At 37.5% G+C, this 72,089-nt stretch overlaps 4 protein-coding genes across 4 annotated transcripts; 3 read left to right on the plus strand and 1 right to left on the minus strand.

Moving 5' to 3' along the window:
- Positions 1–2,711: 2,711 nt before the first annotated feature.
- Positions 2,712–8,031, plus strand: LOC308427765 (serpin B4-like; the record flags this gene model as incomplete). Its single annotated transcript, XM_080925971.1, has 7 exons — positions 2,712–2,873; positions 3,414–3,470; positions 4,698–4,820; positions 5,698–5,815; positions 6,413–6,555; positions 6,871–7,026; positions 7,627–8,031. 7 exons carry the CDS (start codon positions 2,712–2,714, stop codon positions 8,029–8,031), a joined length of 1,164 nt encoding a protein of 387 aa, XP_080782097.1.
- Positions 8,032–25,904: 17,873 nt separating this feature from the next.
- On the plus strand, positions 25,905–31,130 carry LOC308427766 (serpin B4-like; the record flags this gene model as incomplete). The annotated part of the gene is made up of 7 exons (XM_080925972.1): positions 25,905–26,066; positions 26,609–26,665; positions 27,807–27,929; positions 28,632–28,749; positions 29,553–29,695; positions 29,968–30,123; positions 30,726–31,130. 7 exons carry the CDS (start codon positions 25,905–25,907, stop codon positions 31,128–31,130), a joined length of 1,164 nt encoding a protein of 387 aa, XP_080782098.1.
- An 18,353-nt stretch (positions 31,131–49,483) lies between these two features.
- Positions 49,484–54,654, plus strand: LOC308427767 (serpin B4-like; the record flags this gene model as incomplete). The annotated part of the gene is made up of 7 exons (XM_080925973.1): positions 49,484–49,645; positions 50,187–50,243; positions 51,292–51,414; positions 52,116–52,233; positions 53,077–53,219; positions 53,491–53,646; positions 54,256–54,654. 7 exons carry the CDS (start codon positions 49,484–49,486, stop codon positions 54,652–54,654), a joined length of 1,158 nt encoding a protein of 385 aa, XP_080782099.1.
- A 6,708-nt stretch (positions 54,655–61,362) lies between these two features.
- LOC308428333 (arginine/serine-rich coiled-coil protein 2-like) lies at positions 61,363–68,725 on the minus strand (the record flags this gene model as incomplete). Its single annotated transcript, XM_080926744.1, is given in 4 exon segments — positions 61,363–62,133; positions 62,135–62,492; positions 62,544–62,737; positions 68,609–68,725. Coding segments are annotated over 4 exon segments (1,440 nt in total).
- Positions 68,726–72,089: the final 3,364 nt, after the last annotated feature.

Raw genomic sequence — 72,089 nt, forward strand, 5'->3', positions numbered from 1 at the left:
TATTAAAAATGGGGTACAGAGCTAGAAAATTATTCTCAACTGAGGAATATGGAATGGCTGAGAAGCACCTAAACGAGTGTTCATCATCCCTAGTCATCCGGGAAATGCAAATCAAAATAAACCTTAGATTCCACCTCATACCACTCAGAATGGCTAAGGTCAAAGATTCAGATGACAGCAGATGATGGTGAGGATGTGGAGAAAGATGAGCACTCATTCTTAGTTGGTGGAATTGCAAGCTGATACAACCAGTCTGAATATTAGTCTCATAGTTCCTCAGAAAATTGGACATAGTACTACCTAAGGATCCAGTTATACCACTCCTGGCCATATAACCAAAAGATGCTCCTACACACAACAAGGACATATGCCCCACTATGTTCATAGCAGCCTTATTTATACTAGTCAGAAGCTGGAAACAACCCAGATGTCCTTCAACAAAAGAATGGATGCAGAAAATGTGGTACATTTACACATAGGAGTACTAATCAGCTACTAAAAACAATGATTTTATGAAATTCTTAAGCAAACCGATGGAACTAGAAAATATCCTGAGTGAAGGAACCCAATCACCAAATATACTCATGGTATGCACTCACTGATAAGGAATACCCAAGATATAATTCACAGACAAGATAAAGCTCAAGAAGAACAACGAACAAAGTTGAAGATGCTTCAATCCTTCTTAGATTGGGGAACAAAAAAATATTCTCTGGAGTAAATATGGAGATGAAGTTTGGAGCAGAAACTAAAGGAAAGCATATATATATATAGACTGCCCCACCTGGGGATCCAGCCCATATTCAGCCACCAAACCCAAACAATATTAATAATGCCAAGGCATATATGCTAACAAGACCCTGATATAGCTGTTTCCTGAGAAGCTCTGCAAGAGCCTGACAAGTACAGAGGCAGATGCCCACAGCCAACCAATAGAACTGAGAACAGGGTCCTGAATGGAACAGTTGGAGAACAAATTGAAGAAGTTGAAAGGGTTTTACAATACAATAATAACAATAATACCAACCAACCTGAACTCCCAGAGATTAAACCACTATCCAAAAAATACACATGGATGGACCCAAGGCTTCAGCAACACATGTAGTAGAGGATGGCTTTGTTGGGCTTCACTGGGGAAAGAATCCCTCTGTCCTGTCAAGGCTTGATGCCAACTTGTAGGGAAATGTCAGGGTAGGGAGGTGGAAGAGGGGGGTGGGTGTGTGAACCTCCTCATAGAAGTAGGTGAAGAAGTAATGAGATAGAGAATATGGAGGGGAATCCAGGAAAGGAGATAATATTCAAAATGCAAATAAAATATATCCAATAATATCATAAAAGGAAAAAAAAGGAAGATGATACATTTAAAGCCAGTTTCCATTACACACCAATTTGGAGGATGGCCAGAGCCATGTGTCCTATCTCAAAGGGAAAAAACTTTAATTATTTTTCTTTTTTCTTTTTTATTTAAAACAAAATGGCAGTTTGGCTGATGGTTTACCTATTTATCTTGCAAGAATTTAATTTGAGAAAAGGTTTGGAGTAAAGAAAATTTCATAGTTGCAAGGATAGCTCTTGTATTAATGACATTTTTAATAAAAGTAGCTCAATTGTTTAAAAAAGGAAGTAACTGTGGCAAGAGAATATCATGAAGAGGCAAAAACAAAACAAAACAAAAAATTTAAAAAAAAACAACAAGAAATACAAATGCTTTGCAGAATTTTGGTTATCATTTTGAAATATATTTAGAACAATTTTTTTAATTTGCATGACATAACTGATAGAGACATAGGAGGACTAATTAAATCCTTCATAAAGAGAAAGTACCTAATGTAAGTTTTTATTGTTTGGTATCTTAGGTGTTCCTTAAAAGCAATTCAACAGTGGAAAATAAGGCAATCAGAGATGTCATACACAACAATAGAGTTGTCAGGAGTGTAACAAGGTTAGAAGTTTAAAGTAGTATCATTGCTACCGGGAAAGTGCCTGTGCTCATTTCAGATGAGTCAGATGCTGACAAGGGTTAGAAAACCATCAATTATGTGACCTATGGACAAAGGAAGTAGACTGTAGGATGTGAAGCCAGACTTTTCTCCCAAATTTGCAAGGCTAAAAAGACTAACCTGGTTATGCAATCTGAAGTTGATTTACTTGAAATACAACTGAAATGACGAGGCAGTAGTGGTGAGAGGAAAGGTATAAATTCGATTCTCAGAGTCAGACATGCACAGGCTCCTATCATTCCTGCCCTCTTCTGCCTTCAGAAACACAAGTAAGTGCTTCCAGCTGTTATCAATGAGCAGAATGAGCTAAGTTTGAGGATAGCAATGGTGTTTTTATCATATCGTGTGTATGTAACATTTTGCCTGATTGTACTTCTCTTGATCTGATAAAGAAAAGTTAAATGCCTCCTTTACTTTGTTATTTATTGAAGTAATTGGTTTTTGGTTAAATGTTTGTATCTTCTGATGCATGTAGAATTGTATTTGCAAGTCTTAAAGGCATTGGACTTCTTACCTTCCAGTTAGGACATGTACATTGCAAAAGCTCTCAAAAGTAATAGTAACAAATTTATTTGCCAGAATTGGGCAGCATGGGTATATCATTTTCTCTAGGAAATGTTCATTACAGAGTGATGCTTTACTGAGTGAAGTCATTCTAACCTTTCTGCTGAATTTATATTCATCTAGGACTTTGTGTCACACTAAGCCACCATGCATCTGTTTGCTAAAGCAACTACAAACTTCACACTTGAGCTGTACAGGCTGCTCAGAGAATCAGAGGACAACATCTTCTTTTCTCCAGTCAGCATCATGACAGCATTAGCAATGCTCCAGCTTGGAGCCAAAGGAAACACTGAACAACAAATTAAGAAGGTGGGTCTAAGCTTCATTTGGTTGACCAGTTTGAACTTGTCTCTCCAGCACTCTGTCAATGTACAGGTAAAGGACAATAAATCTTGATGCCTGGGATGAAGCACAAGATGCTGAGTAGGCAATACCATGACTGTGAACATGGAGCTATGGAGGGACATGCCCTTCCCAAACATAGGTGCTTCCTGAAACCACTTGGGTGCTAGGTTAGGATAATTGCCTTCTAGTGTCAAACAACAAGAAATTATCTTAAATGGTAAAGATTACTGACACAAGAAATGGATTGTCTCATAACCGAAGGATGTGAACTGAGGTGTTCCCTGAGCACTGACTGGCTGGGCATATAGTTATGTGTCTGGTGATGGATCAACTTTATGGTGTTTCTTACAAACTATTGTACAAATGTTTAGAGTATATTTTTCCAAGTTTTGGGAGCTTTTACATTTTTCAGTAGTTTGTTCTAGTCTTGTTTCCTTGACCAAACACTTAAAGTTAGACAAATTTTAAGTGTACTTTTCTTGTTATATTTAATGTCTCCTCCAGGTTCTTCAATTCCATGAAAGCACAAAGAAGACAACTGAAAAATCTGCAGAGTTTCATGTAAGTGCAGGGTATCTCATGCCTAGAAGAGCTTCAGATTTTTGACAGCATTTTAATTGAAAGTGAACATTCTACATTTAAAAGAATCTCTCTGTAGGGGGATTTCCAAAATATAGAGATTTGGATGTGGGTTAGTGTCATGATTCCTTCTCATAGCCATTATGGTCATTAACAACAGAAGTTTAGTACTGGATGGAGAGGAGGATGGTCTAGATTCAGCTGTCACTCACAGATAAGGAACATGAGCAAAGCTCTTCCCTGAAGCACTGAGACATTCTACTAAAGTAGAAGTAAAAAGGAATACTATTCAACATATCAACACTTACACAAATCTATGGCTTGCTAAACGTAAGAAGCCATATGAATGTAGAAAATTTTCACTATCATAATAAAGTTACTCAAACAATTTTATCTTAATTCAATAATTGGATAAACGAAAAATAAGTACATATTCACGTGTTAAAAGAATAAGCACATGTGAAAATAATAGTTATCACTCCTATATATGCTTAGTGCCTTAAACACGCTGTCTTCTAGCAGAAAAAGAAAAGTGTTCTGATTCAGAAATACATTGATTCAAAATGTGGCTCTGTAGCATTTCTTAGGAGAGATTATTAAATTCTCTGAATCTATTTTTGTTGTTATCTAGAAAGTATTCAGATGGATATTTTTGGCATGTAGTCCATTCCTTAGAGAAACCATGGGCATATACTATATTATAGGCAAAGAATATCTACCATGATAGAAGAACCATAAATCACACATTCAACTTCTTTTAGACAATACCATTAAATATGTATATATGTATATATATATATATATATGTGTATATATATATATATATATATATATATATATATATATATATATATACACACCAGGGCTGCATATAATAATATATTTTAAATAGGCAAACATACCATAACCATATCATATATTGGTCATTGTTGCAAATAACATATAATATATACCTTTGAAGAACTTAAGCCAAAACAAATCAAAGTACTGTATATTTAGTTCAAAAGACAGCAAACCAGATTATGTGAAAGAAAAACTCATTTCTGAAAAATGTTGAATGTAAACTAGAAATATTTCAAATAAAATATAGCAGATATCATAAAATGTTGGAAAATTTGTCTTTGAGGTTACAAGTGTTTAGGGGTTTATTTTGTGAGTTTAGTATTTACATTAGAGAGTAATTCAATGAACACCCTTTTGACAATAAAGGATGAAGAAAATGTTCATGAACAATTTCAAAAGCTTATGACTCAGTTAAACAAACCCAATGATGCTTATGACCTGAAGGCTTCCAACAGTATGTATGGAGCAAAGAATTTCCCATTTCTCAAGGTAAGGGGCACTGGGCTCTACATTCTTTTAATTCACATCCTAGGTCCTCCATATCTGAATGGCTGTAAGTGGAAGTAAAGCTGGATAGATTCAGATTGGCAGCGCTTGCTCAGGGAGCACAAGCTTTATACTCAAAATTCTAAACCGCTGGATTGTCCAAGAGTCTAGTGATTTATGTGTGAAGCATAGGCTGGAAAACTGTCCCATGAGAAAATGTAGGTCACCAGAACTCATCATACAATATTACTAATGAACCATCACTGACTTGATCACAGAAATTACTGCAAGAGATGTAATGCAAGTGGGATGATTCTGAAATGGGCAGACTCAGGAAATTCCTGAAGAGAACTAGTGCAGGAGCAGATAATATACCATTTTCTACACCGAACACATGATAAAAGGAGATTTTCAGTGATTGGACTTATTAGTAGGACAGCTCAGGTGCCAATCAGCTTTCTCAGCAAATTTACTATAGGCAAACATACCATAACCATATATTGGTGATTGTTGTAAATGACATATAATGTATACCTTTGAAGAACATAAGCCAAAACAAACCAAAGTAATGTATATTTAGTTCAAAAGACAGCAAACCAGAGAGCAAAATTTACTATAAAATTTGCAAGTCAGGCCCTCTTTTCCACATGCCTTCTGCCAGATGCAGTGCTGGTAGGAATTTCCCTTATACCAACTTTCACTGTGCTCTCATATTGCCTACATAATCTCTGAGTAAAACCTCTGCATGTTCTTAGATTGGCAGTAGCCATCAAGATCAGCAGTCAGATTATAGTATCATCACATCTAAGGAAATTCGTGTAATGTCTGAATTGTCCTTAATATATATATATATATTTTTTGGTTCCCTCACATCTCAAAGACATTTGTGGAAGACATTAAGAAATTTTACCAAGCTAACGTGGAAACACTTGATTTTGCACATGCTGCAGAAGAAAGCCAAAAGAAGATTAATTCCTGGGTGGAAAGACAAACAAATGGTATTGTATGGGAAGGTCCCTAAAGGAAGCACCAGAGATTAAAGAGTAAATGTTAGAAAAAGACCCCTTCTTTTTTGCCAGTCAGAAAATTAAGGCAGTTCTTGTCACCACTGCTGTATCTCAGGCCATTCCTCATCATGAAAATTGGAAAGAATTTGATCACATATTTTGCCACCAAGAGCAGAGATCTCTGTAGACACCTATCCCTTATCTCGCCTATATTTAAATGTTTAGCCTGCAGGAATCCTATGTGAAAGCTAGCAGGTAGAAACAGAAGGAGTGGTGTCTGACATTTCCAGGAATGTGCTTCAGACTATAGAATTCATGTCATGTCTGTTAAAGAACTAATCAAGCCTTGGGTATAAGGCTAAAAGAGGAAGGAAAAGAGCTAAGTTTACAGCACAGATCCAAACAGTGTATCAATATTCACCATGTGTTGTCCACAATCACCCAGAAAGAAAGCCTGACAGCATTTCCTATGACAAGAACGGATGTGTCCAGGTGAACAGTAATCAGTGATCAATGGGGACTCTTGTAAAGCATCTTCCAGAAAAGCTTCCTGTACTGATGATAGTTACTTTGTACTTTCCCTTGAAGGAAAAATCAAAGACTTATTTCCCAGTGGGAGCCTGAGTAGTTCCACTATACTAATTCTGGTGAATGCAGTGTATTTCAAAGGACAATGGAATCACAAATTTGATGAAGAGCATACCAACAAAGAAAAGTTTTGGCTGAACAAGGTACTGTTGGCAGTTTATTTACATAAGGCCATTTGGTGATGTGGGGATGATATAATTTAAATATAAAATATTTTTTAAAAAGTCCAAAATAAAATGTATCATGCTTTTATTTTGTAACAAAACTAGGAATAGTATATTTTAAAAAGAAAAAAAACATAAAACAACAACAACAACAAAAAAATTCTTTTGTCTAGACTCCACAAAATACCAGGGTTTTCTCTACAATGAATGCTGATACCTTTGGTATTCTGACATTATTGTCTGTGCTGTCCTATGTCTCCCTTGGTATGTGTTTGACATGCAGATTTCTTGCAGAATTCAAGTAAACTGGTCCAGATGATGAAACAAAAAAATAAATTTAACTTCATTTTTCTGGAAGATATGAAGGCTAAGATTGTGGAAATACCATACAAAGGCAAAGAACTAAGTATGTATATCCTGCTTCCAAAGGAAATTGATGGTCTGAAAGAGGTAAGGCTTCTGTCTTCTTTTCTTCTATTACCAGATTTCTTCTTAACATATCAAATTTAATTACTAATGAAAATAATTAAACATGACAATAATGAAAAATTTAAAGGAAGATATTGTGTTTTCTCCTGTCCTATAAGTATGTATTTTACACACAGAGTGAATCATGCTGCTGGCTTGCCTAATCAGGAATTAAGCAGAATCATGAATATTATATATTAACATGATGCCACAGTATGAAACAAGTCAAACTTGTTTGAAATAAATATATAGGTATTTTTAATGAAAAAGACAAACCTAAGGCAATAATGATAACTAGAAAATGTGATATTATGAAGAGAAATATACAAATAAATATGTTTTATAAATAAGATAGGTTGCTGGGAGCATAAACAATAATATATACAGTTTATTCTGTACAATCAATGATTTTGGTTTGTGGATATCTGAAATAAAATCTAACTTTAAATTATCTAAATAAATAATACCTAAACTAAAACATCAATATTCATTAATTACTAAAGGTTCCACTTCAATTTATATTTCATGTATGTTGCAGACTTTCAGTGAATTATGGTAATTTCTTTTCTTCTACGTTTATAGCTTGAAGAACAACTCACTGCTGACAAGTTACTAGAGTGGACAAACCCAGAGAACATGCACATGATGGAGTTGTATTTATCCTTACCTCGGTTCAAAGTAGAAGAGAAGTATGACCTCCCAGGTCCTTTGCAACACATGGGGATGGTCGACCCCTTCAGTGCACAGAAGGCTGACTTCTCAGGCATGAGCAGCACTCGAGGTCTCATGGTGTCTAGAGTTATACACAAGTCCTTTGTGGAGGTCAATGAAGAGGGGACAGAAGCTGCTGCTGCCACAGCAGTGGAAATCCGTAAATTATCTGCAAGAATGGCCCAAGATTTCAATTGTGATCACCCTTTCCTATTCCTCATCAAGCACAAGATCACCAATAGCATCCTCTTCTATGGCAAAATGTGTTCCCCTTAAGTGCAGTGACTCTGCCTTGTGCTCAGAAAGTTAACAAAGTTGCTGAAGCCAATTGAGACCTGCAACAGTTCCTTTCTTCATTTTCTTCCCATCTCAGAGTCCCTGCTAAAAAATGCATTAGTTGGAGCAGGATAGCGCTATTGTTTCTAATTTTCTTTCTTTTCTACACATCCATGCAAACTTGGTTTCTCTGTATAAACATTCTCTTGTGGAAAATGTTCAACAAAAAGACATAGGAATATTTTAATATAGTTTGTTCTAATCTAACATCCATCTGTGACCTGTCTTTAGTGAGCTAGAGAAAAATCATATCTTCTTCTTAAACTGATTAATATAAACATCCACATTGCTTTAGAAGATATCTGGACACTTCATATTTTAATTTTACAAAATACATTTTCACTAAAATAGTTATCTTTTGAATTTAACCATTACTCTATCATCTTTTCACTGCAAGATTTTAATCATTCATAAGGAATTTGGAGGGAACATTAAAAGTAAATTCACATACGCTAAATCTGGAGTTCTGTGGTAATTTATTTCTACACATGCCTTTTTTATTTTTAAGAGCAAGAAAATTGTGTGCATTTATGCTTAGGTCGTTTTGTAGTTCCAGTGATTTAACTCAAGGCCCCTTGCATACCAGATAAATTCTCTATCACTAAGCCAAGTCTCAAGCCCAAGTAAAAATTTGAATACAACAATGTAAAAGAACAATTTCATCAAGGATGAACAGATTAGAAACATTAACATCAATGTAATTTCCTTCATCAGTAGCCCTACTAAGAGTTCTTTAGATATCTATGTTGTCCAATGTAATAATCATTAGAAAGCTGCCATTATGTATAAGTTAAATGAAGATGCCTTAAGCTACTAATCCACTTTCTTCAGCGCTAGCTCCCTGTGGCTATCATGTGGTACCCTACATCATAAAATTTTCAATACTTTTATCATTCTGATTCCATCACCACAGAACACATAACCACATAACATTTCAGATTAAGAATCTAAATAATTTTATGACAAAAATTACCATCAATACCTTAAGAGGGGTCTTAGTAAATAAAAATAAAAGAGGTTGACTCTTTACAAGTGAAAATAGAGCTATTCAAATTTTAAATCTAATCTTGTGTTGAATAAGAATCACTGGAAAGATTGAACCCAAAATCTATAAGAGAAAAAACATGGTTTTCACTCTTAATAGCAGCAGACAAGGTGGTTACAAGAGTCAGTTCTCTATAGAGTGTGACATGTTTTGTGTTTTTACAAAGAACAAATAATAATCAGTACATGAGTCACACACTCTGTAGATAGACAGACTCTTTGAGCTACCTGCTGGCCTTCTCTAATCTTGCTCATCTTTTAACCACCCCACTGTGTTCTAAACTTGAAAGAGGAGTATACCTTCCCTCAGCTCATACTCACTGATTTGCAGAAAATAGTTAGGCCTATCTAAAAGTATGCAAATATAAATATTCTGACCCCCAGATGGTCCCAGGGCAGGTAAACTTTGACTTTCAAAAGCAGTGGAGATAAAGTTCCTGTTCATTGCCCTGAAAACTCTCATGTGTACTAGGAATGTGCAGAGCCTGGGACACATTTGCTTAGAAGAGAATAAAATCTTACATTACCTGCTCAGTCTCGGGAAGAGTCACAGCTATCAGGCACAACTTGATAAACATCACATCTTTTGTTTTATTTTGATTTTGGAAATAAAAGTTATTTGTAGCTATTTCAATAAAGCATGTTTAATGTTAGGTATATTTATTGTAGTAATCTTTCAAGTAGCAAATTTGACTCAATGTCAGAACACGTTTATAAAATTGATTCTATATGTTCATGAATAATGCAAGGCACTCATGGGATTTCAGCTTAGAAATGCTGGTTGTTTGAAGTCATGGGTAGACAAAGGCCAGTTTCACTGGGGGTACACTCCATGTTCTAAGATGGAACATAAAGAGCATCTACCCTGATTTTGTTTAAAAACAGAGAACATATCATCTCTAAAGACCACTGACCTCAAGACCACATGAAAGCTACCACTTTCTAAAATACAAATTCTCTCAAACATGTAAAATGATGTGATGTTGCCCATCTTATTTAATAAAACATCATTCTTCGAAGAAATGGTTGATTACAAGCAATTTGTTGTGTAGCTTAGAATTTATGAATATTCTCTGACATTTTAAGACTTCATCTGGAAGAAGTTAAATATACAGTAACTCTAGGTGGACTCCTTATTTTTTTTAAAGAATCTTTTAGTATCACATGAAAAATACTAAAATGCAAACAAACCATTATCCTTCAAATAGCTGCCTGCTGTGGGTTGAAGATGGCAGTTCACAGAACAACGAAATGGATTACACATGTTATAATCTCTGCAATATCCAAGATTCCTTTCCTAATGTTTCTGTTGCCAAGCAACTTCTCAAACTTTAATTTGTTGGTGAGCACACCTGCCTAGCCAGAGGATGTTCCAAGATGACTTAGCACAGCTTACAACTTAGCTCTTCTCTCTTAAGTCAATAAATGCATCTGTTTGTAGTTCATACACCAGACACATGCCTTTGAGGAACGTGAAAAAAACCCTATTCCAGAAAGTGTTTATGTTCCAACCCCAGTTTATGCTATCTCACCCCTTAACAACTACCTAAACCGACTAGAAGTCTTTTGACATCAGCAGCCTTATTGATATTAACCTTCTTCCCCGTCTCTTTCTAATAGCAAACTGGCATCCCTCATAGCAAAAAAAAGTCCTGAATTCATATTGTATTCTGTGCTGAAAGTGTTTCAAAGATATGTGTTGAATGTCATTAAGCTAGATCCTTAGTATCTGGTTATCTACGCAAGCAGGAAGAAAAATCCATTTGAACCTATAAATTTGAAAGTATGTCTTTAAACATCATAATTCATCACTGGAAAAAATGTCAGTCTATAGGGGAAAGATGTTAGAATTCCTGAATTCTGCAAAACATACTCCCAGGTAGTGAGACTAATACAACTAAGTGGAAAATGAGATGCATGAATATTGAGTACCTGTTAGTGAAATATATTCCAGATCAACTATAGAATCACTGAATTGATCTGAGATTAGATTTCTCAAAACCTGTGTGTTCTGAGACCTATGGATTAGGCATTAGTCTTGTAGGGTGTAGGCAGATATTCTGATTCAAAGAAAATGGTAATAACATCGTCCATTTCCCCAGCTCCAGCACTGGATACCTGTGTGTCCTGTCAAAAATTCATCAAAGGTTCACCATTCTTACCTGCCATGCAAGAGACTGAAACAGTAAAAAATCACTTCTTAGTTGGTGTTATTTGCATATGAAGTAAATGTACACACACATACAGACACACAAACATGCAGGAATCATACACTAAAGGTTCATAATTTCGTGACATTATTAGGAGGTGACAGCATTAGGAAGTGCTGTCAGAATGGAGTAAATGGCCATAAAGTATTAAAGGGCATATCCTGTGCTTGCTCTGTTTAATAGCTATCATTAGATAAACAGCTTTCTTTTGCCATAACCCTTCTTCACAGGTTAAAAGCAATGATCCAGGGACAATCGACCGAAAGCTCAAGCCAAGATGAGCCTTTACTTCTCCTCAGTGGTATCTATCAGATACTTCATCTCAGTGATAGAAGACTGAGTAATACGTGGATAGAAAATGCCAGGAGTTCTGATCTGAGGGCTACAAATACCAGGTATATAGACACTGATAGAAGATGAGTAACCTGAACATGAATTTAAAGCTGATGTGATTGTAATATTTTTTGCCTTTGAACTCTCTAGGCTTTTGTGTCTCACTTGAACAAAAGGGTTGCAACACTGGGTTCCCATTTTGTTTGTTCATTTGGCTTCCTTGTCCTTCTGTGTTTGATTTGTGTAACATTTACACCTGCAAATTGTGTGGTGCTTTCCTGTGGGAACTGCTGCCATCCTGTTGTGGATGGCCTTGGTGCTGTTTGTTTCTTTGTTTGTTTGGTTGGGTTTTTGTTTGTTTGTTTGTTTTGATGCTAATGCTGCCCCTGATGAGTATGGGATCACATATTCAGGTGATTCCATTTGAATGATTCCATTGAATCCAGATGATCACCATTTTAACTGGGCAAATAAAGACTAGAGCCCATTATTGGGTAGTGGAAGTAAAAGGTAGTGCTGGAAGTTTTATAGAGGGAAAAAGGGACATGAGACAGAAAGACAGAGAAAGAGGAAAATGAAGCAAGGAGAGGTTCATGATGGAACAGAACCATGTGGTCTGGAGAAGCCCCATCTAGCAATGGATCTCATAGTTGGGTAATAGTGTAGTGTAGTGGTATATCTGCCCAATCTAGGCGTGCTACTTATAAATATTATAACTGAGTTGTATGTTTTTGAACAGGCATATTGGGTTTGGATATTTACTGGTACATATTTGGCTGGTATTAAATATTAATGCTGCATTCTATTTTCCATTTTTGATGATTTAGGTGGGCAAGAGAGAGGGGGGAACTGCAGAATGGTCATTGGTGCTCAGTGTAGCCAAGCAAAAAATAGTTAGTCTGTGGAACTTGAGTGATAGGTCCAAGTAGTCACAGGAAATACAGGTTTGGGTAGATTAGCAAGCCAGCCATGGGAACTAGGGCTGAATGGCCATTTTCAGTATCAGGCAAAGAGAAGCAGGTGGCTACCAATGCTAGAGTCTAGCTGAAGCTACTGTGGAGTTATTAACATTACACACAATAGGTAACGTCCGACATGGTAGAAAATAATCAATTATGTAGGATTCTTGGATTGATTCAGACACACTAATACAAGTTTGAAAGGAGGGAAAAAGAGGTTTCTCATTTAGAGGAGGAGTCACATGGTGACTCAGTGTGAGAACCATAAACAAAAAAAAAAAAAAAAAACAGGGATAGACTCAGATAGGCTCGTTCAGCATTTGTTTAGTTTACATCATTTGCTTTGAATGGTGTTAATTATCAAACTGGAAAAGATTTTCAGTTTTCTGCTTATCTTAGTATTCCTCTGGGAGAGAAGTAAAAAAAGTTTTTTCTAGTCACTAACTAAAGGACTTGCTAATTTGGGAAAAACACTTTGTGTGTGTTTATAGAAAAGGTGATTGGTCTCTGAACTCCTTATATGGATTAGGTATGACAGAGGGAAAACCTCTGAAGAATCAGAAAAGATCAAGAGAATCAAGTAGAAAAATTCGAATTTTTTGTACTACCCTTCACATGGCACAAATGAAGACTTATGATTGGTTATTATTAAAACTGGCTCATAGAAAAGACTGTCTTTCACATGCTCAAACAAGGAGCAGAATTTCACTCTTAACTAATCTGTGCACCCTATACAGACTAATACAACCCAAGCAAATATCTTGATGCTATTCAAAGTCTGTTTTGAGATTTGTGTAACTCGGAGTGTATGATTTGGTGAGATTCATCCTCAGACATGCTGAACTGACCTGCTCAACTCCGGTGTCATGGATTCCAGGTCGTCTTGTCTCATTCAACCCTTCAGACAGATCCAGTTAGAACTTTAGGCATCAGTGACTGGATGTCAGTTGCTGGCATGGCCTTCCTAAGACCTAACACAGCATTCTATTTTCCCTTTCTCTCCCCTTCCCTTTAAAAATATCTCAATGCCCATATTCAGCAGGAAGTTGTGGAGAGTCATCATTCTGATTCCCTGGGTTTGGGGATTTGGAAGTGATTATTATAAAGGTTTTCCTTCTAGGGAATTTGGAAATGTTCTTAACTTGAACATGGAGAAAATGGTTAAAATTGGTTGAGAAGCTGTAATCTTAATTGGTAGAAATCATTATAATTGATTCAGAGTTGAAGTTATAACTTCTTACATTAGTACAGAAGTTATTTTGATATAGATTTAGGTTTCGTTGGTATCCATTTCTTCTATTAATAAAAAAGTTAACAACACAAAGCTTAGACCCAGTCCTTTTATAACTGCTATTACAAACTAGTTTTAGAAAATTAAGCAGTATGAGTTAAGGGTCAGATAGAAAACTCATGGTACTCAGTCAATGATAAAAGGGTATTTTAGAGATATTTCAATTAGAAATAGCTGAGAGAGTGGGGGGCCCCCGCAGGCAGAGCACACTGGGGTGCCAGAATGATTCTGGTCTCCAAAATGGCTTCTTGGACACCTCTGGCCTGAGCCTGGCTCGTGAGCAGTGACCAGGAGCTTCCGCTGGTAAAGGGGCGGCTTGCCCGGGGGGTCAGGCTAGCCCCACGGTGGGGCTCAGGGTCTGGTCCCCCGCCCTTGCTCTCAGAGCCCATGCGGTGAGAGCTCAAGCAGAGGCTCCTTGGCACCCAGCACAAACCTCTCCGGGCCTATGGAAGCACTGGGCGCCCGCAGCGAAGCCGGCCGAGGAAGGCCCTCAGAGCACGGCCTGCACACTCAAACCGGATGCCCCGGGCTGAGAGGAGACCCAAAGGACCAGCTGCTGCATCCCCTGGGCCTGTGCTAAGACTTTAGCGGGGTGCTCTGAGGGGCCGGGAGGCCATTTTGAGAGTGAACAAGTAGCGGCAAGATGGCTGTGTGGGCACAAGGGAGGTCAGTGGCTCCTGTTGTCTGAGAGTGTGATGCTGGAGGTGGAACAAAGCCATGTTATGTCTCCGAAGAAAAAGCTTCTAGCCTCAAGACAGACCCAGGATTTTGGAGACTCCTGCCTCTCCTGGACAGGTGCATCTTGACAGTAATGGCTTCTAATTGTCCTGTGAAGGGAAATGATGGGACAGACTCTGATCAGCTTTTCTGGGAACAGAGAAATGGAAACTCCAGCCAAAGTCCCAGGATGAATACAAAGCCAAGAACCTGAACCAGAAAAATCTAGGAGGAAAGGAAACCACAATAGCCACCATCATGAGGCTGCTGTTCAAGGAGCAATCCTGCTGCCAGGAACTTGGCCAGAGACTAGGGAAGCGCTCCACAACCCTTCTTGAGAACCATTGTCACTGACCTGTGTGCCTAGGATCTCCTTCATTTCTGCTTGTGCCACACCTTTCAGGCCTGTTCTGGGTCTGATGTGCTGTGGGACAAACACTCTGTTCAGGCACTTGGGGAATGAAAACTTCATCTCCAGAATTTCCACCCCCAAAGAGCTGGGCAGCGTTGCCAAAGGAAGGAACTTCAGCCTCCCAGGAGTTAACAACATTTCTCCCCAGCTGTCCTCCCCTCGGTCTGGAACCAGGAGTCATGCTGCTGTGCTGTTGCCAGGGGAGCTAGGAAGCAGATAAGAGCTATGCAGGGAAAAGACTCAGCCTGTCAAAGTGTCTGAGATGAGCCATCGCCATCCCTGTCCAGCTGGGCTCGATGTGTCTCAAGGTTCTTGTTCTGTGCCTGAGAACAGTGAAACCCAGTGAGGTTCAAGGGCCCACTTGCTATTCATCAATCAGGGATTCTTGAAGGTCCTGCCTCTCCCAAGGATGGGTTTTCCCCTTCCACTTTCTCTTTTTCCTATGACACATTCCTGGGTGCCTGTAGTGAGAATTGCATACACCCTCCACCACACCCCCTTTCCCCCCTCAACTATTAAGGGGGCCAGGCGGGACAGAGACAATGGCTTCAAGAAATCATTCAGGCAGGACCCCAACCACATTTGTCTGCCCTTAACTCCCAGTGCCCCTAAAGATCCCACTCAGCTGTGACCCAAGGCACCCTTGGGCCCCTGGCTTGCAGATGCTCAGACAGAAGCAGGCCACTAGGTGCTGCCCTACACAGCAGTGCAGTGCTATTCTCAGCCGGCCCCTTGGTGCCTCTGTCCCAAGATATTTTTGTGCAGTTGGTTAGAAAGTAAAAATTGCACAATATTTTCTGAAATGTGATATCAAAATATCAAAGGCACATATACTCGATGACTAATTTCGCTTCAGATATACTGGAAAGTTTGCAAAGAAGCACAGACAAAGCCTGTGGTTGAAGTAATAAGTCATTTCATTTTATGGAATACTACACAGCTATAAGACTGGTAGATCCGTGATGTGGGCTGACAGGGAAGGTTCCAATATACTTAAGTGAATAGAATAAAGTACAAAACAGTCAAAAAATAGCTGAGAGTATTTCAAGGGCAACAGTTTACATATACTTTACATAGATAGATTGTTTTCAAAAACTTCAGAAATCCACAGTATGTGACCTTCAATGTTATAGAATCATTTGATATTGAGGCATATCTGCTGACAGCACCCCTTTTTTGGTTCAAAGAAGATATTGGGCATTTCGTCATGGCAAGGTAGCCACTGAGTAGAAATTACCTGTTTAATCTACAGACAAATACTGTCCATGAAAAGACACAATATTCAAGATAGTCAACAGCTTAGTTCTGCCAAGACAGAATAAGCTAGTTCTTCATATTTCATGTTTCACTTAAGGTCTGTTGAATGTTTAGGCCAGAAGGCTGAACAACAATTGCTCTAACATTTTGAGTAATAGGGGGAAATCCAAGTAGACAACCATCTCTACAATTTGTTTTAGTTTTGGGAGATATGCTAGTGTTTCCTATGTTTTGTGGTAATATATAAATCACTCTCAGATTTCAGGCTCCATATTCAGTCTGGTCCTATTCTCATAGCCAATTCAAGCTGTTCAGATTGAAAGGATGATTTTCATGTATACCAGGTAAAACCACGACATAACTCGGGTATAAATTGTGAGCCTTTTACTTAGGAAAGATGGTAGGGTGGCTTTTCTAAATTTACAAATTTGATGGACTGGGTACTAAGTGTACTTTATACTTTATAAATTATATAATGGTAAGAGTTGTGATCAAATTATATCTGAGAGAAAAGAGCCTTTTAATTGAACAATTAGGGGAAAATGTTGTTCATTGTCTTGGCACTGTTTTTATTTTGATGTTCTTGTTATAAGTAAAGGGGGTCTAGCCATCCAGAGCATGACAAACATGGCTATGGCAGGCCTTCTTGCCCTTCCCCTGATTCCCTCTGCCTCACTAGAAACCATTAGATTACATTTCTAAAGCTAGACACCAAGGTCTGTATACTTATTTGGCTATTTCTTCCTCCTGAGGCTGACTACTAAAACTGTGCTTTCAAAGTATTGAAGTCCAGAAATCAAAAGACCCCTTTGTTCACTTAATTTACAGGCCAAATTGAAATTAGTCACCTCATCCTAACACATAAATTTTCCTTTTACCTCTATAAATTACCATTTTTCTGAGTCACATAATCTGAATCTGACTCCTCCCTGTTCAGAGACAATCCTTTATCCTTCCAGATCAAATACCCATCTCCCATTTTACCTTGACCCTTTTGTTCCTCTTCTATTGTTTCCATTCCCTTCTCCTTTCTTTATCTCTTGTCTGTCCATTTTTCCTGCCCTTGGTCCTTCAGGGGCAAACAAAAACACTTTATGCTGAGAACATGGTCTTGAAATATCTTTAAACAACTTTATGTACCCTAAAATAACCCATGAATATCACTCACTGCCCACAGTAAGTGCAGTGATGAGAATAAAATTGAATACTAAAAATAAGGAAAATATCCACAGAAAGTAGAAAAGTAAAAACAGACATACAAGAAATGATGATAGCAAACACCCCCACACACCCAGCATGCATCCATGATTGCATCATTTCAAAGAAAAGAACTGACACACTGCAGTACTGTCAAAAACTCAAATGTGACAGCTCTAGCTCCTTATGATCTATTCTTCTCTCATTCAACATTCCTCTCCCTTTCCTTCTCCCAGTTCCTCTGACCTCCACGATCCCCCAGATCTACTCTTCCATTTTCCTTTTCAAAAAACAGACCTCTCAGTGCTATCAACTGAGCATGGCATAACAGGTGCAGACTCTCTTGTCAAAGTTGTATGTGCCAAGTCAGTAAGAGTAAAAGGTTCCCAAGAAGATAAAAGAGTCAGAGACAAATACACTCCCTCTTTTAGAAGTGACCACAAGAACATCCAGCTACATAACTATAACGTATATGCAAAGGACCTAGCTTAAACCATATGGGATTCATGACCAACTGCCTCTTTAGTCTCTAATCTCCTATGAGTGCAACTTAATTGGATTTGTGGGCTATTTTCTCCTGATGTCTTCTACCCTAATGGCTCCTACAATCTTTCCTCCTCTTCTGTGGTATAACCCTGGCACCACTCCTGATTTTGAGCTGTATTACAGAGCAATAGTAATAAAAACTACATGGGATTGGAGGAAAAATTATATTGATAATGAATCAAACCAAGACCCAGACATAAATCTATACACTTATGGACACAAAATGGTTGAAAAAGATGCCAGAAATATACAATGGGAAAAAGCATCCTTATCAAATGATGTGACTCTAACAGAATGTCTGCATATAGGAAACAGAAAATACATCTATATATATCGCTCTGCACAAAACTCAATTCCAAATGTATCAAAGACCTAAACATAAAACCAGATACAATTAACCTGTTAGAAGAGAAAGTAGGTAGAGTCCTTGAATACATTGTACAGGAGAGAAAAAAGGGACATGAAGAACAGCTGAGACTCGGTATTAGGAGGTACTATGGGTGAAGGTACAGCCTCAGTTGCCATAGAATGGCAGAGCTGAAAGCTTCATGAGGAGAAGTTGAGGCTCAGTGCCATGTGTCAGGATCAAAGTAACTGAAGTCCAAGAGAGCTTATTGGAGCAATTGCAGTGCAGTTTGCATCAGGAGCCCCAAAATTTTTGGAGATGCCAATTGCATGGGATAACCACCTAGAAGAGGAGAAGCTGTGACTTTGAGCAGCCTAAGCCTAGAAGCAAAACAGGAAACACCACTCCCTCAAACAGCACTCCTCTGCACCAGTTCCTGGTTTCCAGCTCCTGACCTGCTTGCATCCCTGACAAAATCCCATTCAATGACAAACTGTGATGTTGTCCTATAGGCAAATAAACCCTTCCTTCCTGTGTTGCATACAGTCATGGTGTTTCATCACACCAATAAAAATTCTAAGACAGTAAGCTTTTAAAACATTCTCTAATGACTGTCTGGACTTCACAAGTATTTGTTTAATACATCCTCTTTGTTTGTAATTATACTGAGCCATCTCTTTTCTTTGACTAGTTTAGGAAAGAGCTTGTTAAACTTGTTTAAGATTTCAAAGAACCAAGTTTTGTTTAGTCATTAATCCTTTTTATTTTACTTTTGTATTCCATTTCACTAATTTAAGCTCTGGAATATATTATTTCTTTATTCTACTAGTTTTAGAACTGGATCATGAAATTTAAAATATAGCTACAGTAGCAGTATCAGAATCTATCTGGTTCATCCCATTCAATTTTATTCATAAGAAGACATAAGCAAGTGTTAATAATATGAACATATTTTAATAACTCCTTGTATTCTATTGAGTAATGGTGGATTAAAACTAAAAATCAACAGCAGGGGAAAACTACAGAAAAGACAGAAACACATAGATAGTGAAAATGATATTTTCGGACCATTAGTATTTTGCCAAGTCATTCAAGAGGAAAATTTTAAAACTCCTAACATCAAATGACAATTGATATACAACATATTAGCCTCTGTAGGATAGAATGATAGTTAATTTAAAAGGAGTGTTTAGAGCTATTAATATATATATATTGAATAATCTTTAATACCACATATTAATAACCTAATGATACAGGTCAAGTTTCTTCCATAATTTCTTGTTTTTAGATAGATCATAGTGTAATTCTTATTTAAAAAATTGAAAGAAAACGTTTAATATATAAAACTAAAATCAAGTATAATGTAAAAAGTAACCTAAATACAATATCTGGATGCACTTTAGATAGAGTAGTATATGTTATAATTTCATAACAACTGACTTATTTATTAATTTTTTTACAGTATAGGCTATATCCTCTTCCTGGTCTGCACTCTGATGGTTCCTTATTCCATACCTCCACCCATTTTCCAGGAAGATGTCACTAACCACACCTCCAACCCACTAGACATCCTCACTCCCTGGGGCCTCAAATGTCTCCAGAAATTAGGTGCCTCTTTTCTCCCTGAGGCCAGACCAGGCAGTCAGTCCTTGGATGCATAGGTATCAGGGGTCTCATATCAGCTCCTGTATGCTGCCTGATTTGTGGGTCAGTGTCTGAGAGATCTTGAGGGTTCAGCATAGTCGAGATTGCTGGTCTTCCTGTGTGTCACCCTTAACCTCAGCTTCTTCCAGCATTTTGCTACTACAACCACAGGTGTTCCCAGCTTCTGTCCGTTGTTTGGGTATAAGTATCTGCATCTGACTTTTTCAGCTACTTGATGGTCCTCTCAGAGGACAGTCAAGCTAAGCTCTTGTCTGTAAGTACACCATCACATAGGTAACAATATCATGCCTTGGAGGGTCCCCCTTGAGATGAATCCCAATTTGAAACTATCACTGAAACTCCTTTCTCTCAGGCTTTTCTCCATTTTTGTCTCTGCAGTTCTTTCAGACAAGAGCAATTCTGGGATGGCAACCCCATCATTTTACTTTATGTTTTGTATTTCTGCAGGAGCTGGACAGATCATTCACTTGTTTGGTTAGAGTAACTCAAAGATATTTTATATTATTTGTGACTCTTGTGAAGGGTGTTGTTTCTCTAATTTCTTTCTCAGCCCATTTATCATTTGTATAAAGGAAAGGTTTTAATTTGTCTGAGTTAATTTTATATCCAGTCACTTTGCTGAAGTTGTTTATCAGCTGTAGAAGTTCTCTGGTAGAATTTTTAGGATTGCTTATATATATACTATCAGATCCTCTGCAAATAGTGATACCTTGAATTTTTCTCTGTTAATTTGTATCCCCTTGATTTACATTTGTTTTCTTATTACTCTAGCTAGAACTTTTGAGCACTATATGATACAGATATGGAGAGAATGGGCATTCTTGTCATATCCCTGATTTTAGTGGGATTGCTTAATGTATTCTATTTAAGTTCCTATTGGCTGTTGATTTGCAGTAATTGCTTTTATTATGTTTAGATATGGGCCTTGAATTCCTGATCTTTCCAAGACTTTTAATATGATAGGGTGTTTTATTTTGTCCTATGCCTTTTCAGTATCTAATGAGATGATTATGTGTTTGTTCCTTTCAGTTTGTTTATATAGTGGATTATATTAATGGATTTTCATACGAACCAACCTTTCTATCCTAGGATGAAGCCAACTTGATCATGGTGAATTGTTGTTCAATGTGTTTTTTTATTTCATTTGCAATAATTTTATTATTTTTGAATCAATATTCATAAGTGAAATTGACCTGAAGTTTTATTCTTTTTGGTTGGGTCCTTGTGTAGTTTAGGTATCAGAAAAATTGTGACTTCAGAGACTGAATTAGGTAGTATTCCTTCTGCTTCTATTTTGTGGAACATTTTGAGGTAGAATTCTGGTAGAATTCTATGCTAAAGCCATCTATACCTGGTCTTTTTTTTTTTTTTTTTTTTTAGTTAGGAGATTTTAGTGACTGCAATGATTATCTTTATCTGTTCTTGATTTACCTTTGGTACCTAGTATCTGTCTATAAAATCATCCATTTCATTTCCTAGTTTTTTGAATATAGGATTTTTGTAGTAGGATCTGATATTTTTCTTAATTTCCCCACCTTATGTTGTTATATCTTCCTTTTCACTTCTGATTTTATTAATTTGGATAAATGCTCTGAGGGTTAGTATGTATTTTGAGCTTTAGTAAAGTTTCTTTTATGAATGTGTGTGCTCTTACATTTGGGCATGTTCAGAATTGAGACTTTCTCTTGGTGGATTTTTTCTTTGATGACTATCAAGTGTCTGTCCTCATCATGCTTGATAACATTTAGCTTAAAGTCTATTTTATTGGGTATTAGAATGGCAACTCCAGCTAGTTTCTTGTGACTGTTTGTTTAGAAGACTTTATTTCCAGCCATTTACTCTGAGGTTATGTCAATCTTTCTCATTGAGATGTGTTTCTTGTATGCAGCAAAAGGCTGGGTCCTGTTTGCCTATCCACCTGTTGTTAGCTTATGTCTTTTTATTGTGTACATCTCATGTTTTGATTATTATGTGATTAGAGGACTTCTTTTCTGGTCCAATCTATTTGTTGTTCTATTAGTTTCTTGTACCTTTATATCTATCTCTTCATTTGGTTTGGAAAGTTTTTTTCTATGATTTTGTTGAAGATGTTTTCAGGTCCTATAACCTGGGAATCTTTGTTCTCCTCTGTTCCTATTCTTAGATTTACTTTTTTCATTGTGGATTTCCAGAATCTTTTGGGTTTTGAATTTTTATTTACAGTCATGTCAATATCTTCTATGGTATGTTTTACACCTGAGATTTTTCTCTTCTAAGTCTCTATATTGTTTGGTGATGCTTTCATCTGTAATTCCTGACCCCTTTCCTAGGATTTTTATTTTAATGGTTACCTCCATTTGTGTTTTTATTATTGTTGTTGTTGTTGTTGTTTCTACTTCCACTTTTAGGTCTTAGACAGATTTATTCAGTTTCTTCACCTGTTTGATTGCATTTTCCTATATTTTTTAAAAGGAATTTGTTTTTTTACCTCTTGAAGGGCTTCTACCTATTTACATGTGTTTTCGTGTACTTCTTTCTATGAGTTATTTATATCCTCCTTAAATGACTCTTTTGTCTTTATGAGATAGAATTTTAGATTAGCTTCCTGATTTTTAGGTATATTGGTGTATCCAAGACTTGCTGTGGTAAGATAAGAGAACTGGGTTCTGATGATGCCAAAGTATATTGGCTTTTGTTGCTTACAGTCTTGTGCTTACCTCTTGCCATCTGGTTATCCCTGGTGTTATCTGGTCTGAGTATGTCTATCTGGAGCCCGACTCTTGTGTTCCTGGGTGCTACAGGTCTCCTGATTTGCCTATGGCAAAACTGGCTGTAGCAAATCTCCTGTGAAGCCTTCAGGTTGAGGGGTCTTCAGAGAGGCATGTACAACTGATTACATGTTATCCTGGCTGCAGCAACTCTTCTGGGAGACCTTTAAACTTTGAGGTCTACATAGGGGCAGACAAGCTGCTGATATGTTACCCTGGCCACAGCATATCTGGGAAGCATTCAGACTTTTAGATCTTCAGAGGAGCAATCACACTGTGTCTCTGAGAGTAGCTGTTCTCCTGGGAGGCCTTCAGACTGTGGGTTCTGTTGCCCTGTGTGAAGCAGAAATCCAGGGAGTCCTTCAGACTGTTGGCTCAGTTGCCCTGCATGCAGAGGACCTCCTGAGAGGCCTCAGATTTTGGTGCTTTCAGAAGAGCAGACAAACTGAAAATCTGCCTAGGCAGAAGGTGCAAGCCAAAAAAGAAGTAAAATTTTGAGGAAAGGGGAGATGGATCCCTTACCAGTTGCCCTGAATGCAGGTGTACTCCTGAGAGGCCTTCAAAGGAACAAACAAGCTGCTAATCTGCCCTGACAGAAGGCACAAGACAGAAAAGTGGAATTTAGGGAGCAAGAGTTGATGGGCCCTGAGTCCACTAGGCTCCCTAGAATTTTCAACTACTGCAGTTGGTTTTTGGTTTTGTTTTGAGGGGGGTCCCTTGCCAGTTGGCCTGTGTGTAGAGGAATTCTTGGTAGGTCTTCAGACTGTGGTGTCTTTAGAGGGACAGAGGAGCTGGTGATCCTCCCTGGAAAAGGCACAGGAAGGAAGAGAGTGGAAGGGCAAGGTTTGGGAGGTGATTACTCCCAAGTCCACTGGGCTTCTCAGGATTCCCAGCTGATGTAGTTGTTGAAGAGGGAAGTCTCCTTACCTTACTTATATGCAGAGGAATTCCTGGGAGGCCTTCAGACTTTGATGTCTTCAGGAGAGAAGATAAGATGGTACCAACATTTCTTACATGTCTTTGACCCTGACATTTGGGATAAAAACAGAGAAGTAAGGAGATTGTGTCTTGACAATTCAGATAACTTATTTTTTTAAACAATCACTTTTCAGTTTCCTTTTTATGTAAAGCATTAGAAAGCTGCCATTCAAATGAATGTTTTTGTTTTAATTGTTTTTCTTACTATAATGTCAGTTCCAAAGATAAGTAATGTTCTCTCACTCTTTAAGCAACAGAATAGTCCATGGTAGTCAGGTTAGGGAAGATTAAGAAGTAACTGTGGTACCAGTTATTTCCTGTACCCAGAGTTGACAACTCTCTATTCCCAGACCTTGCTGGGAAAAAGCTGCTCCCCACAAGTGCTAGAACACCTGAGAGCACAAATAAGACCACCACTTCTGCTCTGTAAGACATTCCTGGAACCCTCAGGACACAGGATCAGAGGAGCAGTCTGGGACAGGATCCTTCAGATTTCTCTCTTTACCTTGTGTTGATCCTGTGCCAAGGCTATATTTGCAGAGACATGGCTGGGAGAGAACTGGTCCTCCAGTAGTGCTGACACACAGGCTTACAGGAGGGTCCAGCCACTGTTAGAATGGGTACGTGAACCTCCTCATAGAAGTAGGTGAAGAAGTAATGAAATAGGGAATATGGAGGGGAATCTAGGAAAGGGGATAATATTCAATATTCAAATAAAATATATCCAATAAAATCATGAAAGAAAAAAGAAAGGAAGATCATACATTTAAAGCCAGTTTCCATTATACACAAATTTGGAGGATGGCCAGAGCTATGTGTCCTATATCAAAGGGAAAAAAATAAAGTTTTTTTTAACAACATGGCATTTGTCTGCGAGTTTACCTGACATTTATCTTACAAGAATTTAATTTGATAAAAGGTTTGGAGTAAAAAAAAATTGTATAGTTGCAAGGAAAGCACTTGTATTAATGACATTTTAAATAAAAGTAGCTCAATTGTTTAAAAAAGGAAGTAACTGTGACAAAAGAATATTATAAAAAGGCAGAAACAAAAAAAACAAAACAAAAAGTTTAAGAAAACAATAACAAAAATTATAAATGCTTTGCAGAATTTTGGTTATCATTTTGAAATATATTTAGAACAATTTTTCAATTTCCATGAAATAACTGATAGAGACATGAAATTAAATAGGACTAATTAAATCGTTCATAAAGAAAAAGTACCTAATGTAAGTTTTTATTTGTTTAGTAGTTTAGGTGTTCCTTAAAAGCAATTCAACAGTGGAAAATAAGGCAATCAGATATGTCATACACAACAATAGAGTAGTCAGGAGTGTAACAAGGTTAGAAGTTTAAAGTAATATCATTGCTACTGGGAAAGTGCCTGTGCTCATTTCAGATGAGTCAGATGCTGACAAGGGTTAGAAAACCATCAATTATGTGACCTATGGACAAAAGAAGTAGACTGTAGGATGTGAAGCCAGTCTTTTCTCCCAAATTTGCAAGGCTAAAAAGACTAACCTGGTTATGCAATCTGAAGTTGATTTACTTGAAATACAACTGAAATGACGAGGCAGCTGTGGTAAGAGGAAAGGTATAAATTCGATTCTCAGAGTCAGACATGCACAGGCTCTTATACTTCCTGAACACTTCTGCTTTCAGAAACACAAGTAAGTGCTTCCAGTTGTTATCAATGAGCAGAATGAGCTAAGTTTGAGGATAGCAATGGTGTTTTTATCATATCGTGTGTATGTAACATTTTGCCTGATTGTACTTCTCTTGATCTGCTAAAGAAAAGTTAAATGCCTCCTTTACTTTGTTATTTATTGAAGTAATTTGTTTTTGGTTAAATGTTTGTATCTTCTGATGCATGTAGAAATTGTATTTGCAAGTCTTAAAGGCATGGACTTCTTACTTTCCAGTTAGGACATGTACATTGCAAAAGCTCTCAAAAGTAATAGTAACAAATTTATTTGCCAGAATTGGGCAGCATGGGTATATCATTTTCTCTAGGAAATGTTCATTACAGAGTGATGCTTTACTGAGTGAAGTCATTCTAACCTTTCTGCTGAATTTATATTCATCTAGGACTTTGTGTCACACTAAGCCACCATGCATCTGTTTGCTAAAGCAACTACAAACTTCACACTTGAGCTGTACAGGCTGCTCAGAGAATCAGAGGACAACATCTTCTTTTCTCCATTCAGCATCATGACAGCATTAGCAATGCTCCAGCTTGGAACCAAAGGAAACACTGAACAACAAATTAAGAAGGTAGGTGTAGGCTTCATTTGGTTGACCAGTTTGAACTTGTCTCTCCAGCACTCTGTCAATGTACAGGTAAAGGACAATAAATTTTGATGCCTGGGATGAAGCACAAAATGCTGAGTAGGCAATACCATGACTGTGAACATGGAACTATGGAGGGACACACCCTTCCCAAACATAGGTGCTTCCTGAAACCAGTTGGGTGCTAGGTTAGGATAATTGCCTTCTAGTGTCAAACAACAAGAAATTATCTTAAACGGTAAAGATTATTGACACAAGAAATGGATTTTCTCATATCCGAAGAATGTGAACTGAGGTGTTCCCTGAACACTGACTGGCTGGGCATATAGTTATGTGTCTGGTGATGGATCAAATTTATTGTGTTTCTTACAAACTCTTGTACAAATGTTTAGAGTTTTTTTCCAAATTCTTAAGGTTTTTGCCTTTATTTTTGAGGTGTTTGTTCTGTTTCTGTTTCCTTGAAAAAACAGTGAACATTAGACAAACTTTAAGTGAACTTTTATTGTTGCACTTAATGTCTCTCCCAGGTTCTTCAATTCAATAAAACCACAAAAAAGAAAACAGAAAAATCTGCAGACTGTCATGTAAGTGCACTGTACCTATGTTTAGAAGAGCTTCAGGTTTTTGACAGCATTATAATTGAAAGTGAACATTTTACATTAAAAAAATGAACTCTGTAGGGAAATTTCCAAAGAAAAGAGATTTGGATGTAGCATAGTGTCATGCTTATATCTCATAGATGTTAAGATCATTAACTACAGAAGTTCAGTATTAGATGGAGAAGGGAATGGCCTAGATTCACTTCTAGCTTTGCCTCTCACTGATAAGAAACAAAAGTAAAGCTCTACCCTGATGTCCTGATGCTGCATTCTAGCAAAGTGGGAGTAATAAGGAATATGATACAATGTATACACACAAACATGTCCAGCTTGGTAAGAAACCATATGAATGTTAGACATGAGTTTTGCAAGATAAGAGCAACTCTAAGTATTAGAATAATGTTATGTAAACAATTTTATTTTGATTCAAGGATTGGATTAAGAAGATAAGTACATCATGAAAAAAATGACTGCTATCCCACCAATATATATTTAGCACCTCAACTGTGCTACCTTCTAAGAAGAAAAAGAAAAGTGTTCTAATTCAAGCACTCTTAGATTCTCTATTTTCCTCTGTAATATTTTTTTGAAAAGATCATTAAATTCTCTGAACCTTGCTGTTTATATATAGATGGTATGCTGACAGATAATATTCATATATAGTCCAGTCCTTTTATTAATTATAAGCATGTGCATTCTTATAAGCAGAGAATATCCACCATGAGGGAAGAATTCGCTTTGATTTATCATAGACAAAACCACTGAAGGCCATATATTAGGGCTATATAATAATATATTTTAAATAAGAAAACATAGAATAACCATATATTGATGATTGTCACATATGATAAGTGATCTATAGTATTGAAGAACTTAAGCCAAATCAACGAAAATTACTGTATATTTAGTTCAATAGACAACAAACTGGGTTACATGGGGAAAAAAAGAAAAAAAAATCATTTCTGTAAGAAGTTGAGGGTAAACTAGAGATATATAAGATAAAATATAACAATTACCAGAAAATGTTCAAAAACTCATTTAGATTACAAATGTTTGGGCATTGATTTTGTAGGTTTAAAATTTATATTAGGAGAGTAATTTAATGAAGGCCTATTTGACATTAAAGGATGAAGAAAATGTCAATGAACAATTCCAAAAGCTTATAACTCAGTTAAACAAATCCAATGATGCTTATGACCTGAAGGCTTCCAATGGTATCTATGGAGCAAAGGATTTTCCATTTCTCAAGGTAAGTTGCACCTGACTCTGCATCCCTTTAATATGCATCCTAGGTCCTACACATCTGAATGGTCATACATGAAAGTAAGCCCAGGCAGATTGACATAGGCAGCGCTTGCTCAGGGAGCACAAGCCTCATAGTCAAAATTCTAACCCACTGGATTGTCCAAGAGTCTAGTGATTTATGTGTGAACCACACACTTGTGAATTCTTCCGTGAGAGAATGTAGATAGCCAGAACTTGTCAGCAATGAACCAGCACTGACTCACAGACCTTACAGAAAGAGATGTACTGCAAGTGGGATGATTCTGGAATGGACAAGGTTGGGGAAATCCTGAAAAGAACAGGGAGGGTAGCAGAATATATAAAATTTCCTCCAATGAACACATGTAGAAAAGTGATTCAGTGATTGAACTTAGAGGTAGAATAGCTCATTAGCCAATCAGATCTCTCAGCACAATTTACTATGAAATTTGTAAATCAGACCCTCTTTTCCACCTGCCATTTATGAGAAGCTATATTAGTGTCATGTTGTCCTCAGTTCACTGTGTTCTCATATTGCCTACATATGACCTGAGTAAAACACCTGTGTTTCCATAGACAAACAGTGACCATTTGTGTGAGCAGTCAGATTATAGTATAATCATGACTAATAAATGTGAGTGATGTCTATGTTGTCATTACTTCTTTTTGGCTTCTTCACATCTCAAAGACATTTTTAGAAGACATTAAGAAATTTTACCAAGCTAACGTGGAAACACTTGATTTTGCACATGCTGCAGAAGAAAGCCAAAAGAAGATCAATTCCTGGGTGGAAAGACAAACAAATGGTATTGTATGGGAGGGTCCCTGGAGGAAACATCAGAGATTATGGGATGGTCTCCATAGATATGAAGTGAGACAAGAAAAACTATGGAGAAGTTGACAAAAAGCTAATCAGTTTAAATGCAACAGGACATTTGTTTATATATAGCTTTGTTAGAGATATCTTTGAGAATCTGAAGTTTCGACCCAGATATATTTTCATATCATGTCAATCATATCAGTATCTTTAATTTGCAGCCAATTATGTAATGTAAGAGTAAATGTGAAAAAAAGTCCCCATCCCATTTAACAGACAGAAAATCAAGGCAGTTCTTGTCACCACTGCTGGATCTAAGAACATTTCTCAGCCAGACATTTGGAAAGAATTGATCACATTGTCTTTGCCACGAGGGCAGAGATCTCTGTAAACACCTATCCCATATCACAAGTCTGTTTATAAGCCAAGCCTGCATCAATCCTATATGAAAGACAATAGAAGGACCCAGCAAGAGTGGTATCTGACATTTCCAGGAATGTGCTTCAGACTATAGAATTCATGTCATGTCTGTTAAAGAACTAATCAAGCCTTGGGCAGAAGGCTAAAAGAGGAAGGAAAAGAGCTAAGTTTACAGCACAGATCCAAACAGTGTATCAATATTCACTGTGTGTTGTCCATAATCACCCAGAAAGAAAGCCTGACAGCATTTCCTATGACAAGAACGGATGTGTCCAGGTAAACAGTAATCAGTGATCAATGGGGACTCTTGTAAAGCACCCCCCAGAAAAGCTCCCTGTACTGATGATAGTTACTTTGTACTTTCCCTTGAAGGAAAAATCAAAGACTTATTTCCCAGTGGGAGCCTGAGTAGTTCCACTATACTGGTTCTGGTGAATGCAGTGTATTTCAAAGGACAATGGAATCACAAATTTGATCAAAAGCATACCAAAGAAGAAAAGTTTTGGCTGAACAAGGTACTGTTGGCAGTTTATTTACATAATGCCATTTGGTGATGTGTGGATGACTTAATTTAAATAAAACTGATTCTAAAAAGTGCAAAATAAAACTTGTCATGTTATTCTTTTTGTAACTTAACTGGGAATAACTAAAGAAACTTTTATCTAGACTTCACAAAACAACAGGGTTATCTTTGCAAAGAATGCTTATGTGTTTGGTATCTCGACATTATTATCCGTGTTGTCCTATGTCTCCCTTGATATGTGTTTCACATGCAGATTTCTTGCAGAATTCAAGTAAACTGGTCCAGATGATGACACAAAAAAATAAATTTAACTTCATCTTTCTGGAAGATGTGAAGGCTAAGATTGTGGAAATACCATACAAAGGCAAAGAGCTAAGTATGTATATCCTGCTTCCAGAGGAAATTGATGGTCTGAAAGAGGTAAGGCTTCTGTCTTCTTTCTTCTATTACCATATCAAATTTAAATAAGACACTAATGAAATTAATTAAACATGACAATAATAAAAAATGTAAAGGGAAATATTGTGTTTTATCCTGTAGTATAAGTATTTCACACACAGAGTGATTCATGCAGCTTGCATGACAAATCAGAAATTAAGCAAAATTTTGAATATTAAATATTAACATGATGCCACAGTATTGAACAAGTCAAACTTTGTTGAAAGAAATATGTAGCAATATAGAAAGTATTTTGGATGAAAAAGAGAAACCTAGTGCATTAAATGATAATGATAAAATGTAATATTATGTATACAAAATATAAAGAAATGTATTAAAAATATAGTAGGTGGGTGAGAGTGTATGTGATTATTTATGTATACAGTTTCTTTTGAATAAAACAATGATTCTGGTGTTTTGTATATCAGAGATAAAAATCTATCTTTAAACTATCTAAATAAATAATACCTAAACCAAAAAAATCAATATTTATTTATCGCTAAAGGTTCCACTTCAAATCATTGTTCATGTAAGTTTCAGTCTTTCAGTGAATCTTGGCAATCTCTTTTCTTGTACTTTTATAGCTTGAAGAACAACTCACTGCTGACAAATTACTGGAATGGACGAACCCAGAGAACATACACATGATGGAGTTGTATTTATCCTTGCCTCGGTTCAAAGTAGAAGAGAAGTATGACCTCCCAGGTCCTTTGCAACACATGGGGATGGTCGACCCCTTCAATGCACAGAAGGCTGACTTCTCAGGCATGAGCAGCACTCGAGGTCTCGTGGTGTCTAATGTTATACACAAGTCCTTTGTGGAGGTGAATGAAGAGGGGACAGAAGCTGCTGCTGCCACGGGAGTGGAAGTCAGTGTGACATCAGCGCAGATGGCTCAATATTTCAATTGTGATCACCCTTTCCTATACTTCATCAAGCACAACACCACCAAGACCATCCTCTTCTTTGGCAGAATGTCTTCCCCTTAAAAGTTTCCAGAAAAGTTGAAAAAGTTGCTGCAGCTAATTGAGGCCATAAAGCAAGTTTCCATTCCTTCATTTTCTTTCCCATCACAAAGTCCCCGCTAAGAATGCTTAGTTGGGGAAGCATTAGTATATTATCTCTAATTTTTTTCTTTTTTGTTTTTTCCTATATATCCACACATTCTCTGGAAAAAAATATTTCACAAAAAGATGAGGAGATATTTTAGTATAGTTCTGTCTAATCTAAAATGTATACATGAGCTTTGTCAAGGGAGCTAAAGAAAATATGTTCATTTTAAACTACTAATTTATGCATCCATGTTACATTACAAGATATCTGCACATTTCATAAGCTTATATATGTTGTGATTACACAAAATTTGTTTTCAATAAAATAATGATCTTGTCAACTTATTCATTACTTTATCATCCTTTCAACTGCAATATGTTAATATAATTCAGGTAGGGAAAGTTAAATGCAAATTCATTATATGAAATCTGGGAGAGTGTGCAAATACATTTATACTCATTCTTTCTTTTTTCTAAGAGCAAGAAGATTATGTGGATCTACAGCATGTTTATTGTAGTACCAGGGATCCAACTCACGGTCTCTTTCATACCAGATAAGTTATCTGTCACTAAGCCATGTCTCCAGCACAAATAAAAATTTAAATGCTACAGTGTGAAAGAACAATTTCAAAAAGATGAAAAAATTGAAATGTATTAGAATTAATAGAATTTCTTATATCAGCAGCCCTAGTGAGAGATCTTTAGAGATCCATGATGTACAATATAATACTCATTAAAAAGCTGCCATCAAAATTAATTAAATTAGGACACTTTAAGCAATTTGTCCACTTCCTTCAGCACTAGCTGATGTGGCTAGCATGTAGTACCCTATACCATGGAATTTTCAATACTTTTATCATTCTGATTCCATCACCACAGAACACATAACAGTTCAGCTTAAGAATCTATATAATTCCATGACAAAAATTAACATCAGTACCTTAAGAGGGCTCCTTGTAAGTAAAGATGAGATGAGTTGACTCTTTAACGGTTAAAATAGAGCTATGCAAATTTTAAATCTAATCTTGGGTTGAATGGAAATTACTGGAAAGATTGAACCCAAAATACTATAAGAGAAAACAAATGGTTTTCACTCCTAACAATAACAGACAAGGTGGTTACAAGGTTCAGTCCATCTATAGAGTGTGACATGGTTTGTGTTTCTACAAGGAACAAATAATAACCAGTGCATGTGTGAATAAATCTACCTTATCTCTGCAGGAATGCTAAAGAAACTGCATCACCACAGCACAGCATCCAGAAGTGGGGCATCTGGGATGTCTACCTGAACTTTAGAGCTGTGTGAGAATGAGAAAGTTCTCAGATTGATTTGACCACATGACTGCTCAGCAACTCTGTTGCTGTACTTCAAATGCAGGTTGGCAGAGCAGGAAGGACCTTCTGACCTTCTCTAACCCTTCTGCTCATCTTTTAACCACCCCACTGTGTTCTAAACTAGAAAGAGGAGTGCCCCTTCCCCCAGCTCACACTCACTGACTTGACTCAACTGTTCAGTAATGGAGTCTAAAGAACATCTTCCTTGATGTAGTTTTAAAACAAAACATACACAGCTGATCTCTAGAGAACCACTGACCTCAAGACCAGACCAAAGCCTTCAGTTACTAAAATACAAATTCTCCCAAACATAAAAATTGATGTTACTGACTTTGTTTCATAAAATAACATTCTTTGAAGAAATGATTAATTACAAGCAACTTGTTTTGTGGCCTAGAAATTTTAAATAAACTCGGGCTTTTGAAGACTTCATCTATGGGGCTGAAGAGAAGACTCAGGGATTAAGAGCACTAGCTGCTCTTCCAGAGTTCCAGAGTTAAATTCCCAGTAACAACGTGGTAGCTCTAATGAGATCTAATGCCCTCTTCTGGTCTGACTGAAGCTAACAACAGTATACTCCTATATGAAGACTTCATCTGAAAGTCTAGGTGGACACTTGTATTTCTTTAAAGAATCTTTTGGTATCACATAGAAATATTAAAATGCAAACAAACCATTGTCCTTCAAATAGCTGCCTGCCGTGGGTTAAAGATGGCAGTTCACAGAACAACGAAATGGCTTACACATGTTATCATCTGTGCAATATTCAAGATTCCTTTCCTAATGTTTCTGTTACCAAGAAACTTCTCAAACTTTAATTTGTTGGTGAGCACACCTGCCTACCCAGAGGATGTTCCAAGATGACTAAGCACAGCTTACAACTTAGCTCTTCTCTCTTAAGTTAATAGACACATCTGTTTGTAGTTCATACACCAGACACATGCCTTTGAGGAATGTGAAAACCCTATTCCAGAAAGTGTTTATGTTCCATCCCCAGTTTAGGCTATCTCACACCTTAACCTCTAACTGAACTGACTACAAGTCTTTTTTGACATCAACAACCTTACTGATATTAATCTTCTTACCTGTCTCTTTCTAGAAGCAAACTGACATCCTTCAAGGCAAGAATTGTTGTGGAATCATATTTCATTCATTGCTGCAAATATTTAAAAGATATATATTTAATGTAATTAATCAAAATCCTTAGTATCTGGTTGTCTATGGAAGCAGAATACACATTTGAACCTATAAATTTGAAACTATTTCTTTAAACTATTTCACCACTGGGGAAAAAATGTCATTCTGTAGGAGAGAATTGTGAGAATCTAGATTCATTCTAGAGTCACTGAATCTGAGATTGGATTTCTCCAAGCTTCTGAGTTCTGAGATCCATGGCTCAGGCATTAGTCCTGTAGGGTGTAGACAGATATTCCTCTTTAAAGGAACCGGTAATAACATGGTCCATTTCCCCAGTTCCAGCATTGGGTACCTGTATGCCCTGTCAAAAATACATCAAAGCTTGACCATTCTTACCTGCCATGCAAGAGACTGAAACAATGAAAAATCACTTCTTAGTTGGTGTTATTTGCATATGAAGTAAACACACACACACACACACACACACACACACACATGCAGAAATCATTCACTAAAGGTTCATAATTTGGCGGCATTATTAGAAAATGGCCATAAAGTATTAAAGGGGGTATCCTGAGCTCACTCTGTTTTTTGGCCATCATTAGGTAAACAGCTTTCTTCTGCCATGACCTTTCTTCACAGGTTAAAAGCAATAATCCAGGAACCCTTGGCTTAAACCTCAAGCCAAGATGAGCCTTTACTATATCTCAGTGGTATCTATCAGATACTTCATCTCAGTGACAGAAGACTGAGTAACACATGGGAAGAAAATGCCAGGGGTTCTGATCTGAGGGCTACAAAGACCAGGTATATAGACACTGATAGACTATGAGTAACCTGAACATGAATTTGAGCTGATGTGGTTATAGTATTTTGCTCTTGACCTCTCTAAGCTTCTGTGTCTCACTTGAATAACCCATTTGCCAAAGTGGGTTCCCATTTTGTTTTGCTCATTTGGCTTCCTTGTCCTTCTGGGTTTGATTTGTGCAACATTCACTCTTGCAAATTGTGTGGTGCTTTCCTGTGGGAACTGCTGCCATCCTCTTGTGGATGGCCTTGGTACTGGTTTTGGGTTTGTTTGTTTGTTTGTTTGCTTGTTTGTTTGTTTTGTTTTTGTTTTATTTCTTTTTTTGATGTGAATCCTGCTACTGATGAGTAGCAGATAATCATATACTCAGGCAATTCCATTTGAAAGTCCTTCCCGTTTTAATTGGCCAAATAAAGGCTAGAGCCTGGGATTGAGCCATGGAAGTAAAAGGTAGTGCTGGAAGTTTTAGAAAGGAAAGAGTTAGGAAAAAGAAGGGACATGAGACAGAGGGACAGAGAGAGAGGAAAATGGAGCAAGGAGAGGTTGATGATGGAACAGAGCCATGTGGTCTGGAGAAGCCTCATGTAGCAAAGGATCTCATAACTGGGTAATATTGTAGCATAGTGGTATATCTGCCTAATCTAGGCATGCTACATATAAATATTAGAACTAAGTAGTTCTGTGTACTTTGCCCAGGCATACTGGGTTTGAAGATTTACTGGTACAAATCTGGCAGTTATTAAATATTAAGCCTGCCTTCTATTTTGCATTTTTGGTGAGTCATGTGGGCAAGAGAGAGGCAGAAACTGCAGAGAAGTCATTGGTGGTCAAATTAGCCAACCAAAGGGCTATCAGTATGTGGAACTGGGGTGATAGCTTCAGGTGTTCAATTCCCTGGGTCTGAGGATCTGAAAGTGATTATTATAAAGATTGTCTACAAAACTTGGAAATGGTTTTAACTTGAACATGGAGGAAATCCTGAAATTAGTCATGGAGCTGTAATCTTAATTGGTAGAAATCTTTATAATTGATGCAGAGTAGAAGTTGTAATTTCTTACATTGGTACAGGAGTTATTTTGATATAGATTTGAGGTTTCATTGGTATGAATTTCTTTTATTAATACCAAAAGTTAAGAATACAAAACTTATACCCGGTCCTTTTATAACTGCTATTATAAACTGATTTTAGATGATTAAGCTGTATGAGCTAAAGGCCAGATAGAAAACTCATGATACTCAGTTAATGATAGAAGGGTATTTTTGAGATATTTTAATTAGAAATATCCAAGAGTATTTCAAGGGCAACAGTTTAGATATACTTTACATAGATGGATAGTTTTCAAAAACTTCAAAAATCCAAAGTATGTGACATTAAATATTATGGAATCATTTGTTGTTGAGATATATCTGTTCCTGAAAGCACCTCCTTCTTGGATCAAAAAAGATATTGAGCATCTTCACATCCAGGCAAAGTTATTCATCATGGCAAGGTAGCCACTGTGCAAAAATTGCCTAATTCATCTTCAGAAAAATACTGTCCATGAAACGACGCAAGATGCAGGATAGTTGACAGCTTAGTTCTGCCAGGACTTCATGGTATTTCATGTTTCTTCAATTCATTTTAGTTTGGAAAGCTATGTTAGTGCTTTCTATATTGTGGGGGGAGAGGGTTAATATTTAAATCATTCTCAGATTTCAGGGTCCAGATAAAGACTGATCATATTCTCATAGCCAATTCAAGCTATTTAGATTGAGAGGATGGTTTTCGGGTATACAAGGTAAAACCAGGATCTAACTCAGGTATAAGTTGTAAGCCTTTTAAGTTAGGAAAGATGATGGGGTGCCTTTTCTAAACTGACAAAATTGATATACTGGGTACTAAGTGTACCTTATACTTTATAAACTACATAATGGTAATAGTTGTAATCAAATTATATATAAGAGAAAAGAGCCTTTTAATTGAATAAAGAGGGGAAATGTTGTTCATTGTCTTGGCACTGCTTTTATTTTGATATTCTTGTTGTAAGTGAAGGGAGTCTAGCCAGCCAGAGTCATGACAAATATGGTTCTGACTGCCCTTCTCCTGATTCTCTCTGCCTCACTAGAAACCATTAGATTACATTTCTAAAGCTAGCCACTAAGGGCTATTGACTAGTTTGGTCACTTTCTTCCTCTGAGGCTGACTACCAAAATCAAACTTTCAAAGTATCGAAGTCCAGAAATCAAAAGCCTACTTTGCTCACCTAATTTACAGGCCAAATTAAAATTAATCACCTCCTCCTAACACAAGAATTTTCCTTTTGCATTTACGAATTGCCGTTTTCTTATGAGCCACATGGTCTGACTCCTCTCTATCCAGAGGCAGTCCTTTATCCCTCCAGGACAAATGCCCATCTCTCATTCTTTCTTGCCACTTTTGTTCCTCCTCCTGTGTTTCTATTCCCTTCTACTTCTTTCTCTTTCTCCTTTCTGTTCATTATCCCTGTCCTCTGTCCTTCAGGGGTGAATAAAAGCCCTTGGTGCTGAGAACATGGTCTTGAAGTCTCTTCATGTTCCCTAGATTAAACCATTGATAACCACAAAAAAGGCAGTGATGAAGATAAAAATGAACACTAAATATAATGAAAACATCCACAGGAAAAAAAAGGAAATCTAAAAGGCAAGAAAATGATGATAGCAAACACAAACACACCCCTTAATGGTGTGCATCATTTCAAAGAAAGGAAATGACAGACTGAACTACTAACAAGAACTCAGTATGACACCTCCAGCTTCTTATGATCTATTCTTCTCTCATTTGTTATTTCCTCATCAAGTTTCTTTCCCTTCCCTCCTCCCAGTCCCTCTGACTTTTACTATACTCCAGATCTACTCTTTCATTTCCCTTTACAAAAGAACAGACCTCTCAGTGCTATCAACTGAACATGGCATAACAATTTACAGAAAAAATAGGCATAGAATCTCATGTCAAAGCTGTATGTGGCAAGTCTGTAAGATGAAAAGGGTCCCAAGAAAAGGTAAAAGAGTCAAAGACAAACCCACTGTTATTATAGAAGTGATCAAAAAACATCCAGCTACATAACTATAACTTACATACAAAGGACCTAGCTTAAACCCAAACAGGGTCCATGATCATCTGCCTCTTCAGTTTCTATCTTCTATGAGTGCTACTTAGTTGATTTGTGGGCTATTTCTCCTGTTGTCCTCAACCCAAATGGCTCCTACAATCTTTCCTCTTCCTTTTCTGTGGTATTTCCCTGGCACCAAACCTGATTTTGAGCAGTACTTCAGAGCTGCCACATACCTAGAATCTCAGGCTCAACTAAGATGAGCAAGTAAGTTGTGGAGAGGCAGAAAAGAGAAGCAGAGGGATTCTGTACACAATAAAGAAAGGCAGAACTGGAAATTTGAGGGTAGAACAGCTTGATGTGAATAGTCAGTGATGTCATCTAAGGAAATGGTGAGGTCCTGGACAATGCTGCCACCATGGATGTGTCTGTGGTTCTGAAGCATTGAGGGTCCGTTACCAAAAGAGTCAAGGTGAAAGCCCCTGGTCTGTACTGAGGCCATTTTAAGGTCTGAGGGATGTGCACAAGCATTTACAGCTTCAGCTTCTGTCCTTCTGCATAGTCCTGGCCGTATTGCCATAGGTACAGGTAAGCCACTCTGCAGCATGAGAATGGGAGAGTGCTTTCCCTCTTGTTGGTTGTAGCACTGGGTACTCTTTTGTCTTTATGAAATACAACTTTAGATCGTCTTCCTAATTTTCAGGTGTTTCGGTGTATCCAGGGTTTGTTGTGGTGGGAGAACTAGGTTCTGATGATGTCAAAGTATATTGGGTTTTTTTTTATTGCTTATAGCCTTGTGCTTTTCTCTTGCCCTCTAGTTATTCCTGGTATTAGCTGGCCTGAGTATCTCTGTCTGGAACCTGACTCTTCTGTCTCTGGGTATTATAGGTCTCCTGGTTGGCCTACGGCCCTGGCTGTAAAAAACCTATTGTGAAGCCTTCAGAGGGGCATATATAGGACATGAAGATATCATTAAGATCCTAAGAGACCACAAATGCCAGCCCAGGCTACTATATCCAGCAAAACATTCAATTAAAATAGTTGGAGAAACCAAGATATTCCAAACAAAATCAAATTTACACAGTTTTTCCATAAATCCAGCCCTACAAAGGATAATAGATGAAAAAACTTAAATGCAGAGAGGGAAAACAAACTTTAGATAAAGCAAGAAAATAATCTTTCAGCTAACACAAAAGAAGATAGGCACACAAACATAATTCCACATCTAACAACAAAAATAACAAGAAACAACATCACTGGTTCCTAATATCTCTCAACATCAATAGACTCAATCCCACAATAAAAAGACACAGACTAGTTGGATACAACATTTACAGCATAAAAGAAACACACCTCAATGACAAGACAGACACCATTTCAGAGTAACTGGCTGGAAAACAATTTTCCAATCAAATGGTCCCAAGAAACAAGATGAAGTAGCCATTTTAATATTGAAAAAAAGTGGTGTTTAACCACAAGTTATCAAAAAAGATAAGAAAGGACACCTTGTACTCCTCAAAGAAATAATCTACCAAGATGAAATCTCAGCTCTGAATATCTATGCTCCAAACACAAGAGCACCTACATTCATAAAAGGAATGTACACCACACAATAATACTAGGAGAGTGCAGCACACCACTCTCATAAATAGAAAGAAAATGGAAACAGAAAATAAACAGAGACACAGTAAAATTAACAGGAGTTTTGAGCCAAATGAATTTAACAGGTATCTATAGAAGATGTCATCCTAAAACAAAAGAATATGCCTTCTTCTCAGCATCTCAAGGTACCTTCTCCAAAATTGACCTTAAACTTGGTCACAAAACAGGTCTCAACAGGTTTAAGAACACTGAAAAAATCCCATGCATCCTATCAGATCACCATGGACTAAGACTGGTCTTCAATATGGACAAAAAGAACAAGAAGCTCACATACACATGGAAGTGGAACAGTGCTCTACTCAATGATATTATAGTCAATGAAGAAAAAAAGAAATTAAGACTTTTTAAAATTTAATGAAAATGAAGGTGTAATATACCCAAACTTATGGGCCACAATGAAAGCAGTGCTAAGAAGAAAAATCATAGTACCTTCAAAATGAAATCTGAGCAAAAATGCACTAGCAACTTGACAGATCACATAAAAGCTCTAGAACAAAAAAAGCAAATACACACAAGAGGAATAGACAGCAGGAAATAACTAAATTTGGGGCTGAAATTAGTCATGTAAAAACAAAAAAATCTATGGAAAGATTTGACAAAAGCAGGAGTCTGTTATTTGTGAAAATCAACAAGATCGATAGACCCTTAGCCAGAATAACCAGAGGTAGAGAGACAGTATTCAAATTAACAAAATCAGAAATAAAAAGGGACAAATACCAATGGCTCAAGCTCTAAGGTCAAAGATTAACAAATGGGACTTAATGAGATTGCAAAGTTTCTGTAAGACTAAGGACATTGTCAAGAAAACAAAATGGCAACCAACAGAATGGGAAAAGATCTTTACCAACACCACATCAGATAGAGGCCTAATATCCAAGGTATACAAGGAACTCAAAAAGCTAGACACCAGAGAATCAAATAACCCTATTAAAAAATGGGGTACAGAGCTAAACAAAACGTTTTCAGTTGAGGAACACCGAATGGCCAAGAAACATCTGAGGAAGTGCTCCACATCCTTAGCCATCAGGGAAATGCAAATCAAAACAACCCTGAGATTCCACCTCACACCAGTCAGATTGGCCAAGATCCAAAACTCAGATGACAGCAGATGCTGGCGAGGCTGCAGAGAAAGAGGAACACTTCTCCACTGTTGGTGGGGTTGCAAACTAATACAACCACTCTGGAAATCAGTCTGGCGATACCTCAGAAAATTGGATATAGTACTACCTGAAGACCCAGCTATTCCACTTCTGGGCATATACCCCAGAGACACTTTAATACACAACAAAGATATATGCACCACAATGTTCATAGCAGCTCTATTTATAATAGCCAGAAGCTGGAAAGAACCCAGATGTCCTTCAGAAGATGAAAGGATACAAAAATTGTGGTACATTTACACAATGGAATACTACTCAGCCACCAGAAACAATGACTTGACCAAATTCTTAAGAAAATGGCTGCATCTAGAGAATATCATCCTGAGTGAGATAACCCAGTCACAAAAGAACAGACATAATATGCAGTCACTGATAGTGGGATGCTAACCCCAGAGGCTTGCACTCCCCCAGAAACAACTCACAGACTGTATGAAGTCCAAGAAATAAAGAAAACAAAACAAAAAAAAATATTTACAAAACAAGAAGACTTTGACTATTTCCATGTTGCGTTTTGTTTTGCATGTACTTTATGCTCATTGTAACTATTAGGTTTTCAATGCATACTGTCAAGCCTTTGAAAAAATCAAGTACTGACTAAAAAATATATTCATATAGTTTTATGTAAAAATTATTTTAAAATCTGAAAAAAGTACTGACAAAAATGTATAATTTTAAGCAAAAAGTGTTTAAAATCTGTACATTTATCTTTGTTTTGTAAAATAAAGTTGTTTTTTTAAAAAGGGACAAATAACAACAAAAAAATGAAAAAATTCAAAAAATCAACTGATCTAACTACAAAAGCATATGCTCAACAAACAGGACAAACCTTAATAAAATGAACAATTTTCTAGACAGACACCAGGTACCAAAGTTAAATCAGTATTAGATAAAACATTTAACAGTCCTATAACCTCTAAAGACAGTCCTCAAAAGACTCCTCATCAAAAAAAAGAAAGGAAGGAAGGGAGGGAGGGAGGGAGAGAGGAAGGGAGGGAGGGAGAGAGGGAGGGAGGGAGGGAAGGAGGGAGAGAGAGAGGGAGGGAGAGAGGGAGGGAGGGATGGAGGGAGAAAGGAAAAAAGAAAGAAAGAAAGAAAGAAAGAAAGAAAGAAAGAAAGAAAGAAAGAAAGAAAGAAAGAAAGAAGAAAGGCCCGGGACCAGATGGGTTTAGTGCAGAATTCTATCAGACCTTCCTAGAAGACCTAATATCAATACTCTCTGAACTATTCCACGAGGTAGAAACAGAAGGAACACAGCCCAATTCATTCTGTGAAGCCACAATTACATGTATAACTAAACCAGACAAAGAATCAAAAAAGAAAACTTTGGAACAATATTTCTCATGAATATTGATGCAAAAATACTCAATAAAATTCTTTCAAAACAAATCCAAGAACACATCAAAATGATCATCAATCATGATCAAATAGGATTCATCCCAAAGATACAAAAATCCATCAATGTAATCCAACATATAAACAAACTAAAAAAGAAGTAAAAGAAGAAAAGAAAACAGAAACATTTCATTAAATGCAGAGAAAACATTTGACAAAATTCAACACTCTTCATGTTAAAGGTCTTGGAATGATAAGGAATTCATGGCCTATACCTAAACTTAGTAACAGCACTATACAACAAAACATTAGCCACATCAAACTAAATGGAGAGAAACTTGATGCAATCCCACTAATATGAGGGACTAGACAAGGCTGCCTACTCTCTTGCTACCTATTCAATATAGTATGTGAAGACCTATCAAAGAAGTTAGACAACAAAAGATGGTAAAGGAATACAAATTTGAAAGGAAGAAGTCAAAATATCACTGTTTGTTAATGCTATGATAGTATAATTAAGTGACCACAAAAATTCCACCAGAGAACTGCTTCAGCTGACAAACAACTTCAGCAAAGTGACTGGAATAGAATTACCTCAAACAATCTGTAGTCATCCTTTACACAAAAGATAAATCTTCTGGAAAAGAAATTAGGGAAACAAACTTCTACGCAGGGAGATCCAGGGACACAGGCCTGGTGAGACGGAGCTCCGAGTAGCCAGGGAGAAGAGAGGTCTGTGTCAAGCAGGTGAAAAGTGACCCCCTGATTTGTTCAGGGGAGCAGGAACCCTGCCTAAGGGTGTCTGTCTGGCACAATTCAACCTCTAAAAGCAAAAATACCAGGAAACAGCAACCCCTATTTCTGAATATCCTTTATCATAAATGGACTCAACTCATCAATAAAAAGACATAGGCTATCAGACTAGATACATAAACAAAACCCAGCATTTTGCTGCATACAGGAAACTCATCTCAGAGACAAACACAGACACTAACTCAGAGTAAAAGGTTGGAAAAAATCCTTCCAAGCAAATGGCCCCAAGATGTAAGCTGGAGTGGCCATTCTAATATTGATTAAAGTAAATTTTCAAACAAAAGTTATCAAAACAGATAAGGAAGGACACTTTTTACTCATTACAGGGAAAATTTGTCAGGAGAAACTCTCAATCCTTAACATATATTCTCCAAATACAAGAGCACCCATATTCATAAAAGAAACCCTACTAAAGCTCAAAAAATGCATTGCACCCCACACAATAATAGTGGGGAACCTCAAAACCCCACTCTCACCAATGGACAGATCATGGGAACAGAAACTGAACAAGGACACAGTAAAACTAGCAGAAGTTATGAATCAATTGGAATTAATAGATATCTACAGAACATATCATCCTAAAACAAAAGAATATACCTTCTTCTCAGCACAACAAGGCACCTTCTCCAAAATTGACCATATAATCAGTCACAAAACAAGCCTCAATAGATATAAGAAGATTGAAATACTCCCATGCTTCCTATCACATCACCATGGTCTAAGGCTGGTCTTTAATAACAACAAAGACAACAAAAAGCCCAAATACACATGGAAACTAAACAATGCTCTATTAAACAATAGCATGGTCAAAGAAGAAATAAAGAAATTAAGGATTGTCTGGAATTTAATGAAAATGAAAACACAACATACCCAAACCTATGGGATGCAAAGAAAGCAGTACTGAGAGCAAAACTCATAGCTCTGAGTGCTTCCAAAAAGAAACTGGAGAGAGCATACACTAGCAACCTGACAGCACAGTTGGAAGCTCTAGAACAAAAGGAAGCAGATACACCCAAGAGGAGTAGACAGTAATAAATAATCAAACTCAGAGCAGAAATTGACAAAATAGAAACAAAGAGAACCATTCGAAGAATCAACAAAACCAAGAGCTGGTTCTTTGAGAAAATTAACAAGATTGATAAACCCTTAGCCAAACTAACTAGAAGGCAAAGAGAGAGTATCCAGATAAACATAATCAGAAAGGAAAGTGGAGACATAATAATTGAAACTGAGGAAATTCAAGATCCTACTACAAAAGCCTATACTCAACAAAGCTGGAAAATATGGAGGAAATGGATAAATTCCTAGACCGATACCAGATAGTAAAGTTAAACCAGGACCAGGTAAACTATCTAAATAATCTCATAACACCTAACGAAATAGAAGCAGTCATCAAAAGCCTCCCAACCAAAAAAAAAGCCCAGGCCCAAATGGGTTCAGTGCAGAATTTTATTACACATTTATTGATGACCTAATACCAATACTCTCCAAACTATTCCACAAAATAGAATCTGAAGGAACACTACCTAACTCAGTTTTGAGTCCACAATAACCCTCATGCCTAAAACACACAAAGACCATACAAGAAAAGAGAACTTCAGACCAATCTCACTTATGAACACTGATGCAAAAATATTCAACAGAATCCTTGCAAACCGCATCCAAGAACACATCAAAATGATCATTCACCACGATCAGGTAGGTTTCATTCCTAGAATGCAGAGATGATAAAAATATGAAAATCCACCAACATAATCCACCATATAAACAAACTCAAAAAAAAAAAAACCACATGGTCATCTCACTAGAGGCAGAAAAAGCATTTGACACAAGGCTGCCCACTCTCCCCCTACCTATTCAACACAGTACAGGAAGTCCTGGCCAGAGCAATTAGACAGCAACAGGAAATCAAAGGGATACAAATTAGAAAGGAAGAAGTAAAAACATCACTATTTGCAGATGACATGATAGTATACAAAAGTGGCCCCAAAAATTTCACCAAAGAATTCTACAGCTAATAAACAAGTTCAGCAAAGTGGCTGGATATAATATCAACTCAAAAAAATCAGTAGCCTTCCTATACTCAAAGGACAAACATGTGGAGAAAGAAATTAGGGAAAAGATGCCTTTCACAATAGTCAAACAATATAAAATACCTTGGTGTGACTCGAACTAAGCAAGTGAAGGACCTGTATGATAAGAACTTCAAATCCAAGATATACAAAGAAGTTAGACACCAGAAAAACAAACAACCCTATTAAAACATGGGGTCCAGAGTTAAACAAAAAGTTCTCAATTGAGGAATATCGAATGGCTGAGAAGCATCTTAGGAAATGCTTCACATCATTAGCCATCAGGAAATGCACATCAAAAGAACCCTGAGATTCCACCTCACTCCAGTCAGAATGATTAAGATCAAAAATTCAGATGACAGCACATGCTGGCGTGGATTCGGTGAAAGAGGAACATTTCTCCACTATTGATGGAGTTGTTAACTGGCACAACCACTCTGGAATTCAGTCTAGTGATTCCTCAGAAAATTGGACATAGTACTTCCTGAAGACCCAGTTATTCCACTTCTGGGCATATACCCCAGAGAAGCTCCAACATACAACAAAGACACATGCACAACAATATTCATTGCAGCCCTATTTATAATAGCCAGAAGCTGGATAGAACCCAGATGTCCTTCAATATATGAATGGATACAAAAATTGTGGTATATTTATTCAGTGGAGTTCTACTCAGCTATCAGAAACAATGCTTTTATGAAATTCTTAAGAAAATGGTTGCATCTAGAGAGTATCATTCTGTGTGAGATAACCCAGTCACAAAAGAACAGACATAATATGCAGTCACTGATAATTGGATACTAACCCAGAAAGCTCTGAACACCCCCAGAAGCAATTTACAGACTATATGAAGTTCAAGAAAAAAAAGAGAAAAAAAAGAAAAGAAAAAACCATTATGCTTAATCTTTACACACCAAGAAAACTTTGACTAATTACAGGTTACATCTTGTTTTACATGTACTTTATGCTCATTGTAACTAGTAAGATCTTAATGCACACTATCAAACCTTTAAACAAACCAAGTACAGACAAAAATGTATTTGTATATTTTATGTAAAAATGCTTAAAATCTGTACATTTATCTTTTTTCTTAAAATAAAGTTGTTCAATTAAAAAATTCTTCACATTTATCCCAAATAATACAAAATATCATGGTGTGACTATAACAAAGCAAGTGAAAGATCTTTAGGAAAAATCTTCACATCTCTGCAGAAAGATACTTAAGGTCTCAGAAGATTGAAAGATCTCCTATGCTCATAGATTGGCAATTTTAACATAGTAAAAATGATGATATTACCAAATCAATGCAATCCCCATCAAAATTCCACCTCAATTCTTCACAGAGATAGAAAGAGCAATTTTTATGTTCATTTGGAATAACAAAAATAAAATAAAATAAACAGGATACCATAACTGTTCTCAACAATAAAAGAAATTCTGAAGGAATTACCATCCTTGACCTCAAGCTATATTATAGAGAAATAGTCATAACACCTGAATGATATTGGTACAAAGACAGGAAGGAAGATTAGTGGAATAGAATTGAACATCAAAAAATGAAACCACACAGCTATGGTCACTTGATTTTTGAAAAAGGAGCTAACACCATCCAGTGGAAAAAAAAATAGTACTTTCAATAAACGGTGCTGGTCCAACTGGCAGTCGGCTTGTAGAAGCATGCAAATCAATCCACACTTATCTCCCTGTACAAAGCTCAAGTCCAAATAAATTAATGATCTTCACATAAAAGCAGATACACTCAAACTAATAGAAGAGAAAGTGGAGAAGAACCTTCAAGTCATCAGCACTGGGAAATTTTCCTGAGAACACCAATGGCTTATGCTCTAAGATCAAGAATCACCAAATGGAATCCCATAAAATTGAAAAGATTTTGTAAGGCAAGCGAAACTATAATTAGGACAAAATAGCAACCAACAGATTGGGAAAAGATCTTTGCCAATCCTACCTCTAATAGAGGGCTAATGTTCCATATATACAAAGAACTCAAGAAGTTAAACTCTAGAGAATTAAATAACCTGATGAAAAACTGGAGTTACAGAGCTGAAAATGAGTTCTCAACTGGGAAATATCAAATGGCTGAATCACCAAAAGAAATGTTCATTATCCCTAGTCATGAGAGAAGTGAAAATCAAAACAACCTTGTGATTCTGCATTATACTACACAAATGGCTAAGATCAAAAACTCAGGTAATAGCAGATGATGGTGAGGATGTGAAAAAAGAAAAACACTCATCCATTGTTGGTGGGGATGCAAGCTGGAATCGCTGCACTGGAAATCGGTTTGGAGGTTCATCAGAAAATTGGACATAGTACTACCTGAGGAACCAGCTATACCACTCCTGGGCATATACCTAAAAGATGCTCCAACATACAAAAAGGACATATGCCCCACTATGTTCAAAGCAGTATTATTTATAGTAGCCAGAAGCTGGAAAAAAAACCAGATATCCTTCAACAGAGGAATAGATACAGAAAATGTCCGATGACACAATGCAGTACTGTTCAGCTCTTAAAATAATGAGTTTATGAAATTCATAGGCAAATAGATAGATCTAGAAAATATCATCCTGAGTGAAGTAACCCAATCACAATATACACCCATTGCATGTACCCACTGATAAGTTGATATTAACCCAAAAGCTTACAATGCCTACACTATAATTTAAAACCTCATGAAGCTCAAGAAAAGGGATGACCAAAGTGCAGATTTGAAAGGGGAAACAAATATATTCTCAGGAGGAAATACGGAGACAAAGTTTGGAGCAGAAACTGAAGGAAAGGCCATCCAGAGACTGCGCAACCTGGGGATCCAGCCCACATTGAAACACCAAGCCCAAATAATATTGCTGATGCCAAGAAGTGCATGCTGACAGGAGCTAGAAATTGCTGTTTCCTAAGAGGCTTTTCCAGAACATAACAAATAGAGAGGCGGATGCTCACAGCCAACCATAGAACTGAAAAACAGGGTCCTTAATGGAGGAATTACAGAAAGAATTGAAGTAGTTAAAGGGTTTTGAAACCCCGTGAGAACAACAATACAAACCTACCAGAGCTCCCAGAGATTAAAACCACTATCTAAGAAATACACATGGACAGACCCATGTCTCCAGCTGCAGACGTAGCAGAGGATGGCCTTGTTGGGCATGAATGGGAGGAGAAGCCTTTGGTCCTGCCAAGGCTTAATGTTGCAGTGTAGGGGAATGTCAGGGTGGGGAGATGGGAGGGCATGAGTGGGTAACTGAGTGAACGCCCTCATAGAAGTAGGTGATGGGGTGATGACATTGGGAATGTGGAGGCAGATCAAGGAAGTAGATAACACTGGAAATATGAATAAAATATATCCAATAAAATCATAAAAAAGGAGGAAAATCAGAAATTCAAAGCCAGCTTTAATTACACACCAATTTGTAGGATGACCTGAGCTATGTGTCCTATCTCAAAGTGGAAAAATATTTAAGTATTTTTTTACAAAAGGAAACGTTGGCTGCTAGTTTACCTCACACTCATCTTCCAAGAATTTTATTTTAAACAAGATTTGAGGTAAAAAAAAATTGTATAGTTGCAAACAGAGCTCTTTTATTTATGAGATTTTTAATAAAACTAGCTGAATTGCTTAAAAAAAGAAATAACTGTAAGAGAATATCATGAAGACTCAAAAACAATACAAATATACAAAAGTTTATAAAAACAATAACAACACTACAAATCTTTTGCAGAATCGTGGTTATTGCTTTAAACTAGAATTAGAGCTATTTTTCAATTTGCATAGAATACTTAATAGACAAATTGAGAGGACAAATGCAATCTTTCACAAAGAAAAAGTACTTAATCGATTTTTTTTACTTGTTTGGTATCTTAGGTGTTCCTTAAAGGCAATTCAACAGTGGAAAATAAGGCAATCAGAGGGGTCATACACAAGAATAGAGTTGTCAGGAGTGTAACAAGGTTAGAAGTTTAAAGTAATATCATTGCTACTGGGAAAGTGCCTGTGCTCATTTCAGATGAGTCAGTGGCTTGCAAGGGTTAGAAAGCCATCAATTATGTGACCTGTGGAGAAAGGAAATAGAGTATACAATGTGAAGCCAGACTTTTCTCCCAAATTTGCAAGGCTAAAAAGACTAACCTAGTTAAGCAATCTGAAGTTGATTTACTTGGAACACAATTAAAATGATGAGGCAGCAGTGGTAAGAGGAGGGGATATATATTCCATTCCAGAATCAGACACGCACAGGCTCCTATCCTTCCTTCCCACTTCTACCTTCAGAAACACAAGTAAGTGCTTCCAGCTGTTATTGATGAGAAAACTGAGCTATGCTTGAGGATAACAATTGTGTGTTTTATCTACTGTGTCTGGGACATTTTGCCTGATTGTTTTTCTCTTGATCTGCTGACGAAAAGTTAAATGCCTCCTTTACTTAATTTGTTTTTTATTTAAGTTATTTATTTTCAGTTAAACATATGTATCTTCTCAAACAAGCAGAATTTGTGCCTGGCACCTGCAGAATCTTAAAGAAAACGTTGAGAGGTGATCTTTGGACACCTAGCTGCCAACAAGCTAAAGAAATTTTTATGTTGAAATTCATTTTAAACCTTTCCAATCAAACTTACCACAGCTGATTAGGAAGAAAAGATAAAAGGGCTCTCTATGAGCTTTTTGCAAAGTTTTAAAGGTACTGACTTCTTACGTTCTAGTTAGGACATGTACATTGCAAAGGGCTTCAAAAATAAGAGTAACAAATTTATTTGCCAAAATTGGGTAGCATGGGTATATGATTTTCTTTAAGAAATGTTTGTTACAGAATCATGCTTTACTGAGTGAAGTCATTCTAACCATTGTGCTGACAATATACTGTTCTAGGACTGTGGCTGACACCAAGCCATCATGCATTTGCTTGCTAAAGCAACTACAAACTTCACACTTGGGATGTATAGGCAGCTTAGAGAATCAGAGGACAACATCCTCTATTCCCCACTCAGCATCATTACAACAATAGCTATACTCCAGCTTGGAGCCAAAGGAAACACTGAACGACAAATTAAGAAGGTGGGTCTAAGCTTCATTTGGTTGACCAGTTTGAACTTGTCTCTCCAGCACTCTGTCAATGTACAGGTAAAGGACAATAAATCTTGATGCCTGGGATGAAGATCAAGATGCTGAGTTGGCAATGCCATGACTGTGAACATGGAATTGTGGGAAGGACATGCCCTTCCCAATAATAGGTGCTTCCTGGTATCATTTGGGTGCTAGGAAGAATAATTATCTTCTAGTATCAAGCAACAAGAAATTATCTTAAAAGATAGAGACCCCTGATGCAAGAAATGGATTGTCTCAGATCTAAAGGGTGTGAACTGAGGTGTCCCTGAGCACTGATGGATGGACATATAGCTATGTGACTGGTGATGGGTCAACTTTATGGTATTTCTTACAAATTCTTATACAAATGATTAGAGTATATTTTTCCAAATTCTTAAGGTTTTTGCCTTTATTTTTGAGGAGTTTATTCTGTTTCTATTTCCTTGAAAAAACAGTGAACGTTAGAAAAACTTTAAGTGAAATTTCTTGTTACTCTTAATGTCTCTCCCAGGTTCTTCAATTCAATGAAACCACAAGGAAGAAAACAGAAAAATCTGCAGACTGTCATGTAAGTGCACTGTACCTATGTTATAAGAGCTTAAGATTTTTGACAGCATTATAATTGAAAGTGAACATTTAAAAAAATGCAGTCTGTAGGGAAACTTCCAAACAGAAAGAGATTTAGATGTGGGTTAGCACCATGCATATTTCTTGTAGCTATTCCGTTCATTAACTACAGAAGTTCAGTATTAGATGAAGAAGAGGATGGCCTAGATTTACCTCTAGCTTTGCTCCTCACATATCTGAAACATGAGCAAAGCTCTGACCTGATGTACTGAGGCTGCATTCTAAAAAAGTAGGAGTAATAAGGAATATGATGCAATGTATACACACAAATATGTCCATCTTGCTAAAAGTAAGAAACCATATGAATGCTAGACAACATTATTGCAAGATAATGGCAATTTTCAGTATTATGATAATGTTACTAAACAATTTTATCTTAATTCAAAAATTGGACTAAGAGAGCTAGCATGTATTCACATATTAACAGAAATAAGCACATCTTGATTAATGATTGTGATCACACTTATAAATGTTTAGAGCCTTAACCATGGTACCTTTTTAGCAGTCAAAGAAAAGTGTTCTAATTCTAGCATGCTTTGATTCAAATTTTGCCTATGTAACATCTGTTTTAAGAAGTCATTAAACTCTCTGAACCTTTTTTTTTTTTTATCTTGACAGTACTCTGACTGATGAAATATATATGCAGTCCAGACTCTAGAATAATCATGGAAATATGCTATCTTATAGGCAGAAGGTATCCATCATGAGAGAAGAACCATAAATCACAGTTGACTTCTCATAGACAAAACGATTAAAGGCTATATATTAGTGTTACATATAAAATATATATTAAATAGGAAAACATAGCATAACCATATCTTGATGATTGTTAAAAATGATAAGTAATCTATAGTTTTGAAGAACTTAAACCAAAGCAACCTCAGATTACTGCATATTTAGTTCAAAACAGAGAAATCCAGATTATGTGAATAAAAGGGGAAATTTATATTAGCAGAGTAATTCAATAAAGACGTGTTTTGACATTAAAGGATGAAGAAAATGTCAATGAACAATTCCAAAAGCTTATGGCTCAGTTAAAGAAATATAATCATGCTTATGACCTGAAGGCTCCCAGCAGCATCTATGGAGCAAAGGATTTTCCATTTCTCAAGGTAAGTTACACCTGACTCTGCATCCCTTTAATATGCATCCTAGGTCCTACACATCTGAATGGTCATACATGAAAGTAAGCCCAGGCAGATTGACATAGGCAGCGCTTGCTCAGGGAGCACAAGCCTCATAGTCAAAATTCTAACCCACTGGATTGTCCAAGAGTCTAGTGATTTATGTGTGAACCACACACTTGTGAATTCTTCCGTGAGAGAATGTAGATAGCCAGAACTTGTCAGTAATGAACCAGCACTGACTCACAGACCTTACAGAAAGAGATGTACTGCAAGTGGGATGTTTCTGCAATAGACAGGGTTGGGGAAATCCTGAAAAGAACAGGGGAGGTACCAGAATATATAAAATTTCCTCCACTGAATACATGTAGAAAAGTGATTCAGTGGTTGAACTTAGAGGTAGAATAACTCATTAGCCAATCAGATCTCGCAACACAATTTACTATGAAATTTTCAATTCAGATTCTCTTTTCCACCTGCCATTTATGAGAAGCTATATTAGTGTCATGTTATCCTCAGTTCACTGTGTTTTCATATTGCCTACATATAACCTGAGTAAAACACCTGTGTTTTCATAGACAAACAGTGGCCATTTGTGTCAGCAGTCAGATTATAGTATAATCATGACTAATAAATGTGAGTGATGTCTGAGTTATCATTACTTCTTTTTGGTTCTTTGCATCTCAAAGACATTTGTGGAAGACACTAAGAAATATTACCAAGCTAAAGTGGAATCACTTGATTTTGCACATGCTGCAGAAAAAAGCCAAAAGAAGATTAATTCCTGGGTGGAAAAACAAACAAATGGTATTGTATGAGAGTGTCCCTGGAGGAAGCATTAGAGATTATGGGATGATCTCCATAGATATGAAGTGATGCAAGAGGAACTATAAAGAAGATGGTAGAAAGCCAATCAGTTTAAATACAACCGGACGTGTGTGTGTGTGTGTGTGTGTGTGTGTGTGTGTGTGTGTGTGTGTGTTTGTGTGTGTGTGTGTGTGTGTCTGTGTCTGTGTGTATAGCTTTGTTAGAGGTATCTTTGAAAATCTGAAGCCTCCACCCAGATATATTTTCATATATCAATTTCTTTTAAGTTACAGGCAATTCTGGAAAGCTAAGAGTAAATGTGAGAAAAAGTCCCCATCTCATTTACCAGTCAGAAAATCAAGGCAGTTCTTGTCACCACTGCTGGATCTCAGAATGTTTCTCAACTTGACATTTGGAAAGAATTGGTGACATTGTCTTTGCCATGAAGGGTAAAGATCTCTGTAAACACCTATGCCATATCTCAGCTATATTTAAAAGCCTAGCCTGCAGCAATACTATACGAAAGCTAACAGGTAGACACAGAAGAAGTGGTATCTGACATTTCCAGGAATGCTCTTCAGACTATAGAATTCATGTCATGTATGTAAAAGAACAAATCAAGTCTTGGGTAGAAGGCTAAAAGAGGAAGGAAAAGAGCTAAGTTTACAGCACAGATCCAAACAGTGTATCAATATTCACCATGTGTTGTCCATAATCACCCAGAAAGAAAGCCTGACAGCATTTCCTATGACAAGAACCAATGTGTCCAGGTGAACACTGGTAAACCATCTTCCAGAAAAGCTCCCTGTACTGATGATAGTCACTTTGTGCTTTCCCTTGAAGGAAAAATCAAAGACTTATTTCCTAGAGGGAGCCTGAGTAGTTCCACTATACTGGTTCTGGTGAATGCAGTATATTTCAAAGGACAATGGAATCACAAATTTGATCAAAAGCATACCAAGAAAGAAAAGTTTTGGCTGAACAAGGTACTGTTGGCAGTTTATTTACATAATGTCATTTAGTAATGTGTGGGTGATTTAATTTAAATAAAAATGATTCTACAGAAAATATAAAACAAAATCTGTGATGTTTTTGTTTTTGTAACTTAACTGGGAATAACTAAAGGAACTTTTATCTAGATTTAACAAAACAACAGGGTTATGTTTGTAAAGAATGCTGATGTATTTGGTATCTCATTATTGTCTGTGCTGTCCTATGTCTCCCTTGGTATGTGTTTCACATGCAGATTTCTTGCAGAATTCAAGTAAACTGGTCCAGATGATGAAACAAAAAAATGAATTTAACTTCATCTTTCTGGAAGATGTGAAGGCCAAGATTGTGGATATACCATACAAAGGCAAAGAGCTAAGTATGTATATCCTGCTTCCAGAGGAAATTGATGGTCTGAAAGAGGTAAGGCTTCTGTCTTCTTTTCTTCTATTACCAGATTTATTCTTAACATATAAATTTAAATAAGTTACTAATGAAAATAATTAAACATAACAATAATGAAAAATTTAAAGGAAGATATTGTGTTTTATCCTGTTGTATAAGTATTTTACACACAGAATGAATCATGCTGCTGGCTTGCGTAATCAGGAATTAAGCAGAATTATGAATATTAAATATAAATATCAACATGATGCCACAGTATGGAACAAGTAAAACATGTTTGAAAGAAATATATAGTAATGTAGAAAGTGTAGATATTTTGAATGAAAAAGAGAAACCTAGTACATTAAATGATAACAATAAAATGTAATACTATGTATACAAAAATATAAAGAAACATTAAGAGCTGAGATTATACACAATTATGTATATAGTTTCTTTTGAATAAAACAATGATTCTGGTGTTTTGTATATCAGAGATAAAAATCTAGCTTTAAACTATCTAAATAAATAATACCTAAACCAAAAAAATTAATATTTATTTATCGCTAAAGGTTATTCAAATCATTGTTCATGTAAGTTTCAGTCTTTCAGTGAATCTTGGCAATCTCTTTTCTTGTACTTTTATAGCTTGAAGAACAACTCACTGCTGACAAATTACTGGAATGGACAAACCCAGAGAACATGCACATGATGGAGTTGTATTTATCCTTGCCTCGGTTCAAAGTAGAAGAGAACTATGACCTTCCAGGTCCTTTGCAACACATGGGGATGGTCGACCCCTTCAATGCACAGAAGGCTGACTTCTCAGGCATGAGCAGCACTCGAGGTCTCATGGTGTCTAAAGTTATACACAAGTCCTTTGTGGAGGTCAATGAAGAGGGGACAGAAGCTGCCACAGGGGTGAAAGTTAGGTTGTTATCAGAGCAGATACCAAAAATTGTCAAGTGTGATCACCCTTTCCTATTCCTCATCAAGCACAAGATCACCAATAGCATCCTCTTCTTTGGCAAAATGTCTTCCCCTTAAGTGCAGTGACTCTGCCATGGTTCCAGATGCTGCACCTAAGTGAGGCCTAAAAACAAATTTCTAGTACTTCATTTTGTTCACATCACAAACTCCCCACTGAGGATGCATTAGTTGGGGAAGTATATCTCTATTATCTCTGATTTTTCTTTTATCTTTTTTTCTATATATCCTCTAGGGAAAAAACATGTTCACTGTGTTAAGTGAATTAGAGAAAATTAAAACTTCTTCTTAAACAGATTAATATATGCATCCAAATTACATTACAGGATATTTGGAAACTTCATAAACTTGTAAATGTTGTGATTTTACATTATTTGTTTTCAATAAAACAGTTATCATTTCAACTTATTCATTACTTTATCATCCTTTAAACTGCAATGTGTCAATCATTCAGGGAGAGAAAGTTAAATACAAATTCACCTATGCTAAATCTGGGAGAGTGTACAAATACATTTCTATACTTTTTTCCCATTTTTATGACCAAGAAAATTTTGTAGGTTTATAGCATATATATTGTTATACCAGGAATCCAACTCAAGGTCTCTTGCATACCAGATAGGTTCTCTGCCATTGAGTCATGTCTCCAGCACAAATAAAAATTCAAATACTACAGTGTGAAAGGATAATTTTATCAAACATGATCAGATTAGAAATGTATTAATAGTAATGTAATTTCTTATATCAGCAGTCCTGATGAGAGATCTTTAGAGATCCATGATGTACAATATAATACTCATTAAAAAGCTGCCATCAAAAGTAAATTAAATTAGGACACTTTAAGCAATTTGTCTACTTCCTTCAGCACTAGCTGATGTGGCTAGCATGTGGTACCCTACACCATGGAATTTTCAATACTTTTTTATCATTCTGATTTCATCACCACAAAGCACATAACAGTTCACCTTAAGAATCTAGATGGCCACTAGGAAGAGTAGAGATTCTGGTGAGAGGGTGCTCCAAGTAGCTGGGGAGCAGAGAGGTCTGTGCCTAGCACTCGGAAAGTGCACCCCCCCAATTGGTTCAGGAGATCAGAAACCCTGCCTTAGGGTGTCTGTTTCCACCCAGCAGCCAGTGCATGCAGAACAGGCACTCAGGTCATCTGCGACCAGGAACAACTGAGATCCAGGGACACTGGCCAGGTAAAGAGAGATGAGAATCAATCACTGACAACAAGACTACTTATAATCACAGACAACAAGATGGCAAGAGGAAAGCGAAAGAACATACCCAGGGGAAACCAAAACAACATTGCAGCACCAGAAGCCAGATCTCCGAAAACAGCAAGCAGCTGAATGCCAAACACTCCAGAATAAGAAGACTCAGACCTGAAATCATACCTCAAGATGATGATAGAGATCCTTAAACAAGAAAGGGGGGAAAGCATAAAGAAATAGAAGCTTTTAAAGAGAAAACAAGAAAAACACTCAAAGAACTCAAAGAACTAAAGGAAAACAGAACCAAAAATATGAAGGAATGGAAGAGGGAATTTAAAATGGAAATGGAAACAATAAAGAAAACAGTAAAAGAGACAACCCTGGAGGTAGAAATCCTAAAAAAGAAATCAGGAGTCACAGATGCAAGCATCTCCAACAAACTACAAGAGATGAAAGAGAGAATCTCAGGGGCTGAAGACAACATTGAAAGCATAGACAAAACAGTCAGAGAAGATGCAAAAACCAGAAAGCTCCTAACCCAAAATGTCCAGGAGATCCAGGACACAATGAGAAGACCAAAGCTAAGGATAATAGGAATAGAAAATGGCTAAGAATATCAACTAAGAGATATAGTAAATATCTTCAAAAAAATCATAGAAGAAAATTTCCCTACCCTTAAGAATGAGATGACCACGAGCATAAAAGAAGCCTACAAAATGCCAAATAGAGTGGACCAGAAAAGAAATTCCTCCTGACACATAATAGTCAAAATGCCAAGTGCCCTAAGCAAAGAAAGAATACTAAAAGCAGTAAAGGAAAAAGGTCTTGTGACATATAAAGGCAGACCAATCAGAATCACACTTGATTTATCAAGAGAAACTATGAAAGCTAGAAGATCCTGGGCAGACATCATGCAGACCCTAAGAAAACACAAGTGTCAGCCCAAGCTGCTTTATCCAGCAAAATTCTCAATCATGATAGATGGAGAGACCAAGATATCCCAAAACAAAACTAAATTTACACAATATCTGACCACAAACCCAGCACTACAATGAATTATAGGTGGAAAACCCAATACAATGGGGGAAACTACATCCTAGTAAAAACAAGAAAACACCTAAGCAAGAGAACCAAAAGAAGAAAGACACACAGGCACAATTCTACCCCTAAAAGCAAAAAATAGTAGGAAAATGCAACCACTATTCCTTAATATCTGTTAACATAAATGGACTTAATTCCCCAATAATAGGCTATCAGACTGGATACATAAACAAAACCCAGAATTTTGCTGCATACAGGAAACTCATCTCAGAGACAAAGACAGACACTATCTCAGAGTAAAGGGTTGGCAAAAAAACCTTCCAAGCAAACTTACCCAAAAAACAAGCTGGAGGGGCCATTCTAATATTGAATGAAGTAGATTTTCACCCAAAACTTATCAAAAAAGATAAGGAAGGACACTTTTTACTCATTACAGGGAAAACTTGTCAGGAGGAACTCTCAATCCTTAACATATATGCTCCAAATACAAGAGCATCCATATTCATAAAAGAAACCCTACTAAAGCTCCAAAAATACATTGCACCCCACACAATAATTGTGGGAGATGTCAACACCCCAGTCTCACCAATGGACAGATCATGGAAACAGAAACTGAACAAGGACACAGTAAAACTAGCAGAGGTAATGAACCAATTGGAATTAATATATATCTACAGAACATATCTGTTGGAAGCCATTTGTGCTGCACCCAAAGATGGCTCCGGCTTCCTCCCGATGATTCAGCAAACAGAGCTGTTGTCCAGCCCGAGGGACGTAGTGCGCATGTACCACGCAAGTCACAGCCCGCTCTCGGGGCATGCTAATGAGATACTGGAGGGCGCATCAATCAGGTAGGGACACGAGTCTCCTGGGCATTTATAAGCAGTGCATTTTTCTTCCACGTGGTCCCCTGCTCAGAGTACAGTACAATAAATGTTGTTCACAGAAGAATCCTGTTGCCGCGCGTCGTTCTTGTCTGCAAGACATAGGGCGCAGGACACATATCATGCTAAAACCAAAGAATACACCTTCTAGTCAGCACCTCACGGCACCTTCTCCAAAATTGACCATGTAATCGGTCACAAAACAAGCCTCAATAGATATAAGAAGATTGAAATACTCCTATGCATCCTATCAGATCACCATGGTCTAAGGCTGGTCTTTAATAACAACAAAGACAACAAAAAGCCCATATATATATGGAAACTAAACAATGCCCTATTAAAGGATAGCATGATCAAAGAAGAAATAAAGAAAGTAAGGATTTTCCAGAATTTAATGAAAATGAAAACACAACTTACCCAAACCTATGGGATGCAATGAAAGCAGTACTTAGAGGAAAACTCATAGCTCTGAGTGCTTCCAAAGAAAACTGGAGAGAGCATACAATAGCAAAGTTAAAAGCTCTAGAACAAAAGGTTGCAGATACACACAAGAGGAGTAAATGGCAAGAAATAATAAAACTCAGAGCAGAAATTGACCAGATAGAAACAAAAATAACCATTCAAAGAATCAGCAAAATCAAGAGATGGTTCTTTGAGAAAATTAACAAGATTGGTAAACCCTTAGCCAGACTAACTAGAGAGCAAACAGAGAATATCCAAATTAACAAAATCAGAAAGGAAAGTGGAGTCATAATAACTGAAACTGAGGAAATTCAAGAAATTACCTCCCAACCAAAAAAAGCCCAGGTCCAGATGTGTTCAGTCCAGAATTTTATCAGACATTTATTGACGACCTAATACCAATACTCTCCAAACTATTCCACAAAATAGAATCAGATGGAACACTATTTAACTCATTTTTTGAGGCCACAATAACCCTCATGCCTAAACCACACAAAGACCCTACAAGGAAAGAAAACTTCAGACCAATCTCCCTTATGAACATTGATGCAAAAATACTCAACAAAATCTTTGCAAACTGAATCCAAGAACACATCAAAATGATCATTCACCATGATTAAGTAGGCTTCATCCCTGGGATGCAGGGATGGTTTAATATATGGAAATCCATCAATTTAATCCACCATATAAACAAACTCAAATTAAAAAAAAAAAAAACACATGGTCATCTCACTAGATGCTGAGAAAGCATTTGACACAATTCAACACCCGATCATGTTAAAAGTCTTAGAAAGAACAGGAATCCAAGGCCCATACCTAAACATAATAAAAGCAATATACAGCAAACCAACAGCCAACATCAAACTTACTGGTGGGAAACTTGAAACAATCCCACTGAAATCAGGGACTGGACAAGGCTGCCCACTCTCCTCCTACCTATTCAACATAGTACTGGAAGTCCTGGCCAGAGCAATTGGACAGCAGATGTGAGATTGGTAATGATCCTTTCCCAATCTGTTGGCTGCTGTTTTGTCTTCGTAACAGTGTCCTTAGCCTTACAGGAGCTTTGCAATTTCATTAAATTCCATTTATTCTTGATCTTAGTGCATAAGCCATTGGTGTTATGTTCAGGAAATTTTCCTCTGAGCCTATGTGCTCTAAGATCTTCCCCACGTTCTCTTCTAATAGTTTTATTATACCTGGTTTTATGTGAAGGTCTTTGATACACTTGAGCTTTGTACAAGGAGATAAGAAAGGATCTATTTTCATTCTCCTGCATACACACTGCCAGTTGAAGCAGCACCACTCGTTGAAGAGGCTGTCCTTTTTACATTGAATGTTTTTAGCTCTTTTGTCGAATATCAAGTGAACATAGGTGTGTGGGTTCATTTCTGGGTCCTCAAATCTGTTCCATTGATCTACCTGCCTATCTCTGTACCGATACCATGCAGTTTTTATCACAATCGCTTTGTAATATAGTTTGAGATCAAGGATGGTGATTCCCCCAGAAGTGTTTTTATTCTTAAGAATCCATTTCACTAAGTTTTTTTGTTATTCCAGATGAATTTTCAAATTGCTCTTTCCAACTCTATAAAAAATTGAGTTGGAATTTCGTTGGGGATTACATTGATTCTGTAGATTGCTTTAGGCAAGATAGCCATTTTTACAATGTTGATCCTGCCAATCCATGAACATGAGAGATCTTTCCGTCTCCTGAGATCTTCTTCAATTTCCTTCTTCAGAATCTTGAAATTCTTTTCATACAGATTCTTCACTTGCTTGGCTAGGATCACCCCAAAATATTTTATAGTCTTTGTGACTATTGTGTAGGGTGTAGATTCCCTAATTTCTTTCTTAGTCTGTTTATCTATTGAGTAGAGAAAGGCAGTTGATTTGTATGAGTTAATTTTATAACTATAACCAGCCACTTTACTGAAGTGGTTTATTAGTTTTAAAAGTTCTATGGTGGAATTTTTTGGGTCATGTAAGTATACTATCATATCATCTGCAAATAGTGATATTTTGACGTCTCCCTTTCCAATGTGCTTTCTTTTGTTTCTCTTTGGTTTCTTTTTGTTGTCTAATTGCTCTGGCCAGGACTTCCAGTACCATATTAAATAGGTAGGAGGAGAATGGACAGCTTTGTCTAGTCCCTGATTTTAATGGGATTGTTTCAGGTTTCTCCGCACTTAGTTTGAAGTTGGCTACTGGTTTGCTGTATACTGCTTTTACTATGTTAATGTATGGGCCTTGGATTCCTGATCTTTCCAAGACTTTTGTCATGAAGGGGTGTTAAATTTTGTCAAATGCTTTCTCAGCATCTAGTGAGAGGATCATGTGGTTTCTTTCTTCTTTGAGTTTGTTTATATGGTGAATTATGTTGATAGATTTTTGTATGTTGAACTATCCCTGCATTCCTGGGATGAAGCCTATTTGATCATGGTGAATGATCGTTTTGATGTGTTCTTGGATTCAGTTTGCAAGAATTTTATTGAGTATTTTTGCATTGATGTTGATGAGAAAAATTGGTCTGAAGTTTTCTTTCTTTGTAGTATCTTTGTGTGATTTAGGTATGAGTATCTTTAGCCCCGAGACCCTCTCTTCCATCTCATGTAGTCTGTTGCTGATGCTTGCATTTGTGACTCCTGATTCTTTCTTACATTTTCTATCTCCGTGGTTGTCTCTTTTTCTGTTCTGTGTTTTTTTTCCAGTTTTGAGAAAAACATTTTTATTATCACTGCCCAGCTTGTGTGCAGGATTATGTACCAAATGGCCAGATCTTCTAAAGAACATCTACATAACATTTCCTTCATGTTTCAAGAGATGAAAATAACTGTACAAGGTTAAGTACAAAAGTACACAAGACAGCAGACACGAGAAAATCTATGTATGAGATTTTATCCCACCCGAAGCTTTAATATATTTGAAAAGTAGAATTCATGAACTAAAAAATATTGTCCTTCTATAGTCCTGTCAAGTTTAATGGAAGTGGGTTTAACCTGATTACAACACTAACACCAGTATCACTGATCTGATATTTACAAAAAAAATCGTATTTTTCAATAAATTAAAGTCAATGCAACACCCATGCAAGCTAGAATACTAGCTGTTTGGTGAACAAGGACCTGACATTAGAACAAGACTATAAAGTCCCAAATTGGTATTTTTCAAAGTGTAGCCATTCCACGCATTGAAGATGTGAAACCTAAACCCATTCCTCTTTGTGTGTGGTTTTGTGATCTTGCCATTTCATACTGAGCATCAAGATTTCGGAAAACTTCTTCTTGTTGCTTCAAAGTCTTATAACTTTCCTCATCAACGGAGCTACAGCCAGCTTCATCTTCACTCTTAATGCCCATCAACTTCCTAAATTTGACATTTTGGTCCTTGTTTCCAAAATTCAATTTTTCCCATATTTCAGCAGACTGAGATTTGTCGCCTTCTTTTTTGCCTTGCCAGAGCATTTTCCTCTTTTTCTCTTGCTCAGCAAATTTCATTGGATTCACAGCGACTGGGTTATAGTAGCTGGGCACAGCTATGCCAGTCTCTGCCAAGGCTTTTACTTGCAGGGCTGCCATCCGAGCTGCCATAGCTATCTGAGGAGTAACCTGCGTTCCTGATGCCAACAGTGCATCAACGTTAAGAACAGAACCTCCAGTGGCTGTAGCCGCTGCAGCCATTTCTTGTTGTTTTTGTTTTTCAACCATTTCCTTTTCTCGTTGTTCTTGTAATTTCTTTGCCCTTTCTAACCTCCTAGCTAAGGCTTCTCGGGCATCCATTGCTGTGTTTCTGCCTCTGAAGGGAGGTGGACTAGGAGTTCGGCTTAGGCTTCTGCTAAATCTTCTTGGTTTTTCAATCCTCTTTTTTCTATCTTGACTTCGACTCCTTGATCTGCTCCTGCTTCTAGTCCTATGCCTGTGTCTGGATCTTGATCGGGATTAGGGTTCTGATCCTTCGTTTCCTATCCCTGCTTCTAGATCTTGATTTCTTTCTGTCTCTGCTTCTGGATTGCGGTTTTTTCTGATCTCTACTCCTCGACTGAGACTTCTTCCTTTCCCTGCTTCTACTTCGATGGCGCCTTTCCCGTGATCTAGACCTTGAGTGAATTCTGCCTCGTGATGACTTCCTTTCTTTTCGTTTATGTCTGTCCTCACCATTCTCAGATGAATTTAATCGCTCTCTTCCTTTGTCAGAAGCATGTTCTTTGTCATTGTGCTCCTCAGACTTGTGTCTCTTAGAGGACTTATCTTTGGATTCATGTCTTCTTGCCTTATCATGAAGTAGGCTTATTATTTTGCTATCTGAGTCTGCGGCGTCTTCAGTTCAGTCTCTTCGCGCATTAGCACACTCTTTGCTTCTGCTCCGGCTCCTGTGCTTTCTTCCATCATTATCTGATTTTTTTTCTCTTGACCTTGATCTCGACCTTGAATAATGATGTTTTGAGGCTTTAGGAGAAATAGATGTATCTGACTGTTCCTTTTTCTTTTCTCTATCCGGTGATGTCTTTTCTGGTGCTAGTCCATCTCGTTCTGTATCAATAGCCTGAGAACCTAATTAACCTTCTTTAATGAAAATATCCTCTTGGCACAGAGGTACAGCAAAACATGTGTTGCCTCTCCGTATTTATGCTCTGGGCGCCATTGTTTTTGAGTCCCTGCCGCTAACGCGGCGCCTCTGCTTGCCGCACTCAACAGTACTGGCCGCCTCGAAGCTTCGCCACAGACCTGTTTTCTGGGTTTTTTTTTTTTTTTTTTTTTTTTTTTATTTCTATTTCTGTTTTCAATTTGTTCATCTGTTTGGTTGTGTTTTCCAGTAGTTCTTTGAGCGATTTCTCCTGGTTCTCCTGTAATTGTTTAAGAGAATTACTTATATGCTTCTTAAAGATCTCTATCATCATTATGAAGTATGATTTCAAGTCTAAGTCTTGTTTTTCTGGTGTGTTTGAAAATCCACTACTTGCTGTGGTGGGAGAGCTGGGTTCTGATGTTTCAAAGTTGTCTTGGTTTCCATTCCTTAGGTTCTTTCACTTTCCTCTTGCCATCTTGTTGTCTGTGATTATAGGTGATCTCATTGTCTCTGTCTGGAGCCTGTCTCTCCTGTGGATCTGAGGGCCCATAGGCTCAGGAAGAAAATTGCTCCTGGGTGTTTGTTTTTTGTGGGTAGGTAGTGAGTTCTGATTGCAATGACTCCATTCTTTCTCCATGGGCTCAGGTGGGAGAGCTCTTGCAAGACTTCTCTGTGGGCTCAGCCATCTGCAGGCAGGTCCTGAGTCTTGATGGTGGTCTCCTAGCCCTCTCGCTGGGCAGGAAAGGACTGGATCCCAGAGTGCACCAGGTTAGCTATCTCCAGGAGCTCCAGGCTATCTCTCCCAAGACAGTAGTTGAGGGTATGTGGCAATCTTTGGGCTTACTGTGGGCTCAGGTGGGAGAGCTCTAGCAAGGCTTCTCTGGGGACTCAGCCATCTGCAGGTGGGTCCTGAATCTTGATGGCAGTCACCCTGCCCTCTCTTCTCTTCCTTTTCTGAGGTATTACTCTGCCATCATGCCTGATTTTGAGCAGTATTTCAGTGCAACAGTAATAAAACCAAATTGTGTTTGGGTAAAAAAAAATATATTGATCAATGGAATTAAATCAAGATCCAGACATAAATCCACACATATATGGACACCTGATTTTCGATAAAGAAGCCAGAAATATACAATGGGAAAAAAAGAAAACATCCTTAACAAACAGTGCTAATCTAACGGGTTGTCTGCATGTGCAGAAAATACATCCATATCTATTACCCTGCACAAACCTCAAGCCCAAATATATCAAAGACCTGTTCATAAAACCAGATACACTTAACCTGTTAGAAGGGAAAGTAGGAAGTCTACTGTAATACATGAGAAAACTTGATGAACAGATCGCCCAATTGTGCAGGCACAAAGATTGACAATCAATAAATAGGACCTCATGAAACTGAAAAGTTTCTGTAAGGCAAAGAACAAAAGCACTGCCTACAGAATTGGAAATGATTTTTATCAACTATACATCCAACAGAGAACTAATATAAAAATATATGAAGAACTCAAGAAACTAGATATCAACAAACAAAATAATACAATTTAAAATGGGGCACAGATTTAAACAAAGGTTTCTCTAAAGTCTTGAGAAACACTTTTAAAATGTTCAACATCCTTAGCCATCATGGAAATGCAAATCAAAAGTCCTTTAAAATTCTATCTTATACCTGTCAGAATGGGTAAAATCAAAACATGCAAGTTACAGCTCATGTTACCAAGAATGTGAAGCAGTTCTCCATTGGTGGTGGGAGTGCAAACTTGTACAGCCACTGTGGAAATTAAAATGACAGCTCCTCAGAAAATTAGGAATCAATCTACCTCAAGACCCAGCTATACCTCCATTGAGCATATTCCTAAAGGATGTACCATTCTACCACAAGGACACTTGATTGACCATGTTTACTGAAGTTTTATTCACAATAGCAACAAACTGGAAACAACCTAGATGTCTCTCAACAGAGGAGTGGATTTAGGAAATCCCAATGCATCTTCCCCAAGGTTGACCAGAAGTCCTATCCTGCTGTACATTCTTATTGTGTATCTGATATGGAGGAAATGCTGTTCTTCTGGAATGTGATCCTTGATGTCTCTCCATAAGAGTGGGAATGCCTGGAGCCTGCTCAGTGGAACTTATACAGGGATGTGATGTTGGAGAATTACATCAACCTTTTGTTTCTGATAAATGTGTTGTCTCTAATAGGAAGTTTCCATGGAAAAGTCTCCATCAGAATTCACCTTCATTACCAGAAACTAGATAAGAAAACAGAAATTAACAGAAGACAAGGATTTCACAAAAAGTCTCCAAGTAGGACTCCAATCACCAATATCTTCACTCTCAGTGGAAGAGTCCCTGTAGGAGTCCTCATCACAACTTAAATCCTTTACCAGATACTACACCAAATTTAAAATCTACACCTGTGTCCTCAGAAGGGCATGATCTTTCTTTATCAGGAAACACAGTGGTCATTCAGGGAATCTGTCACTGTTTTGAGAGTTACAGTCTCTTGGAACATGTCAGAATGCACCTTGGATATACCAATCCTCCAAACCTTCGATGCCATTTGATGCCAGCCCAACTAAGAGTCATAGATTTGCTATCTATGGAAATAAGGTTTACGCCAGTAAGAATTCTCTACCCTGGAGTAAGGCATGATTGGATTATGAAGCCAAATCCCACATTATACAACAGAAGCAAGCCTGAAATTTCAAAACTTTCAGGTTCATTGATTCAAGCATTTTGTTTCATGTTGTAAAACAGTGGCTCTACCAAAGTTGTGTGGGAGTGTGTGAGAACATTTTCTCAGTCAATACACATTCAGAATTCTGAAGATTTGATATTCTTTCATTTACTTTGCAATTTGATATTCTGTTAATTAATATTTGACAGGGTGCGCCTCCTAGAAGCATTTGTCTACATGTACATTTTTATGTAGGTGTAACGTCCAATTATAAAACACATCTGGGTGATAAGAAGTAAAAATATCTGAAGTCCAGGTCTGTGAGCTTGAACAGTGTAATCCCAAGTATTGTATGCTTGTGCCTTGTACACTGTTTCTCTCATTCACTGCTCAATAATTGTTTAATATTATAAATGAATGATTCTTAGAAATTAGTTTAGTGGGGCTCCCACCATTTAATGGGTGCCAAGAACCACAGGCAGGCAGAGCAAGTCTGAGACAAGCCCCAGTCCAGCACCAGTGGACCTGGACAAGTAAGCCACTCCCAAAATGACCTCCCCATTCTGGCTCCACATTCTAAGGTATAACACAAGATTCTTAGCACCATCTAAACTAGGAGCAGTACTGTGACTGTCTGCCATCTTTGTTATGGGCAGATAAGGTTTTGCTATGCTATTGCTTCAGGGCCATCTTAGATAAGGGCAGTCACCTTGCTACGCTGTAACTTCAATGCCATCTTTGATATGGGCAGTCCCTAGTTTGCTGACTTTAGGATTATAGCCTGTCAAAGTCACTTGGCAATTAAGATGCAATTTTTGTTCTTTTCTGTCTTGGTAAATAATGATTTCTAAACAGTTAAAGTTAAAGATCATTGCCTTAAATATATGTTTGACCTTGTTTTTGCTACTTCCATTGAGTAGCAGTGAGATCTCTTTATTTGCTAAATACATTCTAGAACAAGTAATTAAACAAATACAGGTTGTCTAACTCAGACATGCTTCATAAATACGGACTCAATCTTGTCTGAAATCTGTTAAATGTAATGTTAAATATTTCGGCTTGTTGTGGCAGACAGAAACTCCCAAATCCTGGCAGTTTACCCCCTCCCCCCATGTCTCCAAAAAAATATGGGTATAGGGACAAGATTCTACTTGGATTGTGGTATGAAAACCACTACGAAACACTGCTTCATTGCCTTGTCCACTTCAAGGGCTTGATCTACACTGTAGACAAAACAGGACACCTAAAGAGTTAAATGTCTCATTGCCTAAGTCGAGGTGGATTATTTCATTCCCAAGTGCCTACTTCACAGGAAAAAGGTTTTTGTCCTCTGGGCCTTGGGGCCAGACTGACTCTGTCCAAGTTACAATTGAAACCACACAGACCTGGGAACTGTTTAGGTAAAGGACTATAGACCAACCTCTGTCATTGTAATTAATACATGACTCCTAGATTATGATTTATCCTTCTCAGATTTCTGACTGCATTGATAACAAAGCTAAATATAGCTTGACAGCTAGAAAACAGACCTAGCTCCTTTCCCCCAAGGTAATCTGCCACATTATTAGCTCATTAGTCAATTTGTTAACTAGCTAAGACTACCAGATTTTTTATCAAAGACAGACAGGTTTGCCTTGCTCACAGGCTTCATGATAAAAGATACACAAGTTCAGATGTAACCTTCTGTTATCTAAACTCAGTTTCCAGCAACTATTTCCTATTTTCTCTCCTTGTTATGCCATTGTCCTAAAATTAACCAATATAGTTCTTATAATTTATCTGAACCCTAATAAAACATTCCAATATATGATCCAACTTTTATAATCACAAATTCAAGCTTTGCCTTTCCTTTAGTTGCCTTTTATCTGGGAACTTAAAGTGTTTCTCATGCTATATCTATTCTACATCTATCACGATTACAAATTAATTTCCTTTGGTTGTCTTTTAACTATAGACTTAATGTGTTTCTCATGCTAAACTATATGATCAACTATCATATTCACAAGGTAGTCATATTTTGAGTTTCCTTCAGTTGTCTTTTAAATGTTATATTCAATCTAGACAGAAGGAAAAAGCCCTTCTTGTTCCTTCTGCTCCACAAAGGGTTCCCCTCTTCCCTAAGCTCATCTTAAATACTGTTCATGTTGTTAACAAATGTATCTCTTTTGTAAACCAGTAAGCTACATGAAATCCACTCATATCTACCTCTCTTGGACCAAATAGACTCCTTCCAGATAAGTACACCTGCCAATCAATAGCCTAAGTTCTCATGTACTACCTATCCCAGAGGGTGGGGTTCCTCTCCTGTGCCCTGGGATTGGGACTCCCATCACCCACAACCACCAAGACCTAAGGGCTTTAAATGTGCTTTCAAATGTATACCTAAGAAAAAAATATTTTTCCTGTACATATGTAACTTTATTCTCTACCTCAATGTATGTATGTATGTTTCGGCATATTGCTAAGTCCAGGCGTTTACTCAAAATCTACATTCAGGACAAATCCAGAGAAGCAACCCACGGATGCCCCAATCTGCTCTCAGAGACAAAGACACTTCTGCAGGACCTGCTCCTTCCAATCCACAGGAAGATCCACGGACCTTGGATAGCAAGAAAACAACCAACGCTCCGAAGACTGAACCAACATCCCCATAGCCGTTTCCTTGGGTTTCCCAGAAACAAGTTGCCCCAAAGTTATCAGGAAGTAACTAAGATCACGTGATGATCCTATTTCTGCTTCACTATCACCTCTTTCTAGTTTTCTGTTTTTTAACTAAACCAAAATGGAGGGATGTTAGCATTCTTTCTAGGCTCTGCCCCATAGTTACCTGGCAATAGTCAGGTATACCTGACTCAGAGTAAAAGTGGCTATTAGGTCCCTCTCTCTATTACTCTCTCACCCTCTTACCTTCTTCCCTCTCTGTCCCTTCTCTCCCCTTCTCCCCATGTTCCTGGCTAGCCTCGTTCTCTCTCTCTCTCTCTCTCTCTCTCTCTCTCTCTCTCTCTCTCTCTCTCTCTCTCTCTCTCTCTCTCTCTCTCTCCTCCACCGTCAACTCCCATCCCCGTGTCCTAAATAAACTCTATTCTACACTATATCCGTTGAATGGCCGGTCCTTCAGTGGGAAGGAATGCCTCAGCATGGGCCCACAGAGGTGCCCGTTTCCACCTCACCATATCTTTTTTATAAAACACAACAATGGTGGCACAGAACCTGTGGGAGCGACCAACCAATAACTGGTTAACCTTGAGGCCCACACCATGAGAGGAAACCCGTGCCTCGTAGTGCATGGATGGCCAGGAACCAGAGGCTAGATAGCCCAGAGTCCCAAGATAGAACTAAATATGACTGAAAACCAATCAATAAAACAATAATTAATAATATGCAGCTATGCTCATAGATTGGCCCTCCAACAACTGATGGGAACAGATGGAGAGAGCCACGGCTGACTCCATTTTTTGATGCATCACCAGTGAAGAATCTAAATCAATCCTCTCTTCCTCTGAACACCATAAGGTTGGTAGGAAAGAACTGGAGCTCCCTCTGGCGGCAGGCAAGGGAACTTCAAAGCAAGTAAGCCTAGACCACAGCATTAACCTTAGGCCCCTTTGTTCCAATGTTTATGCTTAGTAGAAGTCAAAATAGTTGACCTCATTAGCGCTTCTCAAACTTTCTTGTGGGCTGTCTCTGTCCTGCCCATAAGGCCCCAGTGTGTAACAACCTCCCCAAACCCTCGTGGTACACGTGAGGCATCTGCTATCACATCACACCGCTTTGTGTTCCCAGGATTTTCCGACTTCCAAAAGTGATCTCTGCATCCAAATATATGACACTGTGGTAGGGAAGGCGTAGTGTCTGGAGTATCAGAGTCCACAGTGAGGGTAGAGACTGCAAAAAGGAAAAGGCTCCGCCTCTCAAGCCTCAAAGGCCACCATCAGCAAATCACTCCCTCCAGCAAAGCCCCACCTCCTAAAGGTACCACCCCTTCCAAAACAGCATCGGCACTTGGGGATCGAGTGTTCAAACACAGGACATAATGGAAACATTTTAGGCTTAAATTACAGTCTGTATTATTCAATCTCCAAAACCAATCCCATGTGCTAGTATTACTTTTAGAGTGGCTTGTGTTTTATGGATGTCTAAATTGTGACATTCCAGGTGATAAGGCACGTGGTAAACGGTAGAATTTGACATCAGACCTGGGTTATGAGTTTCTGGGATCTTCCTTTGGAAGCATATCTTCATGCACTCATAACCCTCCCATTCCACAGCACCCCATTCCTTCAGCCACTCTGTCCAGGTCTCAGAAGGGCATAACGTGTAAAGAATGTAATGCAGCCAGTTATTTACACTTGACCGAACACTTCTCTAAATGTGACTTGTTACCACCCAAACCAAGACACATTGTCTTAAATCAACTTGTAGAAGGAATACTTGATTCTGGGAACCTTGGGTCTTATTTTACTCCATGAAGCATAGAGATCATTTTGATGGGTTTATGTTCCTTCACAAACATTGTTATTCATAAAGTTGGATTGAACACACTGGAACCTTTTTAACAAGGCTATTTGGTTTCTAGCAAAAGGTATCAGAAGAAATGACTTATTATTTGCCCTAAAATAGTATTAGGAAATGAAGAATGAGATATAGCTGTTAGCCTCAAGAGCATCATCTTTCATCAAGGGATAAACATATAATTAGCTAGACTGTTCTAGGAGATAAAAACCAAACAACTATGCACCAATGCAGAAGGAATAATTCTAGCTGTGTACATGGGGATTGGGCAGGGGCACTTCTGGGAAAGTTTACTAAGTAACATCTAGGTAGTGGGCTCCCTGGATTGGTGTTTTCAACGCATTCTACAGTGTCCCTATAGTCCTTCGCCTGAGCTCTGTCCAACTCAAACAAAACTATTTTGAAGATATGAAGTGTGCAGTACATAAATGGTCTTCAATGAAAGTGAGAGGCAAGACTTTTTACTTGAAAACATCACTTAACTAGAAAGTGTTTGGGGTTTAATTCTCCAACAGCTTCCTGCATTCTTTCTAGTTTATGCCAAGTGAAAAACATGAGCTGAGATTTTTATTCTCTAAATTGTTTAGCTCTGCCATCGGTGCTGCTAAAATGCACAAGTGATTCTACTTTCTACTCATTACTCACAGCAGCTAGACTTCAGCTACCTCCCAGAACACGCACATGTTTTCAAGATGAACATTTATTCCTCAAAGTTCCTTCTATATCAGTATATAGAAATGAGAAAAAAACACATCTGGTTTCAGTCAACATCTGTGTTTCACCTAAAAGAGCCCAGTGAAAGGAAGCTTTCCCATGACCTTCACATGTAGCCCCTGTCTCCATCCCCATCTCTGAAGTAGGTTTATGTGCAGGGTGGCCACACTGATCAACTGAACCATTTGAGAGCCTTGCTATGATTATAGCAGCTTTACCAGATTAGCACCAGCTGGTAGCCATATAGAGCACAGCAAGAAGCTCTGTACTTTTGTAAAATAGAACGTTGCCCAATTATGTGAATTGGATTTTCCCTATAACTGTATTTTAACAACTTACGAAGATGTTGAACATCCATTGAAAACACTTGGAAACCCAGATAAAGAGAGTTCAAATATAAAAGTGGTCATAGAGTGGAGAAACACCTTATGTGTAGCTGTTGGGGTGCATTGATCAATGCCCAGGATGGCGGCTGTGGCTAGCAACACCCCTGTTCCATCTGTTTACTTAGTGGCCTGTCCCTATTGCATTTTGAGTCACTACACTTCTTACAGTCTGATTACCGATGGCACTGATGAATCACCCCCTTTCTTTAGTAGGCTGAGAAGAGGTGGCCATATGAATGAGAGAAGCAGCAGGGCTGGTTTCGCCCTCTCATCTTCAGCCTGAAAGATGCCTGGTACCAATTACTCAGGAGCTTACGTAAGTGGAGCATTCATCCCCTATAAACATATATGCAAATCCACCAACAGGTAGTACTTAACTGCATCCAATAAGATAATAAGATTACACACAATGAGCAAGTATATTTCTCCCAGGAATGTGGGTTTTATTTAATATCCAGTGTGCATGTTAATAAAAAAAATACAAAAACATGCTTTACAGAAACGTCATGAAAATCCCCATAAACTGGATATGGAAAAGAATGTAAAAGGAGCATCTAGAGAAGTAAGCTTTAATCCCGTGACATGGAACCAATTAGAACAACTAGTCTATAGAGGATATCAATTCCACATGGAAGAATCAAAACAAGGTGTGAGAATGTCATAATTATACAAGTTAACAGTAAACAATCAGGTGAAATTAAGACAATGTCACCACTGACAGCATCAGATGGCCAAGGCAAGTTCAACAGAAGATGGTGTGTGTTACAGTAAATATTAAGTAATAAACTAGTTCAACTCTTTATCGCCCCCCCCCCAAGGTCTCACTCTGAGGGCACTGCTTAATATGCAACTGCCACACAGACTCTGTCACTAGGTCCTTTAGCTGCCCTCTCCAGGGAATTCCCTTTCCAAGCCATTCTCTCTGCCTGTCCTGGTGCTTCTACCCCAGTGCGTTTCTTTACCCCAACGCCCAACACAAACATGACTCTAAGGCCCGATAGCTTTTCACACAGGTTCATATAATCAATTCTCAATCCAC

The sequence above is a fragment of the Micromys minutus genome (assembly GCF_963924665.1).
Source record: "Micromys minutus genome assembly, chromosome: 12".
Taxonomy (NCBI): domain Eukaryota; kingdom Metazoa; phylum Chordata; class Mammalia; order Rodentia; family Muridae; genus Micromys; species Micromys minutus.